At 42.3% G+C, this 60,000-nt stretch overlaps 2 protein-coding genes across 10 annotated transcripts; both read right to left on the bottom strand.

Moving 5' to 3' along the window:
• Window positions 1–523: 523 nt before the first annotated feature.
• On the bottom strand, window positions 524–40,681 carry LOC145397304 (uncharacterized). 9 transcript variants are annotated; one of them, XM_080270482.1, is made up of 6 exons: window positions 40,517–40,681; window positions 13,274–13,536; window positions 11,916–13,019; window positions 10,345–10,564; window positions 3,517–3,756; window positions 524–654 (listed from the first exon to the last, which is right to left on the bottom strand). In XM_080270482.1, exons 1-5 carry the CDS (start codon window positions 40,524–40,526, stop codon window positions 3,557–3,559), a joined length of 1,797 nt encoding a protein of 598 aa, XP_080126608.1. In that variant the 5' UTR covers window positions 40,527–40,681; the 3' UTR covers window positions 524–654; window positions 3,517–3,556. The 9 variants fall into 9 exon arrangements, with proteins under 9 accessions (XP_080126608.1, XP_080126609.1, XP_080126606.1 ...); XM_080270483.1 differs by lacking the exon at window positions 524–654 and adding an exon at window positions 1,844–1,938; XM_080270480.1 differs by lacking the exons at window positions 524–654; window positions 3,517–3,756 and having other exon boundaries at window positions 9,510–10,564.
• A 10,713-nt stretch (window positions 40,682–51,394) lies between these two features.
• On the bottom strand, window positions 51,395–58,472 carry LOC145398872 (uncharacterized). The gene is made up of 5 exons (XM_080271625.1): window positions 58,239–58,472; window positions 56,780–56,962; window positions 55,123–55,359; window positions 52,902–53,021; window positions 51,395–51,886 (listed from the first exon to the last, which is right to left on the bottom strand). Exons 1-5 carry the CDS (start codon window positions 58,470–58,472, stop codon window positions 51,395–51,397), a joined length of 1,266 nt encoding a protein of 421 aa, XP_080127751.1.
• Window positions 58,473–60,000: the final 1,528 nt, after the last annotated feature.

The following is a 60,000-nucleotide window of genomic DNA, read 5'->3' as shown; positions in this document are numbered from 1 at the left end:
CACTGCATGTAAAGCCAACAATAACAATACTAATAACAAAAATATAACATTTACAGTAACAACTGTGGTGGCCTATAGAATGTAAAGTCTGTACTCTTGTAATACTTTTTCACAGAAACAACATAGCATTTCCAGTACTTAACATGGCCATTAAAGTGTAAAATCTGGCAGCACTATTCCACATTGTGTAATTTTAACATCAATGGGACGGTCGAGGGAGATGGCTGCCTTCACCACATCGAGGCCGGCCACCACCTCGGCGAAGGGCGTCCCCATCGCGCCACCACGAGTGCTTGTGGTGCAGATGCAGAACCCTGGATTCATACCGGCAGTCGTGCGTCCAGACTCGTAGGCCAAAACGTGGCCTTCACTGACCGTCTTGGAGTAGTTGCCCGCCCACTCCAGGTTGCTTACAAGTGCCCGTGCATGCACAGGTTTGTTCGCCTCCATCATGTTCTCGAAGATTATTATTTCTCCGGGCGAGTTCTTGTTCATAACTCTGGCTCCCTGGACTCCAAGATAGGTTGGCCCCAAGGTGCCCAGACATAGCACTTGGAACTGCTGCGCCCGACGTAGGTGGCACCACAGGCGGATGTACACGCGTCCCAGACGCTGCTCGCCAACACTCAGCTCCAGAAACACTTCAGACGGCAACTGGGACGGGAATGGAAAGCAATTTTAGAGAGAGAGAGAGAGGACGGGGGAATCACTTGAATTATAAACACAAATTGAAGAGATAGTCTGGAACAGAGATTAATCCTTCGTATTAAAAAACACAAGGGGAAGGGAAGGGAAGGCATATTTTGAGCAGCGTGTCGTGCTAATGCTTCACATTTTTAAAGCATGGAAAAAATAAATATTCCATCAACTTTTTCACAGCATTAACTATGTTTCTCTGCTATTCTTACTTCCTCCAGATTGTTCTATTAATCTCAGCAAGAACCTTGCTTTGTGTTAATTTCTTTGTTATTCTTGCTATCGCCATATACTTTAAAAAAACTCAGGAGATTTTTCGAAATAGAGGGGTCAGCTATTGCCTTTATGCCAAAGAAGTACAGATGTACAAAGGGAAGCAAACAGCAACAAATCTGTCCGTCCTTTCGAGGCTGTTTATTACAGGGTATACTATTACTAGGTAAGTAATCAGTAAATCAGGAGCAACGATAGATATTATTAACTCCTTAAAACAAGGGTACTCTCATAAGATGGCGAAAATCGTTACACATTCTCACTCATCATTCAAGCCCCTGGAATCGCTGCTCCTACCTGCAGTGAGATACGTGTGTCCAGTGGGCTGGTAATGCAGTGCAGCAACAGACGTCCATCCTGGCACTGCAAGGCAGCTCGTGGCACTTCACCAGCGTCCTGGTTCTTCTTAATTACCTCTTGGACGGCACTTGCACCTTCTGTCTTCTGCTGGCTAACATCATCAACAGTCCCGCGATTTTTAGACTCTTTGCCATGTTTATCATGTACCAACGACTCCATCTTGTCTTCCTGTGATCCAAATGCGTTATTCTTGTCTTCTCTTTGTTTGTGTTGTGATTCGAACGACTCCATCTTGTCCTGGAACTCTTTCACACTTGTCTCAGCCAGCATGACGGCCTCTATGCTCTTGGCCTTCTTGACCTGACTTAGAAGGTGGCCTATATTCATCTTAGTGTCATTGAGAGAGGAGCTGTTCTGACACAACTCATTCACCTCACTCACCACCTTCATGAACTTTATCTTTAACTCCTCCTGCTGGTCGTTTATCCTGTCATTGAGCAGTGTGATCTGAATCTCAAGTTCCAGCTTCTTTTCCTCAACACAGGCTTTAATCAGCTGTACTTTGTGTCCCTGGGGGTGGCCGGTGTACAGGCAGAGGCTACACAGCGGCACCTCACAGCAGCAGCACCAGTATCGAAGATCATCCTCGTGTTCGTTGCAGGTCTCATACTGATTACGATATGTATAGTTTAGAAATTCAATCAGTATTTTTAGTTCTCAGTTAACACAATCTGCAGCTGAATCAAATGAAAAAAGACCTTTCTCTAGTATCACAATAGCTCAACCCTTTCAGTCCGATAACGTGTCCTGTACTTGAAGATTTCTAGTTCTTAGTAAGCACGCAAGCTGTATTTAGTTGCACCATTCTAAATTAAATTGGCTTAGCCCCTTCACTCCTATGACGTGTTTTGACATTTCGCCCATGCTACCACCAGACGATTTTATTCGGTGTAGTAAAACACTGAAGGGGTTAATGAAGGCTTAATCTTACCCCTCAGGTTCACTAAGTCCATCGTAAGTTAAATAATCCTATCTAGAGCTAGCAAGATAAAAAAATATAATAGTCATGGACCTGAAGAGGCAGAGTTAATGTGTCCCTCTAGAAATTTGGCGTGTGTGTGTGTGTGTGTGTGTGTGTGTGTGTGTGTGTGTGTGTGTGTGTGTGTGTGTGTGTGTGTGTGTGTGTGTGTGTGTGTGTGTGTGTGTGTGTGTGTGTGTGTCCTTTTAATCAAACACTAATTGAAGAAATGAAAAAATAGTGAAAAAGTTTTGTCTGTTGGATATAAACTGTAAAAGTGTACATGAGGCCTACTACAAGACCGGAATGATGTAGAGGGAAGTAACCTGATCGTATACTCTAAATATGCCGTACTTGTACTGAAATATTCTAGCGTAATTACCACGTGGGTAAAGTGGGCTTGGCTATTATTATTATTATTATTATTATTATTATTATTATTATCATTATCATTATATTATTATTATTATTATTATTATTATTTATTATTTTAATATTTTAATTATTATTTTTATATTTTTATTTTTATTTTTATATTTTTTTTTTATTATTATTATTATTATTATTATTATGATATTATTATTATTATTATTTATTATTATTATTATTATTATGATATTATTATTATTATTATTATTATTATTATTATTATTATTATTGTTTGTGGTAGGTGAGGGCGCTCACCATCCACTCACTCGATGTAGTGCTGCTTTCGGGTGTCTGCCCTTTCCTCTCCATCCTTCTTTCCTTCCATTCTCTTGTGTCTTTCTTTCCTTCATTCTTTCCTTGTCCTTCTGCCTACGGGTGACTTTACACTCCCTCCTCTGTCTTTCTTTCCTTCATTCTTTCCACTTCCTTCAGTCTGTGAGTGACTCTACACTGAGTGACAAGCCAAATGGTTTCCTGTGCACCAGGAAACCATTTACTAAGCTGGGTGGTAACCATATAACCAAGTTTTGGCGCCTGGTGGTTTTGTGGGTAATTATTGCGCTCCAATCGGATTGAGACGGTGAAGGTTTATATCCAAGGGGTGGTTGGGGTTGATTCTCATGTAATGCCACTCAGGGATCAGTGAGGCTGGTCACTCTCATCTTAAATGTCGGGACCAACTGCCTAGCCCCGGGCTCCTACGCTCCTCATGGGGCAATGTACGATTGGATGATGGATGGATGAATTATTATTATTATTATTATTATTATTTTATATATATATTTTTTATTATACTCTACCTCAAAATCACAGACGGATGAGAGGCTAAGTAGGGCGTAGTTAACAAAGAGGCGCTCCACCTGCAGGTTGTTGTGGGATCGCCTGCAGGTTGGACACAGGAGGCCGCCGTTCTTCCTGATGGCGGAGAGACATTCGCGGCAGAAGGTGTGGCCGCAGGGGAGCACCAGGGGCTCCTTGGTTCTCTCTTGGTATATATCGGAGCACACGCCACAGGTGACCGCCTCGTACAGTTGCTTCATCTATAGGTGGGAAAAAAGTTAGGATCGTGGTGATAATGATAATGACGGTGATGGTGACGATGATGGTGGTAGTAGTGGTTGATGGTGGTGGTGGTGGTGGTAGGTGGAAGATTTTTCACTATTAGTGGAAAATAGGGTGATGATAATGATGATGAGTGAGCGTTTTTCATAATTAGTGGGAGATAGGATGATGGTGCCGTTGATGATGGTGATGAAGATGATGTAGGTGATTGTGATTGTAGTCATAGCCACAGAGCCCAGATTTTTTGTAGACTGTTCCACATCACTAAAAATGTTACACCGAAGAGGAAGAAATGAAAAATGAAAACCGTAAATGCTCAGAAACAATCTTCTTCGGCAACTACAGCGAGAAAAGAGCGAGGGTGATGAGATGTATGTACGATCGAGGGAAAACCTTGGCTTACTGTTCCACTTCGTCTACTTCACTTCCCTCCTCGATGCATCATGTGTGGGCAAAGAAATATCACGCCTCTCCCAGCTTAGGTTTATTAGCCAGCAGGGAAAAATGAGAAGTAGATGAGGAAGTATTAGGTGAACTTGTATTTATGGGCGGAGAACCATACCACGTCTCCCCCAGCGTAGGACTGTTAGTCAGGAGAGAAGGGTGAGAAGCAGATGAGGTGAAATATTAGGCGAACTTTTGTATCTATGAGTAGAGAAATATTAAGCCTCTTTCAGTTTAGGAGTATTAGCCAACAGAGGAAGATGAGAAGTAAATAAGGTGAAATATCAGGCGAACTTTTGCATCTAAAGGCAGAGAACCATAACACGCCTCCCTCAGTTTAGGGATATAAGCCATGAGAGGAAAATGAGCAGCAGGTAAAGTGAAATATTAAGCGACTTTTTGTCCTTGAGTATACTTTATCAAATTGTTATGATATCAGTACTTCTTGCACCACTTTGTACAGTCAGGCCTTCTCCAACACATTTCGTTCTTCTAATCATGAATTTGGTTCTCTCTTGTATTTTGTTTTTCTCTTGGAGGGAACTCTTATTGCGGGCTCATGGCCTTTGGTTCCTTCTTCCTCGCATAAAAAAAAAAAAAAATCTTATTTCTATCCATCACGCTGTCACACTGACAGTCACCCACATGCTCACCTCACACTGACATTTTTCCCCACTCTCACCTCACACTGACGTTGGCCTCAATTTCTACCTCACACTGACACACTCCACCCCCATCTCGCACTGTCCCTCACTCTGTCTCATACTGACATTCTCATTCACTCACCTCACACTGTCACTATCCCACACATTCACCTCCACACTAGCACAGTCCTTTTACTTCCACACTCCGTAATATACCTCATACTCCAACATACCTTAACATACCTTATACTCCCTCACATCATTGCCTCACATCCTGACACACCTAATGTGTTATTGATTTGCTGAACTTTTAAATCAAAGTTTTCTCCTAAGAATAAGAAGAAAGTAAACATGCGCCACAGTCATATTCGTGGCATCTTAGAATCTATCTATCAGTCTGTCTATCTACCAATACCTCTATCTGTCAGTCTGTGTGTGTGTGTGTGTGTGTGTGTGTGTGTGTGTGTGTGTGTGTGTGTGTTTGCAGCCCAGACGCCTTAATCTCCGAATGAGTGACCCTAAACGAATCGCCTCTGCCACCATGCCCTATGCCATCAGGCTGCTTTCTCTCCAGCTCACACCACCCTCTCTCATGCCTCGCCACTCCAGTCCCTCCACATCATCCTTAGCCTCCCCCTTCTCTCTGTCCGTCTTAGGATGCCGGAATGTTGAGAAGCGGAAGTCTCTCTCTCCAGACCTGGCCGCACCGCCACACACTACAAGCGCCGTGATGCATCAAGAGCTTATGGAGGAACTTAAGGATAATTTCCCAGAGGAATAGCAACGGCAGCGTCTTGCCGAGGACACAGGCAAAATATTCTCCTGAAAATACAAGGTTATCTCTCTTCTACAGACATCGGGATAATTCTGCTGTTTAGTGTGTTTATGTGAGGGAACTGGGTCACTCCCGACATTAGTATTACCCTAAGTCTGTCTGTAGCTAGACGCCTGAATCCCGTAAAGGGTGGCCGCAAACACATCTCGTCCATGTCGCTCTGTCCCCTGCCAAAGTCTGCCATTTCGTCGCCCTCCCGTCATCTTACACACTCCTCTCGTGTCGTGTTCTAAGTTGTGGTTGCGTAAAAAAATCGATCACCTTTAGTTATGGGGTAGGAATGAGTCTCCTTGGTCACTAGTCAAATCCACGCTCCAGTCTAACTACATTTGGTCATCATCTTAGCTGGAGTGGGTTAGGGATCGTCAGGGCAGAACGAACGCATTATAGTATTTTTCTCCATCTAATGCCAGACGAATGTATTTATTCCCAGAGCTAAAACCAGACGATTTTATTCAGATGAAATTGAGTCATAGGAGCCTGAGTGTTGAATTCAGTACATGTAGGTCTTATTATCTGATAGGTGTATGGGAAGTGGAAGTTTGATAGGTGTATGGGAAGTGTATGTCTGATGTGTATGGGAAGCGTAAATCTGATAGGTGTATGGGAAGTGTAAATATGGTAGGTGTATGAGAAGTGTATGTATAGAAAAATGTACACAGATAATTATACGAGTACGTTTGGGGTAGAGGCAGGATTCCAGGGGCTTGAACTGTGTGTAGATGAGTGTGTGGACCATTTCACTGGGCGTGTTGTTGATTGTTACCTTCCTTTTGTATTTCTCCTTCACTGTATCCGGATCCTACATCACTTTAGGTTGGGAAAAAGGATGATGATGATGATGATGATTCGTGGTAATTACTGAATCATATTGTGGAAAACAGGATGGTGATGATGATGGTGATGATGATGATGGTGATGATGATGATGATGATGATGATGATGATGATGATGCAGAAATAAACAGGAATAATACAACGCTAATCTACCCCAACACCTTACCTTGTTCCACAATGCCCCCCAACACACTGCCTAGTCTCGTCATGGCGATGTGTGTATTGAGAGGGAGGTTTTTGTCACTGAGATTAGATAAGATAAAGGTCAGTATTAATAAACTGTCCTAAACTTGAGTTGTGTGTAAGATTGTTGGAGTATACTCTCTCTCTCTCTCTCTCTCTCTCTCTCTCTCTCTCTCCCCCCCCCCCGAAATACACTCAAACCGTATTCTCATTAGCCTAAGAGATACCGTAACACCTCTTCCTTAGCTATTTATTTTGCTCATTACTATTCAGCTCCTTCACAGCAAACCGGATTTTTTCATTGTAATCATACAAACTCTTATTTATATTAATCTATCTATCTATCTACAGCCCGACGCCCTAATCCCGCAAAGGGTGGCCGCAGACAAAACGCCTCCAAGTCGCTCTGTCACCCACCATTTGACTACCCTCCCCCCAACTCACTTCCCCGTCCCTCATATACCTCTCAACTCCATCCCTGCACCTCATCCTCGGTCTTCCCCTCCCTTTCCCTCCCTCCACCTCACCTACCTACACCTTCTTAGTAAGTCTTTCATTCTCCATTCTCTCCACATGTCCAAACCACCTCAGTGTATTTCTCCTAATCTTCTCAACCACATCCACATCCATCCCACAACGTTCCTTCATTTCTTCATTTGTCATCATGTCACTCCACATGCTCCTCTCAAGTATCTCATTTCCACTGCTCTCACTCTTGACTTGTTCCCCTCTTGCAAGGTCAACGCCTCGCTTCTATACGTCATGGTAGGAATCATAATACTATCATGCAGTGACTTTATTTATCATCACTGCTTTCAGTGAACCAACAACCTTCCTTCCCTGCTGTACCCTTTCATGCACTTCATCCCCAAAGTTCCATCCTTACTCATTACACTACCCAAGTACTTGAATGCACTCACATTTTCCATATCCTCACCATCCAACCTCACTGTACATTCTGTGACTTCATTCCTCTCAAACACCATAACTTTACTCGTTTACATTAACTTTCAGATTCCTCTTCCTACACAGTCCCAAATTCATTCACCAAACCTTGCAACTCCCATTCATCTTCACTCAACAATACTGTATCATCAGCAAACAGCAACACCGGAATCTTCCAAATCTCACCCTCATTCATTAGAGCCACCCCCACATCCACTGCCCTACCTTGCACCTCCTTTACAACCCCGTCCATGTATATATTAAACAGCCATGGAGACATCACACACCCCTGTTTCAGTCCCACATTGAGATCAAAGAACTCACTCAGCGCACCATCCACTCGCACCGTAGCCCTAGCTCCTTCATACATACTCTTCACAGCACTCAACAATTTTCCCTCCACTCCATATATTCTTAATATCTTCCACACACCTTGCCTATCTATTCTGTCATAAGCTTTCTTCAAGTCCATGAAGGCAGCATACACATTCCTTCCCTTCTCTAGATACTTCTCCATTAAACATCTTAGAACAAATATTTGATCTACACACCCTTTTCCCTTCCTAATTCCCCCTTGTTCTTCTCCAACTAGCTCCTCTGTCATATGCCTAACTCTATCAATGAGTTTTCTACCATATATTTTTCCAGTCACACTAAGAAGGCAAATACCCCTATGGTTACCACATACTTCTCTCCCTTTTTCCTTTGTATAAAGGAATAATTATACCTGATTTCCAGTCCTCTGGAACCCTTCCCTCATCCCAAGCCAATCTACACAACTTTCATATCCACTCCACAACAATCTCACCCCCATACCTCAGCATTTCACCACACACTCCATCAATTCATGGGCCCTTTCCCATCTTTATTTTCTTCATTGCTTCCACTACTTTCGCCCTACTGATCTCTTCCTCCCTCCTCTCATCTCTTCTTCTCCAAGCCATTCCCCAACCACTTATTCTCGCACTGCTCTCACTCTCTACGTTCAACAAATCCTCAAAGTGCTCCTTCCATCTCCTCAGTTTCTCTCTCTTCTCCACCAACAATCTCTTATTCCTATCTTTCACTCACGAACTATTTCCCCTCTCACACTGCCTTACTTTCTTTACCTCCTTCCAAAACAATTTCTTACTCTCCCTCCATTTCACACTCAGATTCCTCTCAAGTTATTCATCCACTTTCTTCTTACTCTCCTTCACCAGTCTCTTCACCTCCCTTCTCCTGCTCACATATACCTCTCTCTTCTCTCTTTCATCTTCTTCTCTACCTCTACTCGCTAGCCATTCACTATATGCCTTCTTGTTTTGTTCCACAGCTCGTTTCACCTCATCATTCCACCATGCTGTCCCTTGCACACCCCTGCATCTCCTCCTCACTTCATAAACCATCTCACACGCTGCGCCTCTCTTCCGTGAATATCTTTCATACGTCTTCCACCTCTTCCATCTGCTCTAAATCATACCTTCCCAATCTTTCTTCCACTATGCTCTTATACTCTGCCATTTTCTCACTATCTTGCAACTTCTCCACTCTTCTCATAGGAGCTGTTTCCTTCTGTCTTCCCCTTCGTCCCTTCAACCATTTTCTTTGCAACTTTACCTTAGCCATCACAAAGTGATGGTCCGAGACTCCATTCCCCCACCCTCTCCACACACTTTATATTAATGCTTGCCCTAAATACTGAAAGGATTAACAAAACTGTTGATAGACTGAGAACAGATTATTACTGTTATTATAATTATGTATACATCATTGGATCAAATATTCGCACTGGATAATTACAGCAAAAGAGAGTGTTGAAAATAAGGTAATGCACTTTTGCCAAAAAAAAAAAAAAAAAAAAATTGATAAAGACATGATGATGTATCCTTGAAAAACAAATTAATAATATTACTCATAAACCTATGAAATCTTGAGTTTTCATATTTTAACAAAGAGAAATACAGTGTATATATCAAGATGCTTGTATAATCCCATTACTTATAGTAGGCTACTGAGTGTGTTATCTGCACCTCGGCCAGCTTATAAACTATTCGTACAGAAAATAAAAAACGTGTAGGCAGTAAAGCATACACTTAATATTGCAGAAACATCCTCAGCGAGATATAAGGGGTGATAGTGTATCCTGTAAAAACATGAAAATAATTCATAACCTTATTAGCTCTTTTGTCCACAGTTTACACAAAAGTATAATACTGTTTGTACGAGTATAAAACAGTTCATATCATCACATTACAGTACTTCCATAAGGCTACTGGATCCCTTATCTGCGCGAAAGTCGACCTCTCACTCTAGTTCTCAGTCGGTATCGAGGTGCTGGGAGAGATGCAGGTGAAGAGCATCTTGACTGGCCATGCACTGACCTAGTGAAATCCGGCATCACCAAGCCACACTGCGTGATGGTGACGTCAGTGACTGGATTGTGACGGACTGCTTGTCGCACAACGTCCAGTCCACTTACCACCTCACCAAAGGGACAGACCAGGATTAAGCCTGGGTCGTCTCGGGTGCAAATAACAAAACCTGAATTATTTAAGTGGTCCTTGTCCTTAGCACTGAAGGTGTAATTTTCTGAAGACTCTGTGTTATACTGCATAACAAAACCTTCCTTCAGAGGCTTCATGTATTTTTTGCCAAACTCTAACTCCGTGAGTAATGGTAAGGAGGATGGCACATTACCGATAGAGGATATGGTGTGGTGGCGGAAGGCCAAACTCTCTTTGTCTTCTCCCTTGTTGATCACTCTTGTTGCCTTTGCACTTAGGTAGGATGATTTCACAGTGCCCAGACAGAGAGCTAGAAACTGCTGTGCCCGACGCAGGTGACACCACAGGCGGATGTAGACTCGACCAAGACACACATCCCTCGTCTTCAGCTCCAGGAACACCTCAGACGGCATCTAGACAAAAACAGTGCACTAATGAATCTCAATTGCTGATTAACACTGAGGAAAATATATATATATATATATATATATATATATATATAATACACACACACACATACATACACACACAGCCAGTCTGCTTACTGTCCACTACTTATGCTTTTTCTTAGCTGACTCATCGTATCAAAGAGAGTCTCCTAAGAGCAGATAAAAATACCATGTTTTCCTCAGCTTGAGCATATTGGCCAGCAGGGAAAGGTGACACAGCAGAAGCAGTGGTGTAGCTACAGGGGCATCTGGGTCATACCCTTGGTCTCACCACTGTCCCTTTCCGTGTGATAGGGCTTGGCCCTCTCCCCCCCCCCTCCCCATACCCTATCTGCCGAGACCTGGCTGAGCAGAAGTCAGATATTGGGCAAACGTGTGTCCCTGATGGCATACTCATATGAAGTGCTGTTGAGATAGAAATGGTAAACTTTCATGGTGATGCAAGGGTGTCTGCTAATAAAACAGGAACATGATAGATTATGGAGGGAGAAAGGGCAGTGGCAGAGCTGCAAAGAAAAGAAGGAAGTGGATCGTATGAACGAAAGAAAGGGATTCAGGTGAGAGACAGTATGTACTACCTGAGATTATGCAGAAATACTAGTAAAGAAAAAGATGATGGCTAAATAACCTGGAAGAAAATAAATGCAGACTTCTTTGAAAATGCAGAAAAGAATGTGTGATATATAAGGGAGGGAATGGATTAATGTTAACGATTGGAAGTGAAATAAGGGGCTGACTGAAGAACTGTTCTGAAAAACCAATAGAGTGGAAATGATGCGGCCACAGTGGTTAATATACATACTGGCTTGGGTGAAGAACACACATGTGTGGTGGCTAAGTAGCTGTGGTAATGGCAGAAGTGAAAAGAAATGAAAATGCTGAAGACTGGGAAGGGTGCAGGTGCTGATTAGATATATGCAGATAAGGAAAAGGAATAGAGTAAGTGTATTCAAGTGTTTGACAAAAATGTACGATAACACTGGTATACAGCACGGGACTTAGATTCACAAACATATTTACGATTAGTTCCCCGTTGTATATTTGATTTAATTTTGCAAGGAAAACTAGACACACCAGAAGATTTTACATCCTCTGTGTTCTTCCATAAGGAAACATAATGTACTCTACCATTTTTTTTTTTTTTTTTCCACACAATTAAGATTTTGATTTTGTAGAGGGAATGGGAGACAGGACACCTATATTTACTTTCCTTCTCCTTCCTGGAAAGTAAAACCAGAGTTATGACGGGGTATTGACTAGTTTTGTTATTGAATCTGACCCTGTAGACAGAATGGCCATGATGATCTGGCCATACCTTCAAAGAAAGGCAGGTGTCCATGGGACCAGAGAGGCAGTGCAACAATATACGTCCATCCTGCCAGTTCAGCCGAGCATGGGGCACCTCGTCTTCCTCCTGTTTCTTTCTTGATTCCTGTGGGTTATTTATGGTTGAAATTTCTCTGTTCTCCTTAACCGTATTCTCACGTCCAGTTCCAAATGAAAAGCATGGTGCTGGTGCAAGAACAGTAGCAGCTGTAGAACCAAATTTAAACTTCTTTGGCCCATTATGCTCATTTCCAAATTTAAACACTGATGCCTCTGTAGGGGGAAGAGTTTTCCCAGTTGTAAATAATGGCAGCTTTGACTTTCCATCTTCTTTATTATCACATTTCACAGTGTCACTCTGCTGGGAATCATCTTTGTCACTCCCATCAATCAGTATTACACCTTGACATTCCCCTGCATTATCAGAGCCATTTACTACTTTCTTGTCCTGGACAACAACAGAAGCAACGTTGTCTTTTGAAAGCTGCTCATGGACATTTACTGCCTCAGTGTCAGTGTCAGTCATTGCCTCTTCAATGTGAACTACCATAGCATCATCACTGCAAGTTTCCTGCAGTTTGTTGGTAGAATCCTCCAAGTTGGCAAGGGGTGTTTCTTCCACAGTTACTGCACCCTTCCTCTCACTCTCCACAGCCGAGGCATCAGGATTGTCATCACCATCTGCTTCCTCAGCTTTTTTCAGTTCAGAATAAAAACTTCTCAATTTGGCCTCAGCCGTTATTATGTTCTTGATACTGTTTGCATCCCGTACCTGCCTCAGTAGACGAAATAAGTCTGCCTTGAAATCCAGCATTGAAGAATTGCTTTGACACAGTTCATTCAGGATCACAAAAACTTCTTCCAAGAAATCAGAGAAGCTATTCCTAACTTGCATTCGTCTCTCCTTAATCTTCTCATCAAGCGCATAGATCTCAGTTTCAAGCGCTTTCCTCTTCTCCTGGATGTAGGATGATGCCAGCTTAACACCGTGTCCCTGAGGATGACCCGAGTACAGGCAAAGGGAACACAGTGGCATCTCACAGCTGCAACACCAGTAGCGTAGGTCGTCCCCATGCTCACTACAGGTCTCATACTGAGAATAATAATAATAATAATGATACTACTACTAATAATAATATAATAGAGTATTAAGCAACTACACCATACATTAATATTCTGAATTACATCGCATTTTCAAAGTGTGTTCATGAGATATTATAGTACAGGTACAATAAAGTATAGTACAGCATCAGTGCAACCTTCTTCAGAATCAAATACTCTATAGCAAAAAGTATATCCTCAAAGCTAGACTAACACGAGTGGTTTAAGTTGGTCAGCCTAGCCTACCGTTGACTTATCATAGCCGAGTGAGAGCTGTAGGATTGAGTGACTGACGTAGAGTTGATCCATCTTCAAGTCAGTGTGAGTCACCATACACGTAGGACAATAGAAGGAGCCAGTGATATTGACGGCGGCCAGGCAGGTGCGACAGAAGGTGTGACCACAAGGGAGCAACAGCGGCTCCCGAGCTGCCTGGTACACATTGGTGCACAGAGCACATGTCACTGCCTCCCGCATCCCCTTCATCTCAGACTCAAGGCACACTGTATCTGTAAGTTTAAAATGATAATCACAGTGTACTCATATGCCAGGGAGCATTACGCCACTTCCACACCTCTTCCCATGCAAGCAAAAACAAATATATATTGTACACGAACAAAACTTATCCATACATACCTTAATGGTCATCAAAGTTTTACTGCAAACTTGCACTATGGATAAACAAATTTATAAGAATTGGAGACACTCACAAAGGTGACAATATTATTATTAATATGCTTTAGGCCTTCAGAAATTCCGGCAGCAAAGCTGTAATATGCAAAATAAATCACTAAGGACTAGATGCTACGAAGCCTTCCATGCCGTCTAGAATACGGCCTCGAAATTAACAAATAAATTCACGTTCAGTTCCCTGTCAAAGATATGATTTTTTTTTTTTTTTTTACAAGAAAGACAAAGAAATGATGTGAAGTCTTGGTCACAAAAGGAGAAACTGTAGGTTTGCTGTTGCTTAAATAAGGGAGACTGATCTTCCTGTATCTGTAGTTCTTCCTGAAAAAAGAAAAAGCTAACAATAAGAGAGGGAATTGATGGTAAATATGATTAAGAAACCTACCCAAGAGGAGCAGGAATGGTCAGCAAGGAGTAGGCGCGATGGGCTGAGGCTGTAATGTGGGTGGTGGGGCAGGATGGCAAGTGTGGGGGGAGGTGTACTTTATTGCCACATAAATTTGCCCTGTTATTTCACTATGGCTGTTTCCCACTTCGGGCATGTCTGTCACTTTTTTACGGTCAGAAACAAATGTTCACATACTCTTCCATTGCCTTTACGTCGCACTAACGGCATACGAGTAATAGTCTTTTGCGTGCAGTAAAAAACAACAGCTGGGCTCCTGTTCCACTGCATCTGCTTCATACTTGGGGCATTTGTCATTTTCCTGCCTGACGCATCATATCAAAGAGAATCGCAAGCCTCTCTCTCATCTCTGAAGTATTAGCCACCAGAGGAAAGTGGCACGGAGGAGCTAAAATAACAGGCGAATCCCCCTCCCCCAGCTCCACCGCTTGTCCTCACTTCGTTGTATGAGACGATGGAAGAGTGGATGGTAAGTAAAAAATTAAAAAATGTGTGTGTGTGTGTGTGTAATTCACCGGGTTGGTCAGGATCACTTGATGATCGTGATCGTCAGCTTTTACCCTCCCGGAAAGGAGCTGAGAGCTCATATAGTCCGATCTAAGGGCATGGCTGTAACCTTCACACACGCACACACCCGTCCCCTTGCTCGAGGGGGACAGTAACCACCCACTTCGTCAGTGAAACTTTTCGCAACCTGAGCGAGGCGCGAACTCCCGTCTACCAGATGGCAAGCGAGAACGTTACCACCGACCCAGCGAGCGGAAGAGGGAGAGGCATGAGAAATGGGGAGTAACAGGTTCGGGTAAACAGTGAATACCTATGTAGGATTAGTGGTATGGACGGTGGGTGGAGTTTTCACCCACAAGAATAAAACATACACCGCACTGCTATACCGGGCTAATGTAGGCCCCGGCCCTCTCTGCCACAGTGTATATACAGGAGAGGGGCATCTTACAACGTAGCGCTCCTATACCCTGCCTCTCGCGACGCACGTAAATACATTCATCCACCCTTTATCCATTCCTTTATTGCCGCAACAGGAGCGTAGGGGCCCAGGGCTTGGCTACTCAGTCCGTGACGCACATAATGGTAAAAAGACGTTTAGTATCTGACAGTGCATGTAGATTAGGGGAGATTATTCCTTAGTCTCTTGTGTCCGAATTTATACTATTTTTACTCCAACTTGGCCAGAAATAGCCATCTCTCCATCTTGAATGCTGAGCTGCGACAACAGATTAGCACTGCATAATTGATGCTAATCACAAGGAAGTGCTCTGGAAAGAATGTAGAGCAGCCGTGCCAAGGGTGCTGTGCCAGTTTGCTGGAGGATTGGTTAAATTTGGCTGGAGAATTGGCCTTTTTGGTGGTTGCCATAATGGAGCTTCTGAAATTTTCAAATATTTCTTATTTCTGAAGATTTGTCTTCATAACTGGTTGATTTCAGGTCTTTTTTTTTTTTTTTTTTCCAGCCGATTAAGTGACTGAAGACAAAAAATAAGTAATTCTGAAGCGTAAACAGTTTTATTCTTCTAATATTGCCAAATGAAGCACTTAAGTTACATGTATATTGTTGCTTGCAATTCATAGGAAATAAAACTTGTTTCTGATAAAGAATTACTTTCAAAATGTTCCCATGCATTGTGTGTGGACAGCAGAAACAGAAGCAGCAAAGAGCCGCGACTGGCCAGATAGAATTAGGCGGGAGAAGAGTTCTAAGGTTTAACCGATACATGACCACCGGTGGCAATTATAAACACGCTAAAACGGCAAAACTTAAGTTAGTTTTTTAGGACGCAACTTTCCATGGATGCGTGAGGAAACACAGGGCTTGCGGGAGAATCATTCCAAATGCGTGTGACTCCCGCGAAATGCGTGAGACTTGGCAGGTCTGGTCGTGACTTAGCACCGTCTTTCTGCCACCGAGCTACGTGAAATAAGCAGCAAGAGGATGACAAACAGGGCCAACTTAAGGTGAATGTAATATCGGAGTGAAACAGTCAAAGTCAATGAAACTGCATGTAATCCTTCCATGCAGAAGTTTTCCCAGAACTGAATAAAATCGTTTGGTGGTAGCAGTAGACTTACTATATGTGAAGCCTGACGAATCAATCCCAGAGGTTGCCATAAACAAAATCGCTACACTACTGTTCACTGCAGCGCCTAGTTAGTTCATTTCGAGTAATACATAATCATGGTTTTCATTTTTTTTTCAGTTGCTTAGGAGGCTTGGTAACACCTCGTCCTCATTCAGCACATTACACCTGCATATCCTCTTGTGTGTAAATCATCTAAACTGTGCCCCTATTAAAACGATATAACCACAAGAAAATGTTGAAATGTATTATACAAAATCTCTGCAAAATCTCCAAAGTCACTTAGAAATGAATTTTGTGCCACAGTACCTCCTTGCACAAAAACACGCGCATGTCGATATTACAACGAAAAATGAAGCCTACAAGAGAGCGGTAAGGTTTAGTAGGAAAAATGAATCGCCACGAAATCTTCAATAGCACCTTGGCGCCACGTTACCACCCCAAGACCACGTGATTGCGCCACAAACAGTATCTCGCCTGACTCCTGGCTACTCCCACCTCCTCCCTCCCGCACCCGCCCAGCATCACAGTTGCACCATTCCATTTATTTCCTCTTTGCAAGACTGCACAGCCAATTTAATCTCCCACTCCCTTTCAGCAAGTGAAAACTTACTGACAAACGCTTACCTCAGCAATAATTCCAATCCAACTATCCATGTACAGTGCCACTTTCATTGATCGTCATGCTCACCCGTCGGCAGCCTTGAACGGCCTTGTCATGTTCGTGTACAAACTAGATGGCGAGCTATGTTCCGATGTAAACAAAGACTAAAATGCATTCTTTCACACACTGACTTGTATATAGTTTAGTCGTATCATACACATAACCTCTCTAGATCTCATTGTTGCCTGTTTCAGATTATCAGTTATGATAAGACATCGTAGTGCACCAAACATGCTTGGCCGCGGCTGCTACAAAGTTTCACTATTCCCTACACAAAATCGCAGTGATTTAAGGGATTATTTACATAGCAAGGTGATAACTATACACTTACCTACACTCATACGGTGTTGGTCTGCCCCTTAGCTAACGTCGTTGAGTGAAACGGTGTATACCGTAGTATTTATGTTACTCAGTCCTCAGAGCACAACACAGTCACAGGTCTAGGCGAGCGAGAGGTACAGTGGTAGCTGAGTTGGGACGTGGGGTATCTGGCAACCCTTCCTCCCGTCCCTTCCACTCTCCTCCACTCCATCCCTGTTTTCCTCCTGCACCCCTCTCCCTCCTTCCCCCTTCCACCTCCCCGTCATATCTCCTCTGCCCCTTCCTTCTCTCCTTCCTTCCTCCTCTACTCCCTTCCTTCTTCCACAATCGTAGCCATTTCTACTTCGTGCCAAGGCCTGTTACGAGGGAGCCCATCTGTGCACTGTGTCCCTATTTTAAATAATCCGAAATGTTAAATGAGAGGGATCAGTGGAGTCTGGAGTAAAGGTCTGACTGAGGGTCCCCCCCACCATGATACCCCATTACAACGCCAGTCTCTCTTCCCCTCCTTCCTTGTTTCTGTTAAGGTTCCTGACCAATTTTTATGACGTTCAGGTAACCATAAGAGTTATCACACAACGATTTCCTTTTATGCATAAATAAAACTTTAGAAAAGTTTATAAGTACAGTCCATACGCTTCTTCTACAAATTTGACCGTAGTGAATGTTCTTAAAATGTTTTGTAAACGGAAGTTCTGGAGCCTTTATGGACTGGTTCTTTATCCGAGAAGCTATATTACTCACTGCGACGGTTGAAATCGCTATGTTGGATTGAGAAAAATAATCCTCCTCCTCCTCCTTCTCCTCCTCCTCCTCCTCCTCCTCCTCATCATCATCATAATCATCCGGAACCTTTTTTCTTATCCAAGGGTGGGGTGAGGTAGAGTCAGAGAGCAAGAAACTAACCTGAAAGGAGAGTTAGAGTTACCTAACTGACGGGGCCTCAGTGCCACACGTTCATTCACTCACCATCCAAGCCCCCGGAAGCTTCACCCCCTCTCACAGGCCTAAACATCCACCCAGCGATACGATTAACTCACGTCGTAACTGTGATTTGGTTTCCCGGGAATTACGAAAGTGCAAAGCCTTCCTACTTTTTTTTTTTTTTTTGTTCTTCCTGAAAAATATGTTACGAGGGAAATAAGTTTTTTGCGGGAAGGAAAAAGAATGGGATTGCAGAGCCCATGCTCTCTCTCTCTCTCTCTCTCTCTCTCTCTCTTCCGCGGTGGAAGTGACGAAGGGGAGTTGATTAGTAAGAAACAGTGGGACCATTGTTGACGGTTCTTGAGTGATATGGCACGACGGGGCTTAGAAATAACGATTAAGTCAGAATCCTCGTAGACCTGGGACATGGGACATTTCGTAGCACTTTTTCATCAGCGATTTATTTTGTGCACATTGCATCTTATAATCCTCTCAGCTAGGAAGATTGTAGTTTGACGTCTTACTGTCCAGGGTAACAGATAAGCACTTGGCTCAGAAATATAGTGCAGCCCATAACTACCACTTTACTCGACACTAATCCGGTGTGTTGTGGGGACGGCTCATTCTACAGGTGTGGGCGTGGGTGTGACAGTATGAGTACGAAATATAAGCACTTCACCAGCAGAAGAGTAATGATATAGGACTACATAATAGATAGATAGATAAATAGATAGATAGAGAGACAGATAGAAGCAGGAAGTCAAATGATGAGAAGGTGTTGTGTTTGCGAGAAGCGAGCAGCGCTAAACGCTTACACGGAGGAAAGCTGACGACAGCGGCCAGTAAGGAGATGATTCAGTTAGCTGTCAGCAGTCCTCTCGTGAGAAAGTTCTGTTGCCATGAGGAAGATACGTGACACACACACCCTACTACACGAGATGTTAGGAAAGAGAGTTTAGAAGGAGACAAGCGACCCTATAGAGAGGTCGAGACGGAGATTAGCTTTAGAACAGAGAGAGAGAGAGAGATAGCGAGACAGGGAGGTAGCTACCCAGGACTTATACTATTATACCTGTTTAATATTTCCAAGACAAATAAAAATAGTCCCATACTATTCTTTACCTCTCCCGTCACTACATGACATCTGGTGGGGAAACTACTACAAGATATAAAAGCAGCCTCGACCACAAGTCTAAAATATACTTCTCTACAAGTAACTACAAAGTCTTTATGACATTTGGTAGCAGCGAACGTATACGAACCTCGTCTACGAATCAACATTAAATTCCTACAAAATATCAAGATTGACAACAACCAACAATATCAGCTCCTGCCCCTCCGTCTCCCAGATCATTACGCTGATGCAGAGGTCAAGAGATCACTCGACGCCTTGCAAGTAGCTTAACGACAAACCAGCAAATCTGCGGACATCGTCTCCGAATTAAAAAGCAAATTTCTACAAAAGCAACCGAGACTACAAGGTTAGCTTCAGTTCTACAAAGTCTACAGCCATCTACAATCAACTACAATTAACAACTCTACGTCGTCTGTATAATCTTCTACACGCACCTACAAGTAGCGGCAGTCTTCATCCCACAACGAATAAATCACTAGAGAAAAGGACAGAGAAAACTTCCACATAGAATAAAGGGAACAAACAAACGAAGAGTGAGACACGATTTACAACTCATCTTACTCACTCGTCTTCACTCAAGTTACTCATCGCTACTCATTCACTCACCACAGCTACCAGTGTGGGAAGCCGACGTCACCATGTGCTGAGATGACATCACAACGCGAGTCTGCCATGCCAAGCAACGTGTGACGGACACCAGGCACTTCTCACCCACTACTCATTACTCATTATTCACATAGCTCCTACTCATATTCACTTATTTTCACAGTTAAGTTGGAAATTCGACGTTCTATGTTGAGGTTTGCCTGGGACAGCCGTTAACCACTACAAATACCAGGCCATGGAGTTTCCTGAGTAATATCGTCCATCAACACACCACTAGAATTATCAAGAGATCTTCAATCAAACCTGTATTTTCTTCCGAGATCGACTTTTGTATCGACACACCTCTACGATCTGTATCAAGTGGGTAAAATTATACTTGCTCATTTCTTCTCAGTGCTAAAATTAGCTATATTCAACTTATTTAATCATCTAGTTTGCTAGGACATAAATAAACAAGAGGCGTATTTCATAACATCATATCTTAATGACAGGAATATTTTCGCAACCACCCACGTTAATACCAGATGACACACAAATTGCCACAACATCAGACTCACAATTAAGAGACAGCCCACCCATTGTACAACCCACACCACACGTTATAGATAAGGAAACAAATACGGGAGTTTCGGATGATGAGGGAAACCCCTTCAGATGTTGAGAGTATCGACTTCGCAGCTGCCTTAAATACGTATGCCAATATACTTAACAGGGTTCACCGGTCCGGTCATACATATTCTACCATTCCCTCACATAACGATAAACTCGTACAAGTTGAATTAACAGGGCAATCATTAAATATGAATCAAGAAACAAATACTGCTGATCTAAAAACCACACCTCACGTTTTTGTGTATCACGAGGATAAGACTGCCCCAAAATTCTCTGGCACAGACAAGGATCGCATTGATGTCATTTCATTAATCAGTCAGTGCGAACAAATGTTCATCAAGCGCCACATACTAGATGAACAAGAGAAAATTGCTATTTTTTCATCTTGCATAAGCCAGGAAAGATGTCCAGCAAGCAATTTATTGCGCTCCGATAAACTACATCGTGCTAGGACATATGATGAATTTAAAACTGAATTTCTGAAGAATTTTTCTGGAGGTATGAACTTCTTGCCAGGTATAATTCCAGAATTACATAAAATTGTAGATCTTGTAAGGGAGCACACTACAAACCATGTGCTCAGTGAAATAACTGCTGATGTCTCCACAATCAAGAGAACCCTATTAGCTACTCTGGAGAATTCTAAGTGGATAACAGATGATGGAAAGATGTCCCCAGACCTCGTCGTGGACATCATTGGTTATGTAGCTGCCTTGTGTAAATTACTGATAGAACCCTTAAGATCGCCAAAACAATCGCGTACATCCCTGGAATGTGCTTACTAGACTTAATGAACGAGGTAGAGATGCAGTGCAGTAAAGCAGGTGTGGTTGACACACATGCACATTCTGGTAGAATCAGGGTACCTGAGACAGTATCAGCTGTGAAAACATCAACACCGACCCCAAACAGAGAACAAAATCGATCGCGACCTGAAATGAGGCAGCCCAAACAAGCAAAGACGCCTAGACCTCGTTCCCACGCCTTCCTACAGGCAGTTTCATAAGTTTTCGCGCAGCCCGAGCAGGTCTCGCGCTATAAACAACACTTTTTATGGGAAATCACCTCGTAGGTCACAGTCAAGGGATAGGTCCATTCTGTGTCATTACTGTGCAAAAACCAGGACACACAAGGTATGAATGCTTTATCAAGGCAAAGAGGATAATCAAAAGACACAAGGGTTTGGTCCTTACTGTAGGCATCATAGATACCAAGGGCACTGGACTAGTGATTGCAAAACAGTAGAAAAAATTGTGTCTATGTTCAAATCGGGGAAGACCAAGTCATGACAAAAAACGAACAAACGTAAAGATGAACAAGGTTAAACTTCACATAGGAGGCATGTTGGGAAATGAGTGTATCTTGATACCAGCTGTATGTGAGGATCAAAACGTTTCCTTATTTTTAGATACAGGCTCTCCAGTGAACTTAATAACACATGAAGAACTAAATAGAATTCTTAAAAATAAAAAGAAAGTAACTTTTCTGGATGAAGCTGATTTAGAATTAAACACAGTAGATGGTCAAGAGATTACAGTAAAAGGTATGATAAGATTAAATCTCAGTTTCACAGAAACTACAAGACCATTCTCTGCATTGTTCTATATCGTTGAAAACTTAGCAATTAAAGCTCATATGTTACTGGGCTTAAGATCCATGAGAACTGAGAACATAACTATACTCCCACAAATGAATGGAATAGACTTTGATAATGAATTTATAGAGGAAATACTTTCAGAGCCCTCACCGATTGGTAGAGGAGAGCCAAAAAGAATTGGTAATATTAAAGGCTTTAACAAACATACACAAACAGATGAGTGTATAGATCCACTTACACCAGCAACCCCATCCTCCAGAATTAGTGACCCAGATAACAGTACTGATTTATCAATTTTTCCAGCCCATCTCACTAATGATTTGGTTATACCACCTAATTCATACATGAAGGTTACCATAAAGAGCAAATTACGGAATAGTACTGTTCTTGTCTTAGAAGAATTATGTAAAGTAAAAGGATTGTCAGTAGAAAACGCATTATGTCATACGAACGACGAAGGGCTAACTCAGATATTCATTATTAATCACATGAATGGGGAAGTTCAGTTGAAGAAGGGAACTTGCATAGTTAATATTGAAAAATGTTTCGCCCCTGTGAAGGAAATAAATATTGGTGGAGTAACAAGTGAGATAAAATCTACGGATAGAGAAAGAATAAAAGAGAATTTAATTCACTCAGGTGAATTTGACGAAGAAAATGATTTGTTAACCCTGCTGGAAAACACACAGGGACACCGTAGCCTTGCCCGGAGAACGATTAGGGTGTACTAACTTGATTAATCACATGATTAATGTGCACCCAGAAACACCACCAATTTTCGTACCAGCTTATCGCATATCACACTCCCAACGTACACTTGCAAATCAGTATGTCGATGAAATGTTAAAGCTTGGAATTATTGAGCCTTCAGTTTCTCCGTGGAACGCTCCCCTTTTCTTTGTGCCCAAGAGAAATGGAGAAATGCGTGCGGTAGTAGATTACCGTAAACTAAATAATCACACAATCCCTGACAGATTTCCCATGCCATTGCTAAGTGATGTGCTACAGAATATTGGTCCTGAGAATAATATATTCTCGACCATCGATCTCTAAACGGATACTATCAGATTCCGGTATCTCAGGAGTCACGTAAATACACTGCCTTTTCAACAAACAGAGGCCATTATCAATATACAAGAATGCCAATGGGACTGAGGGACAGCCCCCGGTACGTTCCAGCGTCTTATGAATTACGTATTGTCCGGAATTTTAGGACAAGGAATATTTGTTTATCTTGACGATATTATTATCGCAACGAGGAATATTAAGGATCATCTCAGGAAATTAGACTTACTCTTACAAAAGCTTAGTGATGCTGGATTAAAAATTAAACTTTCTAAATGCAAATTTTGCTTTAAGGAAATAAATTTCTTAGGCCACAAATTAAGTTCTGATGGTATTCACACCACTGATGACAAAATACAGGCAGTGAGAGATTTTCCTGAACCCACTACGACTGACGAAGTTAGACAATTTTTAGGTCTGGCTGGGTACTATAGGTCCTTCGTACCACAGTTCTCTCATATAGCCTTCCCTCTATTCCAACTACTCAAAAAAGATGCTGTATTCCAATGGGAAGAAGAACAAAAAAGGGCATTTAACAATCTAAAAATTAAACTAACGAATGCACCTTGTTTAGCATATCCAGATTACACGAAATCATTTCTTATTTGTACAGACGCATCAGTTAAAGGATTAGGGGCTGTACTGATGCAGGAAGATAAAAGAGGAAAGAATCAACCAATTGCATTTGCCAGCAGACAAACAAGAGGTGCAGAAAAAAATTATAGCACTACAGACTTAGAGGCACTTGCAGTGATTTTTGCATTACAAAAGTTTCGAGATTTGGTATATGGTTACAAAATCCACTTATTCACCGACCATAAACCACTGGTGGGTATGTTTAAAGAAAAACTCCTTTCTGGGAGGAGAGCAAGATGGAAATGTACAGTTGAAAACTACAGTGTACAAATACATTATATACAAGGTAAAATGAATATAGTAGCTGACGCATTATCTAGGAACCCGAACACAATTCAGGTTGCGGCGTTAGATCTCAAAGGAAATATCCCAAACCACGAGGATATCGCAAAGGCACAAAGACTTGACCCAGTATGGTCAAAAGTAATATACAAGTTAGAAAGTGGAGATGAAATACATTTACCCAATCTGCATGTCCCACTTGAACAATTCACAATGGTCAATAATACATTATACAAAATTAACTCTAAACAACCAAAACGCCAAAGAAATACTAACCAGTTGGTAGTACCTAATGACATGATACCCCAAGTATTACGAATGATACACGACAGCCCACATGCAGGACACCCTGGAAAGGATAAGACATTCAACCAAGCCCAGCTATTATATTACTGGCCTTCATTACGAAGAGATATACACAATCATATAGACAGATGCGAATCATGTGCGAAACACAAAGGATTACCAATCACTCCTGCACCGATGGGTAATTACTCCAGTACCACATCAGCCATGGGACGTTGTCGCTGTTGATTTACTCAAGATGCCATTATCATACAATAATAACCTATACTTATTCGTAGCAACGGATCATTTTTCCCGTTATGTCATTTTAGCTCCAATTAAAGATAAGACAGCAGAGACAGTAGCAAAGGCAATAACAGATAATGTAATATGTCGCTTTACTACCCCAAAGGTATTAATAAGTGATAATGGAGGAGAATTTAATTCTGAGATCTTACAAGAAATATGTAAACAATACAACATTAAAAAGGTTAACGTTTTGACCTATCACCCAGCATCGAATGGGTTGGTAGAGAGACAAAATAAAAAGGTATTAGATGTGCTACGACACATTCTCAGTGAAAATTATGCAAGCTGGGATGATTGGATTCCCAGAGTAGAGGCCTCCATTAATGGGTCTATAAATAAATCCATTGGTGACACACCACATTTCATTATATATGGCACGGATAAAAAATTACCATATGAGCTCCTAGAAGGTGACAGCATGCCTTTATACAATTACGATGATTACTCTAAACTCCGTTTACGTGAATTCCAGGACATACACAAAAGAGTGCAAAAACAATTAACGATGTCCAAGGAAGAAATGACGGAGGCATTTAACAAAAAGGCAAAAGATTCACCTATCAGCTTAGGAGACATTGTTTACGGAGTCATTCATACGAGAGACAATAAATTATCCCCTAAATTTGAGGGCCCATACAGAGTAATTAACATAAAGGCAAACAAAGTTTTAATTAAGTCACTTTCAAGTGGCGAGGAAAAACAAGTTCATATTGACCATTTAAAACGAGTTTCAAGGGAATTATCACATAATTATTCAGCCTCGGATACAACCGAACAGGTGAACGTACCTCAAGAAACCAAGCAAGAACACAACAATGATTACAAAAGAAATTAAGGTCATATACCAAACAATCGAACATAGGTGCAACTATTCCACTGAAATCTACAGTACATCATTTACGGGAATTAAATATCGATTTAAACTCCTTCTATAATTGAAATAACAGCCAACCGTAACGCACATCATCACTATCATCAACCACAGCTTTATAGGAAATTAATAGATTTTTTTTTTTCGGTAGGTTACGATGAAGGGACTTATGCTATGGATTCTCCTATACATAGTAAGGGTATATGCGCACCTAGACCCCAAGCATATAGTACGACAAGGATGCCTCATAGCTCCAACGGCCACGACTACAATCGTCAAGGACGTCATGAGTACTGAAATAAGTCTAGATTACTTGTATGACTTACCTACTTATATAGAAAGACTTGCGACGCCGATGCGAACTCTGGACTTCAAGATAGGGAATTATGTTTCACAATCACATATCACCAAGGAAGTGGATGAAATGGTGAAGTTAGCGAAATGGAAACTAGAACAGGCGAAGTCAACTATGCTCGTCATGATCCAAGATCTCCCATCTTCTGGAACAGAGGTGCTGAGCGACAGGAACAACGTCACACGTACTCGCCAAAAGCGCGGTTTGTTCGATCTGGGCGGCGCAATTCTTGGGAACATCTTTGGATTGGCTACAGAGGATGACCTTAAAGAAATAAACAAAAAATTTAATAAGATAGCTCAGGTACTAACATACCAAGATAAATTCATCACAGGACAGAACTCAGCAATGAAAACAATTGTGAAAAATCTGAAACAAGCAGAAAACGTAGCTCTCGAGAGTATAGATAAAATAAATAACTTGGAGGGTAACGTTACCCTTTTCCAGCACTTCTCCATCATCACAGAACATATTGACACGATTCTACTACAATTAGAGAACACTAGAGATCATTTCAGGGCACTTATGCAAGGAATTTCGAATGCTGGTGATGGCAAGATCACAAATGACTTACTCCCAGTTCATGAGCTACGTCAGATAGTTAGTCAAGGCATACATAAACATAAATTGAAGCCATTGTTCCGCAGTAGGGAATTTATGCAATATTACCCGTACTTGGAAGCAACACTAACACCAACATCAGTGATAGTTCATGTACCATTCATCACGGAAGACCTGTTCACAGTATACCAAATACACCCCTTCCCTATAGAAACAACAACACTTTAGTCATCATCAACATCAACACAGACACCGAACTCATCATGGTCTCCAAGAGACGAGACACTGTCACTTTCGCAAGTGAGTCAACGATTGAGCGAAAGTGCCGCACATCCTTACATGCTGTTCATCTTTGTCCTGCGTACATTTTCACGTTTCAGCCTACTGATACGGTCCCTTGTGAAATGGCTATCATCAGCAATAACAATATTCATCATCATTGCAACTTCACTTTTGCTCCAGATAAACTTGTACACCATCAACGCATTGGACACTCGCAGTTTTTTTATTTCCCTCATAACACATCAGTTTACATAGTCTGTCCAGATATACCACCATCTCATACATCAGCCTCAGGATTATACATAGCACCAGACTACTGTGCGGTATTTACACCATCCATGTCTACTTTTTCCACCATCAATCACTACGCCATCCTCAATCATACACACAAACATTTCCACCCACTGCCTGATATGGACTTAAACATGAGCACAAGTATTAAGTTGACTTCACCTAAGTTTGAAACTATGCAGCTGATCAATGAAACAATGAAGCCCTGGGAAGATTTGAGTTTGAGTATGTTCAACCCATATTATGTGTATAGCCAAGCACCTTCTGTCTTCATAATTATCTGCATTGTGGTTGCAGTATTGCTGTTGGCCATGCACAGAATGCATGCAAGAATTGCTAATTTGGAGTCATTGTTTAGTGGGGGGAGAGTTAACATCACAGTTAACCACCCTGAATGAAGTGTATATATTTTGTATATAGTATTAATTATATATATAAAAAAAAAAAAATTATAATAATAATAATAATAATAATAACACAAAGAAGAATGACCCATATATGGCAGACCAGTACCATTATCTTTAAATGAAATATTAGTAACTCTTACAATAATCTTAATTTTAAACTATTTTTATTCTTGCATGTATGCATTTCACTATAATAACCCAAGTACATACTGTATTACAGTTAAATAATTTACTTTAATGCATTTATTCCAATATGTATTCAACTTATTTAAAATGTAATATTACTGAATAATCACTATTTACTATGAATAATATATGTATACAATATTCATACAATTATGTTACTTTACAATATTATGTATTTCACTTAATTAGCTTATAAGTTCATTATAATGTGTATGTAGTATGTATTAATATATTATAACTATTAAATGTCGATGGTACGTCATTTTCGCGCGGCCGAGCAAATATAGGACTACATAATAGATAGATAGATAAATAGATAGATAGAGAGACAGATAGAAGCAGGAAGTCAAATGATGAGAAGGTGTTGTGTTTGCGAAGCGAAAGCAGCGCTAAACGCTTACACGGAGGAAAGCTGACGACAGCGGCCAGTAAGGAGATGATTCAGTTAGCTGTCAGCAGTCCTCTCGTGAGAAAGTTCTGTTGCCATGAGGAAGATACGTGACACACACACCCTACTACACGAGATGTTAGGAAAGAGAGTTTAGAAGGAGACAAGCGACCCTATAGAGAGGTCGAGACGGAGATTAGCTTTAGAACAGAGAGAGAGAGAGAGATAGCGAGACAGGGAGGTAGCTACCCAGGACTTATACTATTATACCTGTTTAATATTTCCAAGACAAATAAAAATAGTCCCATACTATTCTTTACCTCTCCCGTCACTACATGACATCTGGTGGGGAAACTACTACAAGATATAAAAGCCGCTCGACCACAAGTCTAAAATATACTTCTCTACAAGTAACCACAAAGTCTTTATGACAATGAGAATAAGCAGGGTGATCCATAAGTACCGCTCTACCAGAAACTCACCTTGGTATCCATTGTGTTGTGGAGACGGCTCTTTCTGCTGGTGTGGGCGTAGGTGGGACAATGGGAGTAGGAAATGAATAAATGATCCAGGATTGGCACTGATAAAGTTTACTGGGACCACCTAGTACACGAGAAATTTGCCCGTTGATATATATATATATATATATATATATATATATATATATATATATATATATATATATATATATATATATATATATATATATATATATATATATAATGTGTGGGTGTGGGTGTGGGTGTGGGTGGGGGTGTGTGTGTTTCTTTTTTGGCCATGTATCCCATTTGTATTCTCTCATGTTGCTTTATCAGTGACATGATAATTCTTCGTAGGGTTCCAGCCAGGTGCACCCTTCCTCACTAATTGGAGGTGTATTAGCTTGCCCTCGCTCTCTCTGATACAATTATGATTCTAACTCAGTGTCATGATTTGTATGTGTGTGTGTGTGTGTGTGTGTGTGTGTGTGTGTGTGATGGATTTTTTTGTTTCTTTTTTTTTTGTTTCGAGATTTTTCTAAGTAAGATTAACTAAGGATAGCCATTACTTAGTATTATATTTTTGCCATATATATATATATATATATATATATATATATATATATATATATATATATATATATATATATATATATATAATGTGCCCTTTTTTTTTAGAGGAGATAAATAGCGAGGGATGTTCACAGCTTACTGTTTTGGATTATTCGACATACCGGTAATTCACTAATTTTTTTTGTTTTCTAAGTCATCGCATTGGCTCAAGCTGATCGGCGAGATATCGGGATAATAATGAGGATGAAGAGAGAACCTGTATTTTTTACACAGGAAAAATCATCAGAGAAATTACCATTACCAACTTTTACCTGGTCGTGGTGTAGTGGTATGCTGCCTGGCTCTCACCTGAGAGTCCCGGGTTCGATTCCCGGCATATTGGTAATTTCTCTGATGATTTTTCCTGTGTAAAAAATACAGGTTCTCTCTTCATTCTGACTTGCCGTAAGTGTTTGGGATAGATTAAAAGCATCTACTTGCCCGAGTGCCAGGGGGTTAACTCATCCTCTTGATGCCCACAGTGGGGGCGGAGGGACGTTGGTTACAAGATTGTGACAACGTGAGTTAAGTTTTACCTGGTCGTGGTGTAGCGGTATGCTGCCTGGCTCTCACCTGAGAGTCCCGGGTTCGATTCCCGGCATATTGGTAATTTCTCTGATGATTTTTCCTGTGTAAAAAATACAGGTTCTCTCTTCATTCTGACTTGCCGTAAGTGTTTGGGATAGATTAAAAGCATCTACTTGCCCGAGTGCCAGGGGGTTAACTCATCCTCTTGATGCCCACAGTGGGGGCGGAGGGACGTTGGTTACAAGATTGTGACAACGTGAGTTAACTTTTACCTGGTCGTGGTGTAGTGGTATGCTGCCTGGCTCTCACCTGAGAGTCCCGGGTTCGATTCCCGGCATATTGGTAATTTCTCTAATAATGAGGATGATGGTGGAGGTGGTGGCGATGATTATGATGGTCCCGCAGGTAAGAATTTCTCTCCTCCGCGGGAGCACCCCAGCCTACACGACAGTCAGTATCGCTGGTGGTGAGTGTTGAAATCTGCTTCGTCGATAGGGCGTTAGGGCTGTCGGGTCTAAAATACAGGGATGCCCAAACATTGCGCATTTCAATCTTGTGTTGAGGGGACGGCTTGGTCTGGTTTCAACAGCGAGAATTTGCTTGATAAAATTAGCTGTCAACCATGCTGTCAGTAGATTTGTTAAAAAAAAAGATTTTTTAAAGCTAGAAAAGGGTTATGGGAAGTGGAAAATGCTGTAAGATAGACGCTGGTAACGGTGAATGAGCCGTCCCCGCAACACACAGGAATTAAGTTATGCAATATATGGACCTGCCTGCATTACCACCAGCACGAATGACACTTTCTTCCGGTCTCCCCCCTTAGGAAAGAACAGCAGCACCGGTGGAGAAGAAGAAGGAGAAGAAAAGACGATAATGTGAAGATGAACAGAGGAGGAAAAAGTAACAGGAGGAGGAGGAGGAGGAAAGATGATAATGGGAAGATAAGATGAGGGGGAAGAGGAGGAGAAAAGACGATAATTTGAAAATAAGATTAGAAGAAGATAAGACGTTAATATGAAGATGAGAAAAGAAGATGGTGGTGATGACCGTGGTGGTGACGGGCGAGATATGAGATTCAAGAAGGTATATAAATGGTAAGTTCAAAGCATAAACACTTCAGTCTTTTTATTTTTTAATCCATACGTGTGTTGACGATGTTGATGTCCAGCTTATGCTAACATAAATCACTGTTCTATTGATGAGTTGTTTATTGATGGTTGTTAAGGATTTTGTCTATTGTCGAAATGTGGTGCTTGTGAATACTCGTATCTTCATGGCCTTCAGTTTGCAAGATATATGTTTCCATTGATGTTATTTTTATGGTGAGAAAATGTCATATGTGTGTCCAAAGTCCAAGCCCGTATTCTCGTGGGTTGGGGAACTTCCCTAACACCTTTTTCTAAGCGATTTATTTTGTTATTTGCCCTTTACTGTCCTCTGGTGTGTTACATAAATCCTCCCAGTATCTCCATACTCTGCAATACATAAATAACGTACACAAAAATATTAATCTTTCATACCCAGAAATAAATCGCAATGGAAGAGGTGTTAGGGAACTTCCTTAACCGACGAGAGGCTCTAGAAATTCGGGATGTCGTTCCAGTGAGAGTGGTTGAAGGTGTGTCGGAGATGCATGTCTGTCTGGAGCGAAGAGGAGAGTGGTTGATGTGGTTGGAGAGGCAGTCTTTCTATTTTGTCTATGCCAGTGGTCTAGTGTGCAAGGTGTGTAGGCTGTATCTATATATTTCAGTCGAAAGTGTCTTGGTTATCAAAATCATCTGGAGAGAGCGATAATGAAGTAGAAATACGTCATTGGAGCGAAGGGGTTAGGGATGTGATGAAAAGTGAGCGTGATGTCGAGTTGCCAAAAGAAATTAAAAACAACTTCTAACATTGATCTGATTGATTAAAATGTTTGTTGTTGTAAAAGTATAGCCTACAGAGTACATACACAACAAAAAGAGATGGTGGGCTTGGTCATTCAGAAAAAAAAAAAAAAATGTACCCGTAGTAATGTACGTAACTTTAGGCGGTGGTTCAGTCGGTAGAGAGGTGGCCTGCAGTCCGAACGGACCCAGGTTCAAATCTCCGCTGGGGCAGGGAACAGTTGATAAGTTTAAATTTCATAAAAGCAAACTTTACTATCTACTAGACTTCCCGACATGTAAAAATACCCCGGCTAATATCAGTACACCAGTCCTGTGTGAGACAACCCTAGCATGTATTCAGTATGGACGGTGGGTGTTATCGCCGAAGTGGTGACATGTAGAGGCGTATGGTATGTAGGAGGACTAGTGGGCCATGGGAGAAGGCTGTGAAGTCCGTGCCTAGAGTCGGACACATACAAAAAAAATAATAATAAATAAATAAAAAGTACAGCACACAAAACAAAATTAACAGGGCTGCAAAAGTTATTTCATATATATAGAAAAGTATCAGTAGAATATAGAAGCATAACCGGAGCGGCACATCCCATAGCCTGGGACGAGGACAACACATCGCCTTATCCCCTGGCCGTATAGGGTAACTGGGCGAGGACAAAACAACACACCATCAGCTCCCTTCTACTCCTCTCTCGCTGTCTGTCAGCTTCACGAGTTTGTAACTTCACTAGTCTGTTTAATTTTTACATATCCTTCTTTGCTTCACTCCAGTGCTTATTCTTATCGTAACTTGGTAACCGAAGTTAATTCATTAGTAGTAGTGGCTAAACCACACAGGGCTCAGTCTGTGACGCCAAAGTACTAGATTATACCAATGAGTTACATGTTAAAAAAATTAATGGTTATGTTGAGAGAGAGAGAGAGAGAGAGAGAGAGAGAGAGAGAGAGAGAGAGAGAGAGAGAGAGGTGTAGGTGGATGTTTTTGCCATCACTCACCGGAACCCATGCGACCTAGTGATAAGGCGGTGTGATGTCATCGTCCCGGGCTGTAGCAAGTGTTGCTGTGCTTGTTCATATATACTGCTTTAGTGCTATTTCTCTCTCCTGCATGCACAGATTTGTAACAACTGACTATAGCCGCGTTTTTATCGTCCAAGCTGGAGCTTGGGATTCGAAGCGCGTCTTGGAGATACGTAGAACCGAAAAATTACGCTTGCCGATCGCAATGTAAACGGAGAGGTTGGTCGATCATCATCATCTGACGAATATGCAGTTTACATGTAGCCCTTATTTGTGCTGATCTGGCTCTATATGTCGTTAATATTAGCCACCTGCACCTTAATTTTATGTACATCATGCAAATTTCATTATTTTTATCACTTACTTGTCCTTGCTGGCCAAGCTGCACGAATATTGTTCCTGAGCACGCTTATGCGGGATACGAAGACGGTTTCGATAGCAAATGCATGGGTCGGCTTCGTATCACTTTGGCCGACAAAAACGGCCTAGCGTGATTTCACTAAAGGGCTTCGAATCCGATCCGTCAGCTGAAGAAGGTGTGTGGCAAGACCCACCACCACCTTTTGTTGTGTATGTACTCTGTATACCATTACAACACCTATTTCAGTCACCTTAGAACTACAGCTCATTTTGTTCTTAAGTAGGAACTTCCCTAACCCCTTTCAGCTGGGGTAGTGTGGATTTGATTTGTAACAAAGGAGACACATTTCCACCTCATAACTAAGGCTCTTAGAATTTCATGCAAGCAGAATGTAATTATTCCTAGTGTGTTTGTGGGCCAGTTCCATCAAATGAAAACATACTCTATAGTTAAAAGAGTTGCTAAATCGGCAACTGTAATGTTGGTGCTTTGAGAGAAAACGTAAGAGACCCTCAGTGGTGGCGTAAACTGATGTATATTTTTAGGGTACTCCGTTGACTGCTGTGGGTTGTGTTCTAAGGGAAGATTTAGACAAAATATTGACTCTCTCCTGGTGACCCTGGTGTTGTCAATAGGCACTAATGAAGCATTCTTCGTCGCTTTCCTGCTTCGTCGTGGCTGCCCTCTGCCACTTAACAGATCTCTCTCCCCGTCTTTCAGTGACTATAATTCCCGAGAGAGAGAGAGAGAGAGAGAGAGAGAGAGAGAGAGAGAGAGAGAGAGGACAATCCCTATGGCTTCTTATTTCCTTCAGCACCTCTCATACTCAGCTCATGTGACATCTTCCATGACATAAGGGTTTAGAGAGGTTAGAAATGGCCTTAAAACTGTATGTGAGGTGGAGGGGGAGACAGGGAGGGGAAGTCCAAGGATGAGGTGGAGAGGGAGATCTAGGATAAGATGGAGGGTTGGAGTGGAAAGATACACGAGAGAGGGATGTGCGAGTTGAAGGGAGGGCAACCAAATGGGCAGAGAACGGGGCGACGTGGAGGCGATTTGTTTGTGGCAGCTCCTTACAGGATTGGCAGTAGACTAGACTATTAGAGATCCTTTGTAAGCTTGAGAGAGAGAGAGAGAGAGAGAGAGAGAGAGAGAGAGAGTCATCAGCAGACATACCGTAACAACTCATAACTAAGTGACAAGCATCGTTCCCCAGTCTAGGAGTCGTACTGAGTGAAAATAATAATAGTAATAATAATAATAATAATAATAATAATAATAATAATGATGATGACTACGACGACAATGATGATGATGATGATGATGATGATGATGGCAAGATCCATCCTTAGGGAGGGGGATGTACGGTCATATAATGTTACTAGGGACGTTGACTGACCGTCATCATCATCATAATCATCAGCTTGGGACACTCCACTGCAGGACGAAGGCTTGTAAGATTCATGTACTATATTATCCACAAAACTTTAGTAAGGATGAACTTAGTCATAATCATATATTTATTATTTTATTAAGCAGTTACACAAAGTAGAAAAAAATATAAATACCGTTAGAGCCTTGACGTTCACACAGACACAAGCAGATTGTTAGAAAAGTCGACGCTGGATGTCCATATATAGACAGCAAGGAAGCTTATTTGAGGCCACCGTTGTGACTTCCTCCTCCCTTAACCACGTCCCTCAGTTGACTTATTTCTTCACTATACTCGTGCGTCCACCAGGCGATTTTACTTAGCGAAAGAGGTATTTATTCACACAAAGAGATCAGACACAGCCCTCGATAACCTTTTCAGCATGTGAGTCGTCCCTTAGCTTGAGGAAAATAATCTGGAAATATCAAGAATAACGAAGAAAAATACGTCTTGGGACTGAAAGGGGGTATTCTCAACATGACCCCTTCAACTCGCGGACTTGTTTCTTATCTCGTACTACTCCCAGTAATCTCTTCAGCCCTAGGGAGACAGTCCGTAGTGAAGGGACGAGTGAAGACTATCTTTAAACTAGGCAAGCCCGAAAAGTCTATCCTAAATTGAATATAATTGCATAGTAGTGCTAATATTGAATTAGCCCCCTCACTCCGATGATATGGCGCTGACACGTGGAGGCGCTGTGTGCCCTGGGTGTTGTGAAGCAGCTGCTACGTCCACCCAGGAACCAACCCTCCTCATATTTCCCTGCACCTAGCTGTGGGAAAAGACCCTGGAGTGGGATTCTCAGACAAAACTATGATGACGACCCTGTCGTAACTCAAGTCTTTTGCAGGAAAAACTAGACAGAAGGAATGATTTTCCACCCTGCCTTCGTTGTCTTTCCTGAAGAAAGCAGATAAATCTCACGATAATTTTCCTTTCGTAACCTGGAATTGCTTTTCGTGGGAGTAACTTGATACCTGGAAAAATTCTGCATTCTTCGTGCCCTTTCCTTCAACAAAAAGCATATCAAACATACGACAGGGAACTGATCGTTTTTTTTTTTTTTTAATGTATCAGCCTTGGTTTTCAGTAAGAGATGCCAGTCCTAAGCAGAATAAAATCGTCTGGAAATAGCTAGATTAAACTAAACAACGTCACTGGACCGAAGGGGTTGACACAGTGGATCTTTCCTAAACTGAATAAAATCGTCTGATGTGAGCAAGAATAATATAAGAAAAATGTTCTCCTGCTGAAGGTGATAAAGTCTTTCTCCGTGGCAGAAATTTTTGCACCCCTCAGGCCAGCTGGAGATGAGGAAACAACATTAAAGCCGTCAGAATAAGGCCTGCAGTGAAGTTGAATGTTTCCCTCTGTGTGTGTGTGTGTGTGTGTGTGTGTGAGAGAGAGAGAGAGAGAGAGAGAGAGAGAGAGAGAGAGAGAGAGAGAGAGAGGTAAACTTTCTTCATGTAACAGAGCTACTGCCTGACGCTTTTATCCAGATTAGGAGAGACTTCAAGTAGTAATGGGGTAATAAAAGTTGTAGCCGCAACTTCATCTGAATTGTTAACCCGGTGGACTGCAGACTGAAGTTGCCCATCAGCTGTAGTCTACCATCCTGCTCTGTCGGGGGATAGAAAATTAATGGAGAGACGTTTGTATAACAAGGCAGTTAAGCCGCCCCGTCATATCAGTGCTACCGTATGAAGGCATCCGTCTTCAGCGCTTGCTGGAGAGTAAATATGCACTTGTTAACCCCACTAGTTCATAAAGTGTTCAAAATAAAATCGTCTGGAGACGCCATGAATAAATTGCAAACGGCCTATTGAAGACACCAATAATGCCTTGTATGTCACTTAGCTAAATCCTTTTACCTATTTTACCTCTGTCAGGATATATATATATATATATATATATATATATATATATATATATATATATATATATATATATATACTGTATCTCTCTCTCTCTCTCTCTCTCTCTCTCTCTCTGTATCAGATCATCCTACGGTGCATGAAATTTAATCCCCTATTATGTTGATGGTAAGAAAAAGCAAGATGGAGAACAAATCATACAAAAATAGCTGGGTGAAACGAGGTGTTCTTGGCTTCCATCATCGTGGTCGTAACAGCTCTACTGTTCTGTTCCATCTACCGCCAGACGATTTTATTTTAGCTGAGATCGGATTCTAGGACCTCAGCTTTCAAGCCAGGGACGTGGACTAGTTTCGCCATCTGAAAATACATGGACTGTAAATTAGATGATTGCTAGAGGTACACGATGCCAGCTCTCGTAACCGAAGTCTTCAGCTCCTTATACTAAGTCGGTCGACACTTCGAAAAAACATTCAAAACTAATGACTAGATCGCTAACCCCTTCACCACGCTGACTTCTTTGTCCAGGTAATTTTAGGGGCAGGCCTTGTGGTGAAGAGACTACACAATTTCTCCGTAACTCCTTCAGTACGACAGCTTTGGTATATTCAACCCATAGCTGATTTCATTCAGTTTATGGGAGGACCTTCTTAGTGAAATACCAAGACATTTACATATTGATTCTTGCTTCCTGCTAACAATTAAATTAATCTTAAGGGAGACCTTTCGTAGTGAAGGGGTTATTTTCTATCTGGATCGATCGATCGATTGTAGTGAAGGGATGGAGAGTAAATAAGCGCAAAGTCAGGTGCGTGTAGTCATCAGGCGACCTCCGCCTCAGGATGGTCTCGAGACGGTGTGAGGTCAGGCAGGACGAGACCGCACTGTGATATCTTGACATCGGTAACAGGGTCGTGTGTTACGGCTGCTTTCACCACATCCAGGCCCGTCATTACCTCTCCGAAGGGGCACGAGCACGACCCCCCGGGCTGATCACGGGTGCAGATACCGAAACTGGTGGTCATGGAGGTAGCCGCCCCTCGACCTGGCTCGAAAGTCATCAGTAGCCCTTCCTTGACAGGCTTGACGTAGCTGCCACCCCACTCTAGGTCGGTGAAAAGGGGACGTCCGCTCGCTGACTTGTTGGCCTCGATGTGGTACTCGAAAATAAGGGTTTCTCTATCAGAGCTTTTGTTTATGACCTTAGATGCCTGTGCGCCGAGGTATGAAGGGCCAAGAGTGCCGAGACACAGTGCAAGGAACTGCTGAGCTCGTCGAAGGTGTGACCACAGGCGGATATGCACCTGACCAAGACACCTGCTGCCCACACTCAGCTCCAGGAACACCTCAGACGGCAGCTGGAAGGGATGAGATTATTTTTTTAATGACAAATTTTAATGGCACAGAATCATATAACAAAGTTAATAATTTACTTAAATAATATAGTCCTTGTAGCAAACGGATACTCACTGAGCCGGGGAACCTCATTTTCACTTTATACTTGCGGCCTCCAGACGATTCTGTTCAGCTTAGGATAGACTTTTCATACTAGAAGGCTAGATACTGTGTGTGTGTGTGGTGGGGGGGGGGCTCCATCCTCCCCGCTCTAACCCCTCCCTCTCCCTCTGGCAAGAAAATATTAATCTAATTTGCAAAATAATTCGCTAAAGAAGACTTGATACGAAGCCTCCTATTCTGCCAGGAATATGACCTATTAAAATGTCTATTAAAGCTATATAAATAACAGGGAGGAGATTATCAAGGTGAAAAATGCGAACTGAATCGCAAAGGAAGAGATACTTAATACCATCTAAAAAAGGGTCCAATTAGAAGGTTTAATAGAAGGTTTAATATGAAAAATAAATCAGTAAGGAAGAGGTTGTGCGAAGCTCCCGGTGTCACCTACAATCAAAACTAGGTGTTCATACCTGCAGTGAGAGTCGCGTGTCTGTGGGTCGGGCCAGGCAGTGAAGCAGTAGCCGCCCATCACGACTGCCAAGCCGAGCACAGCGGACCTCACCGGCGTCTTGTTGATCGTCTTGCAGAGCCGTTGCACCGGCGACATCCTGGAGCTCGTCAAGGGCCATGGAGTTACGGTTGCTGTCCTCGCCCAGTGATTCATCCGGTAGCGGACAGTCTTCGGCAGCACCAAAGTCAGCAAAGTCTCCATCAGCCGTCGCCAGCTCCTGCATCTTAGTGTGGAACTCCTTGACTCTGCCCTCAGATAACATAATGGACTCTATGCTGCTGGCCTTTCTAACCTGATCCAGGAGGTGACCCACGTCTAGTTGGGTGTCGTGTAGAGTTGAGCTGCTCTGACACAGTTCACTCACCCCTCGAACCAATTCAGCAAACCTGCCTCTCACTTCCTCGCGCTGGTCATTTATCTTACTGTTCAGCAGCTTGATCTGGGCCTCGAGCGCCAGCTTCTTCTCCTGGACGTAAGACTTGGCCAGCTGTACGTTGTGTCCTTGTGGGTGGCCGGAGTAGAGACAGAGGCTGCATAGTGGAAGCTCACAGCCACAGCACCAGTATCGTAGGTCGTCCCCGTGCTCGCCGCAGGTCTCATACTGAACACAGAACATCACGTTACAAGGAGTTTTTTTCGTCACTTATCGTGTATACACTATGCTTTCAGTATCTTGACAGTAACTGTGTAGCTGTAAATAACGTTAAGTATGAGTAATATTTTCTCAAAATGAATGACTTACTAGTACTTTTCGTCACGTATACAGTATATTTCATACTTTCAGCATCATGACAGTAATTCTGCAGCTGTGAATAGCGTTAAGGATTTATTAATATTATTTCCTCAAAATATAATTGATTGTAACATCTTGTAGTCTACTGTACAGTACAGGAGATGGCCATTTGTGACACCACAGTGCCTGAGAGAGTCAGCGGCGTACATGAACATTATTAGGGCCTTAAAGCATGAAAAGCTTATTTTCCCAAGCTAGTGCGCATTGCTGTATACAGCGTTCTCCCATTCAGAGGGGAGAAGAAATCATGGGGTAAGCGATAGTCATTGTGGTAGGCCTCGGTGGTCTTACCTCAAAGCCAGTGCAGGCAGAGGACAGGCTGAGGAGCGAGTAGTTGACGGAGAGCCTTTCCACTTGGACGTTGTTGTGGGACTGCCGGCAGGTGGGGCACAGGAAGCTGCCGGTAATCTTGACAGCGGCCAGGCAGGTGCGGCAGAAGGTGTGGCCGCAGGGGAGCACCAGCGGCTCCCGAGCACCTGCCTGGTACACCTCGGAGCACACGGCGCACGTCACCGCCTCCCGCATCCCCTTCATCCCTTCTGAGGGTTGACAGAGTCAGTCAGGCCCACGGGCGTCAACCCTCACAGTGGGTCCAAGTCTTCCTCAGTTCACTCACCTGCGCGCAACTATTAATATACACACGTTGTAAGCAGAATCGCGCATTAAGCGTACCAAACAAGGGTCAGGTTATCTTCACTTGTTACATTTTGCACATTAATCCACTTTACATATTAGAGTTTATTATACTAACACTGTGAGGTGCAAGGGAAAAAAATATCTACATGCAGCAAAGGAGCTTTAGTCAGTGACAGACCGAGCTTTATACTGTGAACTTCCCATGCTTTAAATTCAAGTATTCAAAGGTCGTTTATTTAGTTATAAATTTAGGAAGCTTGATTTATTGAGTACAGTTGACCCTTGCTGTTTAAGCATAATGTGCGGTTCAGCTCAGATGTTAACACAAGTCACAAGATTCCACAGTGTAAGATATTTCCTCGAGGTTAGTTTCGGTTAGTTCTATGTAATTTTGCTAAATTTAAAGTGAGTCAGATAAAGTGCAACACAGTGACAATGTTTCATATCATCCGACGCATTAACTTGTCATTATGATGCACACCATGTTATACATTATTCATGGTATAGTCAAAGGTTCCATAAATAGCTACATAATATATAAAAACACGTCCTCAGAATAACTACTATACAGCAAGTTGCACGTCATAGATATGGTACTGCGCCAACCCGGAAACTGTCACTATATACTTTGTCACTGAATGATGCACATCCACATCTACTTAAAATCGTGACTGGATATTAAAAAATCGTCATATACATTTTCCAGCTTTCATTTCTACCTTTGCATATTGCACTTAAAGGCGTTTAGGAGACTAGAATTCGCCGTGACTCTACCCCTCACCCTCACTTGATACACTGGCATCACAGCCTTTAGCAACGCAGCTATTTTAAAACATGAACAGAAAAAAATTATTCCTAAAAAATACATTGGCACATTTCTGCTCACACCTCCACTCGAAGGGAGATATTTAGGCGGTGGTATAGACTTTTTCTTACCTGTAGCCATGAGTTCTGTGGTAAGGAGTGTGTGAGTAGCGATCGTGCCCTCAGGCGGACACTCAGCGAGGGGTGGTGTGGGTGCCAGGGTGAGGGTGGTAGTGTTTATGCTGGGGTCTTGGCTGCGGGCACAAACCTTCACCCGCCCTCCCACCTCTCTCCGTTGCCGGGTCTTGCATCGTATTGCACTCTCACAAACACTCTCACGCGCTTTCATTTCACTTTCACAAACACATTCATAAGCATCAGCCATTGCTTGATATCCCTCCGAACTCTGACTTTCCCGTTCGTGCTTGCAGTGGCATTCTTACCCTGAGTTCCCTTCCGTCCCTGACTCAAGAGATGTGTTGACGCTAACTGGCAACCCCTCCCGGGGCCGGTGATGTCATATTATACGTCACCAGTCACTTGCTTTGCGAAGACAGAAATCATTCCAACGCTCCGAACGGTCGACTTTGATGTACGCACTGGCCTTCCTTCCACACAACAAAGAAAAACAGATTAAAAAGAAATATATGAACTTGTGAAAAAGGTCTTTTGGCTCATGTTTACGTAACTGAGCTAGTGGCAGAGGTAGGCAGTATATGGCAGAGTTGGACAGCATTCTGAAGCCCATATTCTCATCAACTAAGGCTTCCTAACATTTCCTAACAAATTTATCTGTACACATGGCACATCAGTGTTCTGTTAGAGTTTGTGTATGCAAAGTGTGTCGATGTTTTGAAGATATAAACTACGTAGAGGAGGACATTACCGTCTAGTATGCGAGAGAGAGAAAACGTCAAGAAATGGTGTAAGAGAGCCTGTAAGCGGACGGGAATACGTGGCTAAGTCGCAGCAGGTTCTATAGATAGCTTTCGCTTTTGTCTCGCATATGATCAGCTGGGAGGTGGCCATGACTGTTGCAAGGGCGTAGTGGGATGCCTTCAAGGTGTTGGCGGGAGGGGCTGGGAGGTGGAAGAAAGGAATGCATAATCAACAAAATCTTAGACCTCTGGAAGAAGTAAATGTAGAATTTTTATACATCTGGAGGAAAGGCATGCATAATCAACAGTAAAATCATATATAAGTGGAAGAAAGGAATGAATAATCAAGATTAGCTTCTTTATACATCTACAAGAGACGAATGCATAATCAACAACAGAAACCATAAACATCATCATCATCATCATCATCATCATCATCATACTTTCAATCCACCTAAGAATGAGGTGAGATTGATGTTATCCATACGTAATACTGAACCTGGGCAGTGTTACCCCATATGTTTTGGTGTGTGTGTGTGTGTGTGTGTGTGTGTGTGTGTGTGTGTGTGTGTGTGTGTGTGTCTGTGTCTGTGTGTGTGTGTTTCTGTGCACTAAGCTGGCAGGGGGGTATGAAGGAAATGTATGTATAAGCAAAGGAGGTATTTGCCTCTACCCATATCTTCCATAAATCTGGATCCATGCAGTCGTTCTTCTGATGTTTTTGTGTAAAAGGGAAAGAAAAGTAAGTAGATGTGCGTGGGGGAAGGGGAAGGAGGATGAAAGGTATGACTAAGCAGTTTTTCTTCCTGTGTTTAGTGTGCATGGGACAGGGGAAGTACGTGTGTGTGTGTGTGTGTGTGTGTGTGTGTGTGTGTGTGTGTGTGTGTGTGTGTGTGTGTGTGGCAAAGGCAGTTAGCTTGAAGGAACGGAATGCTTGGTGAATAAGAAAGTAAATAGTTTTGCCTCTACATTCGAAAAAACTTAATCAAATTAATGTTCCTCACATGTTTAAACGTCTCTGGGAATGTGTGTGTGTGTGTGTGTGTGTGTGTGTGTGTGTGTGTGTGTAGAGAGAGAGAGAGAGAGAGAGAGAGGATGGTAGGTGCAAACATTTACACCGGTAAGAAGGCGTTTTCTGCGTCATAGGAGCGGTGGTGGTGATACGCCGTGGGTGGCTGCAGATATTACGCTTTACGTTTCCGGTCAATAATTCGTTCACACATCTGATCATCTGAAGTAAAGGAGCCTGAGGAGTTACGTGGAGAGAGAGAGGGGGGGGATGATGGAGGGACTAATTGAACAGGTGGATGAATGGGGGGAGGTGGTTGTGAGCTGGAGAGATGGCAGTCCAAGGGCGAAGGAAAGATTGTCATGGGGGCAATTCGTTTGTCGTCGCCCCATCAGGGATTAAGGCAGCTATATAGGTAGATAGATAGATGGATGTATGAGCAGATAAATAGGTAGGTAGGTAGGCAGATAGATAGACTAATAGATAGATAGATAGATAGATAGTTTAGCATGGTTCCATTAGATTTTGACTGTTCCTCTGAATTTCACTGATTACTCTCTTTTTACCTTAACTTGGCCCAGATTTGTGTCCTTTTTTTGTTTTTCCTGTTTCACGCAGCTCAAAGGCAGAGTAAGATAGTGCTATGGCTCTGCATCCTTTCCAGAGCACTTCTTCGTGACTAGCACAACGATTTAAGGCTAATCTCTTGTTACAGTTCGGCATTCAAGACGGAGAGTGGGTATTTTTAGGCCAGGTCTTAGTGAGAAGAGTAGAGTGCAGTAAGATCTCATCAGTTTTGTCTTACGAAAATGTGTAAAAAATAAATGAAGTGCATTGTAAATAGATTAATAAATGAAAAAAAACAAATATGGTGTAATTTATCGACATTCCTGGCCATACAAATATGGTGTAATTTATCGACATTCCTGGCCATACAAATATGGTGTAATTTATCGACATTCCTGGCCATTTCTGTGTTGCTGACTGGATTTGGCAAGATCATGTTAGACTCTGGCAAGATTTCAAAGACGATGTTAATGAACTAACATGCAACCCATAGGAATAGTACTGATTAACGGTAGCAGAACAAGATATTGTGTTTTGCCAGGGTTTAGGGACGGTGTCGGATTGGTGAGGGTGAAATTACGTTATGTGTGTGTGTGTGTGTGTGTGTGTGTGTGTGTGTGTTTTCTTTAAACAGCTGGAGTTCCCATGTGAGTACTCGCGCCGATCAGACTCACAGACGAAGTTTGTTTCCCACCCAGTAAGAGTTCTCTCAGAAGTATAACTTGGGACCTTGATTTAAATTCGATTGTTGCGTGCTCTGTACCACGATGGCGATGATCATGCTTCGTAAAGGCAACAAAAACATTTTTTTCCAGCTTTAGAAAGACGTGTAACAGTGAAAGTATTAAATATATTGTCATTAACCTCTACAGTACGATTACATACTGCCAGAAAATTGTGTTCATCATTAAAATAAGTAAATAAATGAATAAATTGATAATGTAAACAAGAAGCTAACCCTTTCAATACGGTGACGTGCTGTAAATTCTCTAGACAATCTATTTCAGTTTCTAGGAGGCGTAGTTTTCAGCATTCTTCGTCCTATTCATGTAGTTTAGTTTGTCTTAGGGAAGGATCTCATGTAATGAAGGCGGTAAGGATATATCTGATCCCTGCAGTTTGATCATTCAAGCCGAATGAAAGCGTCGGACGGAAGCAAGAATGAAGTGAAAGTTACTATCTGCTTCAGGGGGTTGATGAAGGCTTTATCTAACCTCTCTTGTTCGAAAAGTCTCCCCCTTGCTGCACAAAATCGTCTGGTGTTAGCAAAAATAAGCTAAAAATTACGTGCTGGGGTTGAAGGGGTTGATGATATTCACAGTCCTCCATTTTTCACCGTCTGCCTATGGCCTCCAGTCTTCTAAATGCGGTGTGTCCAGGAGTCTCGAAATGAACGGATCTTGAATTTGGCTGTCTGTTATTTTGTGTGTATATTTCTTGGAGGGAACAGTCTTGCGGGCTCTTGGCCTTTGGTTCCTCTTTCCTTGCATATTAAAAAAAAAAAATTAAGGTGTTTGCAAAGACAGAGAGCTACAGTCAAAGCACTCCCGACTATGCTGACAGGTGACGGGCTAGAGAAGGGCTGCCAAGAGCGTTAATAGTCGCATATCTAAGTCAGAGGCTCAAGCTGGGGCAGGGAACTGATTATTATTATTATTATTATTATTATTATTATTATCATTATTATTGTTGTTGTTGTTGATGTTATTACCACACAGTGGTGTTATGGGTTGAGCCGGAAGTACTACAGGTTACTATTACGTAACCCCGACACGCCCATAACACCAAGATATGAGAGAGAGAGAGAGAGAGAGAGAGAGAGAAAAGTTGAGCATGTAAACACAAATGAATATTGGGATACAGTAGAGAACAGTGCAACAAACACAATCGACACGCACGATGAAGACTTAAGACTTTGAAAATTGTCACTGTTGCTCGCTCATTATTGATCTACTTCGTACTGCAAAACCCAGCGGTATGTCGTAAAAACACCCCGCTATTACCATCACACCAGCCCTAAATGAGACTGATCTAACATGTATTCCATACGGACGGTGGATATTGGTGCCGATGTGATGGCATGTGAAGATGTACGGTACATAGGGGAATGCTGGCCCTCAGTCAACGGGCTGAGAATCCTGTGCCCAGAAGAGAAAGCAAAAATCTCTCTCTCTCTCTCTCTCTCTCTCTCTCTCTCTCTCTCTCTCTCTCTCTCTCTCTCTCTCACACACACACACACACACACACACACACACACACACACACACAACATGAATTCCTCTGCCCAGGTGACGGTGTTGTGTTGGTGCTAAAGTGTGAGTATACAGACTCATTAGAACGTGAAAGTTTTACTATATTGAGAAGCCTAACGTGGTTGACATTGCCCTCAGCTCCTTGGCTGGCAACACTCCCCAGGCTGCCGGCACAAAGAAGAGGCGTCAGTTGAGTGTACTAAGCGGTTGGGTGCTTTGTTGGTACGCCCTCACGTGGTGGCACTGATTGAGAATATGCAAACGTCCTTCAGTGCCCTCCCTGTCCCCCAAAAGGATGATGGTGAACTGCAGAATAGGGCATCATCGACTTGTAGTCCACCGGCATCACGTCCAGATGTTCTTGGGACCACAACAAACAGTAATAGCTACCACCACCACCACCACCACTACCACCACACTACTACTTCTACTACGAATGGCAGCCGATTATAATTGAACATGGTAAAAGCGTCACAACCAATCCCATTTTATCACGTGTGGTGTGTAGGGGCCCGGGGCTAGGATGACGTAGTAAAGTTCATTCAAGGGTAAATGACCAGCCTACTTCTCTTGGTGGCGTTACGTGATTAAAAGAACAAAAAATAAATCGTCACCCCTTGAGGCTCGAATCTGGAAGGGCGACACTCCAGCTGGGGCATTCCAACCACTATACCACCATGAGTGAACACATAGGAGCTGTATCGACTGGTTATTGGCCTCTGAGTTTCGGAAGTGGTCCAATAAACTTGCGCTCGCGCACACACACACACACACACACACACACACACACACACACACACACACACACACACACACACACACACACACACACACACACACACACACAGGGAGCATTCACCTTGATTCGTCCGGTAACCCTTGATGTTGTTTATCTTGTGGACTATGCCAATGAAACTCTAAGTGAGCGATGTGCAGTATAATCATGTGCCAGGGTATGTGTGCCAGTTTTGGGTAACTATAAATTTAGGAAAGGGCTGGCGATTGTTCTTGTTCTTTTGCTATGGATTGCGATATAGGCTATATAGAAATTCTGAGTAACTATAAATGTAGACTAGGGCTATAATTCTTTGACGTAATTACTTACAATATTATCACCACTTGGCCATTTTACCATAGCTACTGCCAGACGCTTTTTGATGTAACAGAAGGACTACCATTGGACTTAGAATGGATAAGGAGTTAGGAGAAAAATATCATATGGACATTACATTTGGACCTACTGCACAGAATAGCTTTATAAAATGATTCGTTTTGCCACTCTAGAAAATCGCAGCGTGTTAGAAAGAATATATCAGCGGCAGAGCTATTAATTCTAACCCTTTGGCAACAACGGAAATGTAAGCTTTTTTTGTGCTAACTGTAAACAGACCTATTTTTATTTCAGACATGTCTGCTGTTCTGCTCCGAGACATTAAAAACAAAAAATCTTTGCTAAGCGTTTTACGACCACAAAAATCTCAGATGTTAAGTTTGGCCCACTAGTAGACGATTTTACATGGCTGTGACTTTGGCTTTGTCGTGCTCAAGCACATAAAATTAAATAAATAAATGGGTAAATAATGAAATAAACAGATAATTAATTAGATAAATAAATAATCCTTTCACCATAGCAGAAATCTTAATAGTTTTATTCTGGATAGACTTATTTATGTGTCTTACCTGTCTAGTAACCCATTGATTTCTGAAACTACTTTTTCATTTCATTCTTGCGATTTCTTTACTATTTTATTCGGCTTAGATTGGTTTACCAAACTGAAGGGGTTATTTATGACCTTAAAAACATCCCTTGGTAGGAGAGGTCTTTCCTAAGCTGAAGAAAAACGTCTGGTAAGAAGAAGAAGAAGAAGAAGGAGAGAGAGAGAGAGAGAGAGAGAGAGAGAGAGAGAGAGAGAGCATCATATTGCACTGTTAATCTATTGTTACAACTCAGTACTCTTAACTTGGCCTAGATTTTCTTTTAAAGCTTAGTACATATAGGGCATTGGCAGAAAAAGGACTCCACATCTTTTACATTGCACTTCTTCATGACTGGTATTATATTCTAGTGTCAGTTTGGTTACTTCTCAGTACTCGACACACAGAGATGGGAATATTGGGCGAAATAAGAACAAAAAGAGTATAGATTTATTTTTTTTAGTAACTTTTACAATATTAACTTAAAATAAGTATGCGGTTGCTCACCAGTTGCAGTCGAAGGGTTAATCACGAAAGATTTAAAGCCATCTCTAATCCCTACTTTCATCCACACAACGTAACGCACAGATGCACAGCCAACAACTCTGATTAAAAATAGTGTTGCTCCCCTCTCTCTCTCTCTCTCTCTCTCTCTCTCCAACCATCAGTCTATTAAATCTGGACTCCTATTGTCCGTTTATATATTTACCTGTACCTTATCTGTCTATCTGTCTATCTCCATCTGTCTGTCTGTCTGTCTGTCTGTCTGTCTGTTTATTTGTCTGTCTGTCTGTCTGCCTGTCTACATATCTCTTGTCCTCATTTGTCGTCGCAGAAGCACCTAAAAGAGAAACTGCAAGTACTAATATCCCTTCTCGCTAACAACCCCTCTTTCCACATCATTCATTCTCGTATACTCGCTCACTTCGTCTGCTCACCATCTTCTGCTTATATACACACACGCGCGACCGAAAAAAAAAAAATGCGGTTGAAAATATTGACCCGTGTTTACCTAGACTGCAAGGCGGCGGGAGAGAGAGAGAGAGAGAGAGAGAGAGAGAGAATGCGCAGTTGCTCAGCCATATGGACTAGATTGTTGCCTGGTTCACTATTAAGTATGGTGGCGTCAATATTGCCTGAGTCGCAAAACGCATGGCTGAGGGGAGCAACGCAAGCTTGTCGTCTTCTTGCTCTTGGCGACAACTTTTGGATAAACCTTCATTACACTCAAATCGTCACTCCTACAGAACTCAGTTTCACGGGGCATACTCTCATGTCCCCTCCTCACCACCCATCTCATTTCCAGCTCATTACACTCATTTCTTTGCCCACCACTTCCATTTCTTTGCCTTCCACATCCATTTATTTGCCTCCACATCCACGTTTTCCCCCCTCCCCACATTCATTTATTTGCCCCCCCCCCACGTCCATTTCTTTCCCTCCACATCCATTGCTTTGCCCTACATCCACTTCTTTGCTCCCCCACATTCATTTCTTTGCCCATATCCCTGTCTTTGCCCCCACATCCCTTTCTTTGCCTCCACATATATTTCTTTGCCCCTACATCCCTTTCTTTTTCCCCACATCCATTTCTTTGCCCCCACATCCATTTCTCTCCGCTCATATCAATTTATTTTCCCCTCTATATCCCTTTCTTTGCCCCCACATCCCTTTCTTTGCCCCCACATCCATTCCTTTACCACGTAATTTAAAGCATCTCACTGCAACCAAAGCACTAAATCTACAACATCCATTTCACTCTCTGCCACCTTCCTTCACATGATTTTTTTTTTTTTCAACTTAGTATGGGTCTGTGCTGGTGATGGACTTAGTAAATATCTTTAGCTTGCTTTCTTCAATCTCTTTACTATGTCTGGTATTTCTAAGTTGGGTGGCACTGTCTGGAGGTGGTGAGGAGACTAGAAAATACCTAATTGTTTAAAGGATGACCCATGAAACGAATGGCAAACTTCAGGTTGTTCTGAGGCAGATTTTGAATAATAAATACCATATCAACGTGACGGAATCCCAGCCGTTACGGTACTGCAATTACTAAGGGTCTAATGGGTAAACTCTCTCTCTCTCTCTCTCTCTCTCTCTCTCTCTCTCTCTCTCATATCTATGTTACCAGTAGGCCTAATTGTAGCGCTATAACAGCTCTATAACCCAAGTTGGTAGAGCATTTTTTTTTTCAAGATTAGCCCGAGATTCCCCTCTTGAATTTCACATGTCCTGTATCGTGAAAGGAAAAAATTTGTGTCTGTCTATCTACCTATATGTCTCTATATCTATCTGTCCATCTGTCTATCTGTCTTTATGTCTGTCTGTATGTTTATCTTTAGCCAGATGCCTTAATCCCATAAGGTTTAGCCACATACAAATCGCATCTACTGTATGCCTCTCTGTCCCCTACCAATTCGCTGCCCTACCCCCGACTTACACTCATCTCCCTTATATACCTTTCTTCTCCATCCTTCTTTATGTCACCATTGCAAAAGTGACTCCTGTTTATGTGATAATGAACGTATATGGATTCTCAAAAGGATATGTACTGTTTTATTGCAGTTTATTCAGCTTGATGCAGTTACATAAGCTTACTTCAGCATATCACTTAAATTACAAGTACCTAATAAAGTACATAAGTGTAAAAAGAGATCGTAATTGAGGGGGCATCCAGGATTCTACAAGGGGTGAGGGGGTAACCTATGCTCTTTTTCACCTTAACTTGGCGCAGATTTTTCGTCCTTTTGCAGTTAATTTCATGTAGCTGAGAGGCTGAAAAAGACAGTACTACGGCTCTTCATCCACTCCATATCTTCCTGACGAGCACCATATTCTAATGTCAAGCTGCCGTTACAGCTCAGGATTCAAGACGGAGAGATGGCAGTTTAGGCCAAGTTAGAGTAAAAAGAGTTTAGGTAAACATCCTTAGTCCAGATGAGAGAGAGAGAGAGAGAGAGAGAGAGAGAGAGAGAGAGAGAGAGAAAGTGTGTATTGCGATTCTGAGACTTACTGATGTGATGAATAACCCTACCATACTCGTAGCAAATCAAGTAACGCCGTATAATTTTATCGAAGTGGTAATGAGCACAGGAGCCTGATAGTGTTAATACTCAAGCCCATATTTTTCTTTCCGAAGTTTCGTCACACCTTTTCTTGAGCGATTTATTTTGCCCATTACACCATAATATTTTCTTATATGTAACTGATGCAAACTGTGTCGATATTAGAAAGACATAAGTAGAATTCGGGATGGGTTTTCATGCGTGATGTGCAAAATAAGTCTTGCAGGATTAGGTGTTACAAACTTTCCTTAGAGTATGACCCAAGGTGAGAGTTCTCGTTTTCTCGTCGTTATTGAAGCTCCCGAACACCTCTTCCTAAACGATTTACGGTGCTTATCACATCTTGTTGTCCTCTTCTGTGTTAGCTTAATCCTTTCAGTATCACCGTGCTTCAAAAGGATATTAGCCAGCCGTATCCAAAAGTAAATCGGTAAGGAGGAGGTGTTAGGGAGGCTCCTTAACCGATGAGATCACCAGCCACAGAGTTTATGCGTTCCTGGTACTCAGCTGTTAGAATTGTTTTTTCTTATTTCTCCAGGCAGAATTGGACCACTGTTACAGCTTGCATACTAAGTCGTGGCTGCATGAAATTATGAGGTATGAGTGAGTCTCCATGGTTACTAGTCAAATCGACCCTCCAGTCTAACCATACTCGGCCATCAGCTGATTTTGAAAAGGGTTAGGGATGTCCGTGGGTTAAAAACAAACGCGTTTCGATGTAATGTTCAGTTTAATAACGTGTGTTTAGTTCTTTCACCTTACCTTGGCTGAGATTTTTGTCCTTTAACAGTTTATTTCACGTAGTTGAATGACAGAGAAAAGTAGTACTGCGATTGTACACACACTCAAAAAAGTAGCGTTACAGGGGGGTCCGATGAGTTTCATACTGAACAATCCAGCTGTCTCTGCAGGGTTGGAGGAAGGCTGTTATCAAACGTTTCATTCATGGTGGCAGTTTGTATCGTGCAGAAGGTGTAACGATACTTTTTGAGCGTGTGTACATCCTTTCACTAGCACTTCTTCGTGATTAGCATTGTGTTCTTGTGCTAATCTCTTGCTACATTTCAGCAGTCATTACGGGGATATGTCCACTTTAGGCCAAGGAAAGTGAAAGGAGTATGTAACATTGCGTTAAATAGCCAGTGTCGCTTATCATATTGGTGCTGAAGAGGGACACCTTCACGAGGTGGCACTAACATAGCCGGGTGGTGGAGCTGCCCGGTCATACAATTGTCGCTCAGCTCGTTCCCTGTTCCCTGAAATGATGCTGGACTACAGGAGGATGGCACCTTCAGCCTGCAGTCCACCGAGTTCACGTTCAGATGAACCTAGATTTACTACTACTACTGCTACTACTACTACTACTACTACTACTACTACAGCAACAACAACAACAACTACTACTACTACTACTACAGCAACAACAACAACAACAACAACAACAACAACAACAACTACTACTACTACTACTACTACTACTACTACTACTACTACTACTACTACTATTTTACCACTACTGCTACTACTACTACTACTGTAGCTTATCAGAAGGTAATGTCAGGCACCACCATACCGCACTGGCTGATGCTGACCTCAGAGACGGGCTCGTGTCGTATGGCCAGCTTGACCACATTGAGACCGGACACCACCTCGCCGAAGGGGCAGTGGAAGGTGCCGTTGGGCTGGCTTCTCGTGCAGATGCCAAACCCGTGCTCGTCCACATTCTTGCTGAGTGGGATGACAAGGCCTCTGACCGGGTTTTTGGCGTACTCTCCCCCCCACTCTAAGTCACTGATCAGTTCCTTGGTGCCAATACTCCCGTCCTTCCGTATGTACTCCTTGCAGCACAGGGTCTCCTTCGGCTGCTTCAGGTACGCTACGTGGCTGAAGAAGGCGCCCAGGTAGGAAGGACCCAGAGTGCCAAGACACAGTGCCAGAAATTGGTGCGCCCGGCGTAGGTGGCACCACAGGCGGATGTAGACTCGACCCAGGCGCCTTCCACCAGCGCTGAGCTCCAAGTACACTTCAGACGGCAGCTGGAAAAAGAGGAGTTGTGGTTGTTATGGTTGTGGGGGCTTTGTGGTTGTGATGGTGGTTGTAGGTTGTGGTGGTTTTTGTGGTTGTGACTAGTTGTGGTTGTTGGTTGTGGTGGATTCTGTGGTTGTGGTTGATGGAGAGTGATAACCAAAATTACCACCTCAAAGTTCTTTATCCTCGTCCAGACTTTTAATCGTGACAGTTTTAAACATTAGAGAAGCTGTAGATGTCTCATGTGCATTGTAAAATCGTCTGATGTTAGCAGAAGTAATGGAAGGTAGATAATTCACAGCTCCAAGTCGATTTATTTTATACTTACAACCTTCCAACAATTTTACTCTGTTTAGGAACAATTTTTTTTAAGTTAGTGATTTAAACTCGGCCTGCTTTAACCCGTCATTGAGAGAGGCCTTTCCTGAGCTGAGTGAAATCTATAGGTAAATATAATAATATCGTAAGGACGTTGCCGGATTGAAGAGGTCACAATGAATCCAGGTGATGTGCTAGTTGGTTAATTCTTGCTGCTTGTCGGATGATTTTATCCCACTCAGGAAAGGTTCTCGTATTGAAAGGGCGTACTTAGACTATACGAGTACTAACCCCTCCAGTTTGAAAAGTCCTTCCCGAGCTCAATGAAATAGTCTAAAGTTTGCAAGAATGAAATGTAGAAGACGTCCCCGAGCTCAGTGCGAGTGTGGCATCCAAAACAAATAACTAAGGAAAAGATGTTTCGAAATCTCCCCCCTTCCCTCCGCCCCCCCAGATGTACAGTATTCTCGTGGGTTGAGAAGGTTCCCAAGCACCTGTTCCTTAGCGTTTGATTTCTGGATACGCCTGGTTGATCTCGTTTTGTACGTTATTTATGGAAAGTACGGAAATATTAGAATAATTAAATGACTCAGAATAAGACAGCAAGATGTAATAAGCAAAGTAAATCGCTTAGGAACAGGTGTTAGGTCGCATTCTTAACCGACGGGCATACTGGCCGTGGCTTATGACCCTAAATCTTCTTACCTGGAGTGAGAGGTTGGTTGTGGCGGGTCGGGCAAGGCAGTCAAGCAGTAGTCGTTCATCCTGTGAGTCTAATCTGGCATACAGCACCGGGATGCTGCTCTCACCTCTCCCACCACGCTCCTGGCACAGTAAGTCACACATTATTTTTTACCAGCCGCGATAGCGAAGCTGGTATAGTTTGTATTTATACGGTACTCTTATAGTCCATTGCACATTAGTATTACACTCAGCCAAGATTCACACACTTCCACACCCTCTCATGCACCCTCACAGTAACTGCATGACGTATATATAAAAATATAGTCCATTCCACATTAGTATTTCACTCTGTCCAATTTCACACACTTCCACACCTACTCATACTCTGTCACTCCAACTGCATGACGTATGTATAACTATAATCTATTCTGTTCCAGGCTACAGAGTTAGAATGAAGGAACATGAGCAGATGTGGAAGAATGCGAGTCGTGACCCAATGTTACTGTAATTTAGAATGGATTTTACATCGACATTAAAAAGGGGGAGAGGGCGATGGTAAAGTCTGTGGGGTGGAGTCAGGATTCCAGTTGCTTTCAGGGTGTGTGAATAAGTTTAACCTGGCCTGCAGAGATAGAATGTTGCCCACACCATTCACCTGACTCTTGTAACACTAAGTTCCACCAGTTTTTTAATTTCAGTAATGACTAGGAGAGTGTATGTGAGCAAAGTGAAAGGAGAGAGTGGGAGGGGGAAACTGAGGATGAGACGGAAGAATGGCGTGGAGATGTATACGAACGAGTGTAGTGGGAATTGAAGGAGGAACAGCCTGATGGCGGAGGACTGGATGACGTGACGGTTTGTGGCCACCCTCTCCAGGATTAAGGCGTCTGGCTATATATAGGTTGATAGATTTACCATTCAGGGTTTGACACATCTTTTTGTAACTTGATACTCGCTGGATTAAATTTATCTGAGAAGTGTGTGAGAAGCACATCTATAAAAAGTACCCCTTCCCCTTCCAAAAAAAAAAAAAAAAAAATGTGCACATCGTTAGGCCTGTGAAGTAAAATCGGGATTCCAAGGGCTTCAGTGGTATGTGAATGATTGTGTGGCCCGTTTCAGTGGACATGCTGTTGATAGTTCTCACCTCGCATCTGACCCTCTTGACAATGTTAGGTTCATTTTCTTTTGTTTTTCTTTTTTTCGCGTTTTATTTTCATTTATTTGGGCTTGAAACATTTGTGGATGATTGTGTGGTTTATTTTATAATTCCTCTGGACTTGATGCAAAAAGTTTCCCACTTTCATATTTTCTCTTTGTTTCCGCGTCCTACCTCACTTTTTTTTTTTTTTTTTAATGAATTAGTATGATAATTTACCACCCAGTACAAAGGCCGAGGATGAGATGGAGGGATGGAGTAGAGAGGTATGTGAGAGAGGGGGATGTGAGCTGGGAGCAGGGTAGTGAAATGGCGGGGGGCAGGGCGACGTGGAGGCGATTTGTTTGTGGCCACTCCGTACGACAGTGAGGCGTCTGACAATAGATAGGTAGACAGACAAACGTCAACACTCTGAGGAATGGTCCTGATAAAAGCCAAGCACTTATACAAGGATAAATTTATTCAAACGATCGTAGAAAGGGATGAGGGAATGGTGGTGAGTATTGAAGTAAATGTTTATATTGCATGAAATCAAGGGCAAAGGAGAGAGAGAGAGAGAGAGAGAGAGAAAGAGAGAGAGAGAGAGAGAGAGAGAGAGAGAGAGAGAGAGAGAGAGAGAGAGAGAGAAAGAGAGAGTCCATCATCATCTAGGTGATCAGTGGTTTCAAAATGAGTACCGTTGCTTTTATTTTTTGCTGTTTAAAATATTTCTGAATAATCGTATTTCATAATTACTCTATAGGAAAGTCGTTGTTTTCGCTGATAAGTAAAAGTAACATACGGTACATACATATATATCAGAAGTTACTAGAGAACTTTCCCAAGCGTTTCATCCACGTCTCTCGTGTAGTTTTTAAGTACCCTTTAACAACTAGAAGTCCTTCTCAAGTTTCATCTACGCCATTCTTTTAGCCATTCATTTAGTCATTCATTTAGCCATTAAAATAGTCATTCATTTAGTAATTTATTTAGTCATTCATTTAGTCTTTGATAACCCCGTCACAGCTAGTGGTCCTTCCTAAGTTGAGTGGAGTAAAGGAAAACAGTCATCGGGTTACTCTATTACTTTACTTGGTCACTCACGCATAGCTCCTGTTCGGTGTGGGCAGTTTCCTTGGTTTTCTTATGCATCGTGTCGTATAGGTTATCGAAGTCCAACACAGACCTTCGTCCTATGTTTAGCGCTTCCTCGGTCAATGCCTGATCCTGTTCTTCCTTGATGCTGTCTAACTTGTCCTGGGATATTAGTACATCCTCGAGGCAGCAGGCGTTGTGAACTGCAGTCGACAGCCCCTCCACTGCGTTGTCTACCTTGCACACCTGTTAGTCAACGTTAATTAGTTATACTCTCTTTAACTTGGCCCACATTTTCGTCCTTTTGTAGCCTATAATCACCTATCTCAGTGGCAAAAGACAAAACTACATCTCTACAGTCTTTCCATAGCACTTACTCGTGACTAACATCATATTCTAGTGTTACTTTCTTGCACCAACTCAACATTCCAGAGGGTGAGCTAGCAATTTTAGACCAAGTTAGAGTAAAAAGGGTATAGTTAGTGTTCGTTCTGAATACGATGGTGGAGAGAGAGGCCTTCAGTGGATGGTACAAATATAATATGCAATTGGTTATATAGACATCCCTCAGCTCCCTCCGTATGCTCCAAAACTAGGATGGTGGACTACATGAGAAGGGCAGCTTCAGCCTTCAGTCCACCAGGTTTACGTTCAGCCTGTTTTTCCATGATGCTAATTTCTTGTAGCATGTTATTAAATTCCTAAGACAGATGGCTTTGTGAATGCAATCGACAGCCTCTCTGTGGTATTATCTAGCTGGGATGATGGGTTGGACAATTAGTTCCTAGGACCGTATTAAACTGGCAGAAAGGACAGCATATCCTCATTTCTGTAGCGATTTATTTTGTATGTTACACCTTAGCGTTCTCTTGTGTGTTATTTATACATCCTTCTAAACATCGACGTAGTTTGCATCAATAACACACAAGAGGCGTAGTGTGCAGCATGAATCGCTAAGAAAAAGGTGTTAGCAAACTCGAAATCGACTTGGAATCAACTCTTCAAGTCTTAAGGATCTTGTGAATCACGTTCAACTGCATGAATTTGCTGACGGTCTCCTGGGCATTGTCTAGCTGGCATGAGGTTGTGAAAAGCTATAATGATTGTGGTATATTTTGCTTAAATCCTGTGACGAGATTTTGTTTATATTCTTGCTGCCTTTAGACGATTTTCTTCAGTTTAGGACAGACTTTTGGAACTGGAGAGGTTAGTTAGAAGCTTCATTAGCCTTTTCACCACCAGAGTGTCTTAGTAGGTTGAATAAGATCGTCTGGAGAGAGCAAGGGTGAAAAATTTAGCCTCGGGTTGGAGGGTTGATTATCCTCTGAAACACATGCAGAGTTCGATGTTCATCATCATCATCATCATCATCGCCCTATTTCCCACTAATACTATTTGTCTCACTGTCTACCTGTGTCTCTCGCACTCTTTCTCAGCATCATCAGGAGCATAAGACCCCAGAGATAGGCTACTTAAGGCGAGAGCGACCAGTTTCTCCCAGAGTGGCTTGTGAACATTAAATCAACCGTTCCTCGGATGTAAACCCTCATAGAGCACGTTCAGTGAGGGCGTCTTAACCCACTGTACCACCAGGCTTCCCTAATTTTTTGCAGCTCATTTAAATCATCCACCTGTCTTGGGCAACATATAGAGTGCCATGGCCCACTAGACCACCAGGCGCCTCCACCTCCTTATTCTCTAAGTCACTCACCTGTCTGGTCTTGCTAACCAGCTCCCTGGCCAGGTCCTGTAACTCCATCCGCCTCCCCCTCACCTCTTCCCTCAGTCCCTCCAACTCTTTCATCAGCCCCAGCCTCATTCTCTCCATGGCTACTCTGGCGGGCAGGACCTGGAAGCATTTAAAAAGGATATTTAGCTCTTAATTCGATGACTCTTAAGATTTTATTCTTGCTTTGGTGACCTTCTTCAAGCTTGGGAGAGACTTACTGGAGGGGTTACGTGTAGCATTTATGACCTCGTCTTTATAAATAGGACCTCCCGAGCTTTTAATAAAATCGTTTGGTAAATTGCTGTTTCCCAGCCCCGGTCTGTCTGGCAGAGCAGATCCGTGTACCACAAGTAAACAACTGCTTGTGTGTGGCCTTCCTGAAAGTACAGTACAGTACAGGGTACATACAACGTCCCCTTGTAGTGGACAGCATCACACCAGGGTCGGACGGGGTCCTTCCCCTAGGAAAATTGCAGGGAAATAGGAGATTTAGCTTCCGGGTGAATGCCACAGCTGCTTTGTTCCACCTGGGACGCACAGCGCCACCACGTGTAGGTTTCTATCTATCTGTCTATCTATTGCCAGACGCCAGAATCCCGCACGAGGTGGCCATTTGACTCTGAGTTATGTGTTTTACAGGGAGGGGCACTAACCCTCCACCAACCCACTTGACACGTAGGTTTCTCGTAGTCATTAAAAAACAAAAAAAAATCGTTAGATTACATGAGTAAATAGTCACGCTAGTTTGATTGTGGAGTGATCGGTGGTTGTATGAGTAAAGGTGAAATTGTAAAGAAACACTCTTATATGCAACTAAAGTTCAGGAGAGCAAATGAATACTGTACCTGGTGTCCTGGTGGGTGTGCACTATAGAGGCAGAGTGAGCACAGGGGTCCTTGACACTCCTCACACCAAAAGCGTTGTTCCTCACCGTGATCTCGACATTGCTGGTACTGACGTAGGAAACACCGTTGCTCTTATTATTATTATTATTATTATTATTATTTTATTATTATTATTATTATTATTATTATTCTGTTATTATTAATGTTGTTTATTTACTTAGTATTAAGAAGGGAGAGGATTTCCTTAGCTTTAGAGCTGAAATAGGGACCTGAATTGTTATTATTAGTAACGGGGGCCTCCGATATTGCATAGTCTTTTTATAGCAGCCAGAGCGGGCACTGATATAGCTAGGAGGTTCGACTACCTGGTTATACAAGTATCTCACAGTTATTTCCCTGTCCCCCGAAATGAGGATGGGGGGCTGCAGGAGAAGAGAAACTTTAAGTCTTCAGTCCGACGGGTTCACATTCACCTGAGCCTGGGGTTGTGGCTACTATTGTTGCCAAGAAAGAAGTAACGAAAACATCACCGGTTTCGCAACATTACCCACCTTAAATTCTGCGTATTCCGATGAGAGACTGAGGAGTGGGAAGCAGATAGGGAGGTGTTCAAGGTCACCCATTTCCTTCCTGCATGTGGGACAGGTGGGCCGGCCCAGAGAGGTGGAGAACACTTTGTTTAGACAGGTGCGACAGAAGGTATGGCCGCAGGGTAGAACTAGTGGCTCTTTTGGCCCCTTCTGGTACAGCTCTGAACATATGGCACATGTCACTGCGTCCTCCATTATAGAGTCTTAAAATACCTGAAGGTGAGAGGCGAAACAATGCTTTGGTGAGAGAGATGGTCTGGTCGCATATCTTGTTGATCTTGCGGCTTTCTTAGGTACAGCTTCGAACATATGACACATGTCACAGCGTTCTTTATTATAGGCTAAGTTTTAAAATACCTGAGGGAGGTAGGGAGGCAAAACAGTAAGGTGGTGAGGGAGAAACACGTGGCCAACTGTTAGTAAAAGCTGTTCTTTTTGACCCTCTTTGGTACAGCCCCGAACATGTGGTGCATGTCACTGCGCCCTCCAGTATCGAGTGCGTCTTTTAACATCTGAGAGATAGTGGTGAGAAAGTACAGTGATGAGGCAGAAGGTTTAGTCATAGGGGAATATCAACGGCCCTCATGGCCGTCCTTGGTAAGGCTCCGAACATGCGGCGCATATCACTACATCCTCCATTGTAGGACGTGTCACAAAATGTCTGATGGAGGGAGAGAATATGATATTGAGGCAGATACGACAGAGTAGTATTACATAAGTTTTTGTACTACCTTAGCGAAGATCCCACACCCCATTCAGCTGAGTTGATGGTCAAGCAGTCAGATGGAAATTTAACTAGTAACCAGAAATATATGAACTACTGCTTCATGACTAAAGCTTATCGAATTTTGTGAAACCACGACTTAGTAATAAAGTTGTGGGAGTGGCTTAGATTCGTCAGGTGAAAATAAATTGTCACAAAATACTACTAAATGTCAAACGGCTGGAGACCTTCAGTATATATATCAGAATTATTTGTATGACTAACACTGCCTACATCACTCATGAATCATTCGACGAGGTTATATATATATGATGGCTGGTTTTGTGTGTGTGTGTGTGTGTGTGTGTGTGTTCTTGCTACTACTACACGAATTTATTCAGCCATAAAAAAGATTCTCTCTCTCTCTCTCTTTCTCTCTCTCTCTCTCTCCACACACACACACACACACACACACACACACACACACACACACACACACACACACACACACACACACACACACACACACATCGCAACTAGCGGAAAATATATTTTCGTCATGGGAATTACCATGTATGACTTTGTGACTCAGTCGATAAGGTCAGCCATATAGTGACCTTGATCTAATGTTGAAAGTTTGTGGTTCGGTTGTGATTAGATTTTATACAAGTTGCATTATGTTGTCAGTACAGTATTGTAATTATTCATGAATTCACTATTATTATTATTATTATTATTATTATTATTATTATTATTATTATTATTTTCATGATCATTATCGTTGTTGTTATTGTTGTTGCTGTTGTTCGTTATATTAATTGCCAGCTGAATAAAATCGTCTTTTTAGCTGGAATAGAATACTAGAGTTGCACCGACTTTCTGAGAGGGTTAATATCGACGTTCAGTATGTAAATAATAGGACACCAAAGTAAATGTTAACGTTTCTATTACACCCTGATTAACGACTGTATAGTTTTGCTTATGTATTTGTTTATATATTTATTTTATTGCATCTTTTGA

This window comes from Coenobita brevimanus, chromosome 5 (genome assembly GCF_032717465.1).
Source record: "Coenobita brevimanus isolate Jiangsu-jjx chromosome 5, ASM3271746v2, whole genome shotgun sequence".
Taxonomy (NCBI): domain Eukaryota; kingdom Metazoa; phylum Arthropoda; class Malacostraca; order Decapoda; family Coenobitidae; genus Coenobita; species Coenobita brevimanus.
Note: the sequence above shows the minus strand (reverse complement) of the source record. Positions and strands in the feature narration are given on the sequence as shown.

Bases quoted from the DNA above. Each gene is read 5' to 3' on its own strand.
- LOC145397304 (XM_080270480.1), bottom strand. The intron at 13,020-13,273 runs GTAGGCTAGGCT...TATTATTCTCAG, and splicing joins TCGGCTATGATAAGTCAACG to TATGAGACCTGTAGTGAGCA. The intron at 10,565-11,915 runs GTATGGCCAGAT...GTTTTTGTCTAG, and splicing joins ACACCTGCCTTTCTTTGAAG to ATGCCGTCTGAGGTGTTCCT.
- LOC145398872 (XM_080271625.1), bottom strand. From the start codon at position 58,472: ATGGAGGACGCAGTGACATGTGCCATATGTTCAGAGCTGTACCAGAAG. The intron at 55,360-56,779 runs GTGGGCCATGGC...GTTGACTAACAG, and splicing joins TGGAGGCGCCTGGTGGTCTA to GTGTGCAAGGTAGACAACGC. The intron at 53,022-55,122 runs GTGAGTGACCAA...TTACTGTGCCAG, and splicing joins ACACCGAACAGGAGCTATGC to GAGCGTGGTGGGAGAGGTGA.